The following is a 72,089-nucleotide window of genomic DNA, read 5'->3' as shown; positions in this document are numbered from 1 at the left end:
GGAAAAACCCTTTTCTTTTTAAATTTGGAGATTCACCGAATGGAACACGGTGGGACCACTTATCTACAGTTCAAAATCGACATCTCCAGGACTGTCAGAGAGGTTAGTACACTTCAGTTTATATTATTTTTGGATATTGGATCCACCCTAGATCCAAAATCCAAGTTTGATTTTATTTTTTATTTTTTATTTTTATTTTTTTCTTTTTTCTTTGAACTTGCCCTATTGGCAGGGCCATATGTTCCTATCCGTAGATCATATTTTTGTATTCTATGATTCGTTGGAAAATAAACAATTGCATCTACGGTTCTCATTTTAGTCACGAGTTTGGATTCTACCTCTAAGGCAGGGGGCAGCGCCAAGAATTTAAGTTAGGGTGGGCACAAATGCACCGTAATAAAAGAATTGATGGTTCTGCTACCTTGAGGAGGGGTTCCCTATGACAACCAAACACATAATCTTCAATCATGTAAATCATGCAAGAAAAAAGTTGAACTTAATTGAAGCACAAACTATAAACTACCAAGGCCAATTGCCTGTAACAACTGTTAAAGGGGTAGATAATCCAATCTCAGCACTAAAGTAACGAACCCAAATGCATTCTAAACTAAACTATACAATTAAGCCCTCAACTGAGGGAAATCCTCAAAAAGATATTAGGGGAAAAAGAAAAATGGGTTCCACAAGATCATTTTAGTTGATGTTTGTGCCATTTTACTGCCAGAGAGAAGAGCTATCTTATATTGTCAACCAGAAAGGCTTTAGCTTTAATTAAAACATTTTGTATATCCCCTAGTGCTTCTTCTAAATTCATCTTATCCCCCAATATTTGGTTTTTCTTTTTCATTGCAGCTACTTTTGTTTCTTATAGTTTCCTCATAAATCTCAATCCTGCTTGTAGTTCCTCTTCAAGGAGGTAATAATTTGATAACCAAGTATCAAGCATTGGAGCTCCTCCAGTGCATCCTACCTTAACTGCGTGAGACTCTCTAGCTCAAGATTGGCATCCTGTAATGAGCACTTGGCTGCAATTATCTCTGTTTCAATGCTTTGAGACTCAAAATCCTACGCCTCACATTGTAACTTCAACTGTTATGCTGATTTTCTTATGCGCTTAAGCTTCCCTTTTGCATGCTTCAACTCGACTGGAAGCTTTCTTCTCTCTACTTTTGACTTCAACAATTCATCAGCTTTACCTAATTGCAAAGGTCTAATGCTCTGTGATGAAAAGCCTGGTTTGTTAGCAGTGTTATCCACAAATAGTGCCTTCTCTATTTCTTTCCTCAGAGTTTCAGCAACTTCAAGTCTTGCCTTTAAATCATCGATGATGTTACCCATGACAGTCACTTGTTCTTTTGATCCACATGGCATGAAAAATTCACATTGACCCTTGCATGAGCTTCTTGTTGGTCTAACTGTTCATTTGTTTCTCTTGCTCCTTTATCCAATTATTATCCTCAACTATTTCAATATCCTTAAGGAGCTTTTCAATCTCACAGGATGTTTTATTGATTATGTTGAAGACGTTCATGGTCTTCATCGCTTGGACAAGTTTGTACTATGCTAAATCCAATTTTTTGGAAGCCATATTTAGTTCCTCCATCGACACTCCAACTTCAGCGAGTGGCTTAACTGCTCATGCATATGCATCTAGCATCTTCAAACGCTTCACCAACATCATTCTTATAAGACTAAAGCATTCTCTTAAACGCATCCAGACATCAACTTCACTCTGGGATGAATTTTGGAATGACGATTTAATTTGGGCTTTAAATGATTCCACCAAAATATTTGCAATAGAGAGAGAAAGTGTAATACTTCAATTTCATGGTTTAAAGAGTATTTTCCTGTAGAGAAGTCCCTGTATCTTATGTGATGGCAAGCTACTAGAAATCATAGGGGGGAAGAGGCACCAGAAGAACTAACGCACAAGTTTAAAAAAATCTACAAAGGACATCATAAATATTTTATAAAAAAAATACAAGCTACTCAAAACTATCTTCACATATTACTTGCCCCGTTATAACCTTGCCCATGTAATCTTCCCATGCTTAGCCTATGTTTGGAGAAATCATCATCAACAGCTTCTTTAAGAGAAGTAGCATTTGTGTCATGAACACGTACACGCTTTAAAAACCCTCGACTACTTGACCTTGCTAATTAACAAATCGTAAAACATTAATCATTTGTTCTATTACTGATATATCTCGAGATTCATCAATTAAAATAGAAAAGAATGCATCTACAAGTTTCTTAATAATGGCATTTGTTGTTTCTACAACAACAACTCTGACAACATTTTTTTGTATATCAAGTGATATCAACTTGAGATTTTTGGGAGCATTTTGCAATATAATATTTTTTTATATTATCATTACTATTTGCAAAAACCTTCAACAACTTAAAGAAAGTTTCCTCTATTAAACAAATTCATTAGATTCATCGTGCCCACAAAATGACAATCCTTACCTCTATAAATATCTGATCATGATAATTGTAGTGTCGTTTTTCAAAGAAAATTTCAAATATTTGAATCATACATCATATTTTGAATCTGCATTTTTCAAGTTATAGCACATGCTTGATTCTTTTTGCATTTAGGAATAGAACATCAATTTAGACAAGTTGAGCAAAGCAAAGCAAACCACATGATTGGTCCTTGGTTCGATTACCCCTAGTTATGACGGCAGGAACGATTGAAACCTCATACTGACATGCGAGTCTCATTCTACGAAATTTTCCCGGTTTTTTAAAACAGAGGCGAGTTATTTTCAAAATCTTTTTCAAAGGACAGTTTGACTTGCAAAAGTAAAATTTTACAATGATAACAGCATCCCGCACTAAGAAATATGTATCCGACCCCATTCAGTATTCTCCTAACATGGTCATCAACCGCGGGGATCATGAGAACTTAAGTCTTATTCACATGCATGTTTGACTCTGCTCTCAGCATCTACGACCATCACGAGCATCTTACATCTTTTGAATGGACAACGTACTCTAACATGATGACCCTTACGAGTCTAGTTGTGTAACAATATCTTAATGAGTATGCATATGACACGCTCTCAATGGATTGAGTCCTCGACGTATATTCTCGCAATAAGCATTTGGCCTTGTCAAGGCGCAACAACTACTCTGGCTCTTCGGCCCTTACGAGTAAAGTGCCCTTACAGGCAAACATGAAAATGAGTCATTCTGACAGCGTTCTAACAACAGGGCATCCTCGTGTCATTTATCTGGTTCAAGCAATTCTTTTGTCAGCCATTTCGACAATACTTTTCCTGCTTTAGCGGCAAAAGTCTAACGACCCTTTCTATGTTGTAGAAAGTACATATCAGAACTCGTGCAACACCTCTTCTGTATGACAGAGTATCATGCTATGCTCTTTCTGAGCTTGTTGAGCTTCTTCAAAAATTTTAGCAGCATTTTCCCTCTTTGATAGAGAAATTGTTATGCTTAACTCAGGGATAAATGCACAGTGTTGTGCGTACTTTGCATCTATCATTGTTCGTTAGAACCTTGGGCCTTAGCCAGGTCATGCGCAAGTGACTTAGGTTGTTATGAGAAAACAATTTTGCGCAAAAGCAAAGTCTTTTCAATAGAGGCTTCTTCATCAAGCAAAATCTTGATCGAGTAACAGCAATGAAATCGCATTGACAATTGATCATCCATTTGCATGCTCATTTATATGCACTATATGTAATATAAGCATATGCTTGTGCTTTATAAGGTGGTGGCGTAAATGAGTGCATATTTATTGCTCGGTAGGTGAAACTGAATGAAATATCTTACATATATAATTACATAAAGTAGGAGCCTTGGCATCGTTCGACGTGATGACAATACTAAAAGCATAATTTAAATTGCATAAAACACGAGCCTTAGCATCGTTCAACATGACGGCAATACTAAAAGCATATTTTAAATTACAGAAAGCAAGAGCCTTGGCATCGTTCGATGCAACGATAATACTAAAAGCATAATTTAAACTGCAGAAAGTAGTAGGTTGGGCATCGTTCGACACGATAATGAATCTTTAAATATATATGTACACAGGAATCAATATCCAACGATAGTCGCAAGGCATACGCATGAATACTGAAGTGTCCTAGAGGGTATAAACCAAAGACTAAGGCTAGATACTATTTTTAAGAATGCATATACTGTGTAACTTAACGTATATATCTGACGATAGTCACAAGGCATGCGCGTGAATACCAAAGTGTCATAGAGAGCATAAACCAAGGACTAGGGTCAGATACTACTTCAGAATATATATAATATATACAACATAACAAATACTTGAGAGAGAGATCAGTGAAGCAAACTTACTTCCAATCGGTGAAGAACGATTATGGAATGCTCCGACTGCTTTGAACTAGGTTTGAACATTCTTTTGAGAGGTCAGACTAGGTCAGATGAGTTCGACCTAGTTGAGAAAGAGAAAGAGCAGATCAAGCTGCTAAACCCAAGTGATTTGAACCAAACTGAGTTCGGTCCAAGTCAACTAGGTTAGGCAGGTTCAGACTTAGCCCAAGTAGGCTGAGTTTGGGTCAAGTGAATCAAACCTGAGTTTGAGACCAAAAGGGACTTTGACTAAACCCAACTAGGTTCAAACCAAGTCAAGTGGGTTTAGACCAGATCAGGTTGGTTCAGATCAGGTCAGGTTGGTTCAGACCAGGTCAGGCAAGCTCAGAACACATAGACTAGGTATGTGAGGTTTAGGAGAGAGAAGGAGAATAAGAGAGATAGGAGGGGGGGGGGGGAATCTTTATGACAAGAGAGAGAGGAGGGGAGGGCTATTTATAGCCCAAGAAAACTTAGCTCCTAAGTTTTCTTTTTCCTAATTTTCCTTTGGCTTTCTGGAGAAGGACAGGAGGTTCTTTTGTGTGGGGCCCACATAAGATATTTCCATGGAATATTTTGTGGGTCCCACAATATATTGTCTGAAGAATATTTTTGTAGGTCCTGTCTGAAGAATGTTTTTGTAGGTCACACCAGCATTTTCGTGGGTCCCACAAAAATTTTGGGTTTTTGATGATTTTTTCTAAAAAAATCTGAGTACATCATTCTCTTCCTACTGACGTAACTAAGAAAGCTGGCTCGTACGAATCTCTTGATTTTATTCAGAGAGGAAGTTATGACTCTCTGACTGTTTGAGCATATATTCGCGAAGATACGAATATCCTAAGTATAACTGGTTCGTAGAAATTGATTCGTTTCATATTTCGAGTTTATTTGTTACTTTTACGTGGAAATGCCTCATGAATTTATTTAGAAAATTGCTAAAAAATCACGGGTCTTACAAGGATAGAGGGCTGAGACGATCAACTTGCAAGCATTAAGCAATATAATAATATTCGAGAGGTTGCAGAAAGAGATAAATATATTGGCATGCATAATAAAGCATTTAATGTAACATTTGATCCATCTAATACTTGTAGTCATTAAAAATAATGTGGTTCCTAACAGCTTGTTTGATGGATTGTCCAAGATTGGACGAAATAAACAAACAAAATGGATAGGATGCTCATTCTGTAGCAATTGTACCAAGTCCAACATTTGTTTCGACTATACAAGAGGTTGTGTTCCTTGTGTCCAACATTTGTTTTATGTTGTATGTAGACAACATGAACACACACGGATAATGGATCACATAACTTCATTTTGATAATAAGATATGAGTGTTTTCATAGGTTTATTAAGAATTTTAGTCCTAGATATGGATATCATATTGGATCTAAAAACTAAAAAATATTTACAATTTGAGCAATTTTAGACAAACAAAGAATTATTATTTTTTATGCATAAATGATTTAATTAATGTCATATCACATCTAATTATGAAAGTTTATCATAAAAATATCAAACCCTAAAGTCAAATTATCAAACCCTATTAAATAATAAAACCATACAATGTAATAAAATAAGTCATAAATAAACAAAAAACCCATAAACTATAAGAAAAATAAGCCATAAAATTAGATTAAAAAACCCTAATTCAAAACCTAGCCAAAGAAAATAAAAAAATCCTTAATTAAAATAAAAGAATAATCAAATTAACTATAAAAAAGCTTAATTAAAAAAAATTCAAATCCCTAATCATAAAAATCAAAGAAAAAACTCCAATCAAGTCAAAGAAAACCCTAATTAAATTAACTATAAAAAGCTTTAATTTAAAAAAGTTGATTCAAAGCTCTAATAAAAGAAAACCAAATAAAAAACCTTAATCAAATTAACTATAATAAAAATATAAATATATCATAAAACCCTAAAATGCAAGAAAATAATTCATAAATAAACAAAAAACCCCTAATCTACAAAAAAACAACAACCAAAAAACCTAAACTACAAGAAAATAAATCATAAATAAACAAAAAACCTAAACTACAAGAAAAATAAACCATGAATAAACAAAAAAAAAAAACTAAACTACACAAAAAATAAACCACAAAATTAAACATAAAAAACCCTAATCAAAAGAATTTAAAGAAAATCAACCTTAGTAAAATACATTCAGGCAATTTTGCAAGATAATGTTGTGGATCAGATTAACAATCATCCTATTATTGAATGGCAACAAAATCTCAAAAGCTTTTGCTGCGCTGGGTTCGTAGACCTCTTAGTCATGTTCTGATCAGACTGGCGAAGTGGGGTGCTACTAAAATTTCACATGTTTGGAAGGATAAGCCACCCTTGGTGGTTTCCTTCGACTTTTGATTTGTAAATTTCCTTTGTTCCAGTAGAGGTTTGCCCAACCCCGCTAATAACAAAAAAAAAAAAACTAACTTGTGGTCTTGGACCTTGGTTAGCATAAGTAAGATGTAAATGATTTGGATTTGGGTTGGGTATGACCAATATAATATACGTGACCCCACCCAGGGTTTATCATGCAAGGGTAGGCCCAATAAGCAACCTGGTTCTCAATGAGGGTTCCTCGTCATAAAAAAAATCCAATTAGTTGGAGTTGAAATTGGATTCAAATCCAGATGGGAAAAAATCTCATATGGTGTCTGAATTTTTTACATGTAATCGGATATGGTTATCCATCAAATCCCTATATCTTTCAGATTCTACATCACAATGTAAAACCATATATGCATCCAGTTATAATTGGATATGGTTTTGGCTATGGAATCTGACTAAATGAAGTTAGATTTATTTGGATATCAGATAAGATTTGATTCGTTGGCATCCCTATTACAATGCATGCATACATCTGATATATCCAACAGCATGCAATTTTATTTTCCTCAGAAAAAAGTCAAATCATGCTCCAAATCAGCCGATTGAACCCAGATTCAGCAAAATCGGTCTGACTTTAGCTGAATCAGGGTTGAATTGGTCTCTTTTAATGTTTTGATTTTATTTTTATGATTCTTTGCATTTTAAAAATATCAAATCGATTGACTCAGCTTGATGATTAAACCGATTCAATTCAAGCCTAAATAGGCGGATTCTCTCAATCATTTTTTGCAAATCGATTTAGTTCGTAAACCCATTCTGACCACATTGAGATCCAGGTCCTACGTGAGACTGGTTTTAAAATAGGAAGCAAAAAGGATGGGATTCTGAATGAAATACTTTGGTATTACTAACAGCAAAAAAGACAAGATCAATTCAAGATCTGATTTAAAATGTTGATTCAAATCCATTCCAATAGAACCAAAGGGGTTTGGCATAGTGGGGTGAGTAGGGGTGGCAATAGGGTCGGGTTGGCGGGTCAGCATACCTCAACCTGAACCCGACCCGTTTATTAAACGGGTAACCCAACATGACCCGCCAACCCGTTTATAAACGGGTTGGGTCAGGTAAAAGGGTTGGCGGGTTAGCGGTCGGGTTGGTGGGTTGACCCACCCGCCTAACCCGTTTATTAAACCGGTCAGTCGGGTTGGCATACCCCTAACACGAACCCGACCCGTTTAATAAACAGGTTAGGCGGGTCAACCCGTTTATAAATCAGGTTTGTTTAAGCTCAACCCGAACCCACCTAAGAGGCGGGTTGGTGGGTCGTGTCAGGTTTTGCCACCCCTAGGGATGAGGCCTCTGCTGCTAGGCAGGCGGCGGTTTAAGTTCATATCTTATGAGCATCACTCCTTGCGCAAATGAGGTTAGATCTCTGATCTTGGGGCTGGTTTTTCTGTGTAAATGAAAAAAAAAAAATCCAGCCAGATTCTAACATTTAACTGATTGAACTTATCTGAATCAGATCCAAAAATACATTTGGATCTTACTTGAAACATCTATTTCCCAAAAAACGTTAGCCTCAGCTTAGCTCAGCTCGGATATCGGATCATATCCAAACCGTTTGCAGCGCTAAAAAATGGATGATGCTCTCGGTCTACGAAAAAAAAAACCTTAAACTCTCGGTTGGGGCGAGAAGCAATTTGCAGTCGAAAATTTATATTGGTTGCCACGTTGGCAATCCGTGTGCGTCAGCGTTCTACGAATCAGAGCACAAAGCGTTGTGCACCTCAAACCTATATAAGTACATCGCCATCTCCTAGTTCCCCGTCGTCGGTCGCGTTTTCAGGTTGAGAAATCCTGATCAGGAGATCGGAGGGAATCATCAAATCAGGGAAGAAGGAAGGATCAAGGATGAGTTCGTCTGGACCAAAAGGTGGGAGGGGAAAGCCCAAGGCTTCCAAGTCGGTGTCCCGATCGCAGAAGGCCGGCCTCCAATTCCCGGTCGGAAGGATCGCCAGGTTCCTCAAGGCCGGCAAGTACGCCGAGCGTGTCGGTGCGGGCGCTCCCGTCTATCTCTCTGCCGTCCTTGAATACCTTGCGGCTGAGGTAACCCTCCGTCTTCCTCATCTTTCATCCTTCATCCATCTATTTGTTCCATTCGGTTCTTCTGATTCCATGTTTTTGGCTTGACGGGATGTTGATAGGTTTTGGAGTTGGCCGGTAATGCCGCTCGAGATAACAAGAAGAATCGGATCGTTCCGAGGCACATTCAGCTGGCCGTTAGGAATGATGAGGAGCTGAGCAAGTTGTTGGGCACGGTAACGATCGCCAACGGTGGGGTTTTGCCTAACATCCATCAGGTGCTTCTGCCTAAGAAGACTGGGAAGGACAAAGGAGAGCCCGGATCTCAATCCCAAGAGTTTTAGGGTTACGTTTTTTTCTTCCAGCGGATCTTGAATGCCTTTTTTTCTTAGGGTTTTCTTTTTTATGTATATTATAAGTCAGATGCTATGTTTTAACGAGTATTATTTGGAATTAAAGGCACTTTTTTTTTTCTTTGTTGGTTTGTAATGAAAGTGGTGATCCTAATTTTGTACGCCAATGGCTTTTCTTTTTTCCCCTTGGTTCATTCTATTGGAAACAAAGAGGTTTCTAGGCTCATATGAATCATCATCTGAAATATGAATGTTGCACATATTTGATTGGTTTTGTTTTATGCATTTTGGCGAGGAGATAAAGCTTTAAATAGATCAAGGTCTGGTAATTTATGTTTGACATGAATACTGCTAATGGTTAACGGTTGTCTTAACTTGTTCACGGTTGCTTTATGATCCCTTGTACATGCGGCTATGGGGAATTTTATTTGTGCGATAGTCGGGGGTTCGGGGGCAGCGCCCCTGATTTTTTTTGAGATAAAATAAAAAATGGCTACAATTATTAATAAAAATCTATTTCATATGGACAAATCAAACTATTTGCTGCAATCAGGGCTGGGTTAGGACTGGACTGGGCTACAAAAATGGATAAAAATCTATTTCATATGGAATCAGGGCTGGGCTAGGACTGGGTTTTAAAAAAAAAAATTAACTGTTTCGGGAGGCAGGACTGGGTGCGGAGGTCATAAACTCTGTCCAAGTATTTTATATTATAGTGGGGTTCTTCACCAAGACATTGTGGCATATGTTATAGTGATCTTTTTTGGTTAGGCATAGACTAGTGCATGTAAAGATCCTTTTCTTGCGTCACATTGTTTCGGTGGCCTATTGAGATGGAAACACTATTTCCATGTGTTGCCAAAATGTGGTGTTGACGATGGATTTTGCCAAAAACAATATTTTGTGAGTGGTGTTAAAATGTGGTGACGGGGTTGCGCTCTGCACGTTGGAATTTGGGACTTTTGTTGTGAGTAGTGTGTGAGAGGAGAAAATAGAGATTGAGGATGGTGATTACCAGTATGCTTCAGGGAATTTTCTCCATACACATATTGATTATCATCTTGTAAGGACCAGTGTTGGATATCTTATGAAGTATGGGTTCTACAACAATGTTTCTTGTCTTTTGGGGTTCCATATTTATGACCACACTAGGTCTATTTTTTTTATTGAATTCAGTTATTGGACCCAACATGTCTCATTTAGCCATATGGGGGCAAACACCTATATTATATCATAATTGGTGCATCATATATAGCACTTCATGATAAAATAAGTATTACATAAACTTTTATAATTTTTTTAGTTATATCAATATTTAAATGTAATATTTTTTTCATATGTTATGTATTATTTTTCATGTAATCATATAATTTTTTATCATTTAATTCAAGTATAAGGTTTTCGCACATATAGTCGCATGAATGTTTTTATCATTCATATTCAAGTATGAGAATGAGGTTTTCACATAAGCTATGGGTTATTTTTCATATAGCTATGTGCAATTTTTTTTCATTTTCAAGTATGATGTTTTTCACATATTCTATAATTTATTTTTCACATAGTGATGTGTTATTTTTATTGTCATATGAATTGTGATACTTTTTACATGTGGTACAAGTTTAATCATGACATTTTTTTTCCATGCACTAATTTTTCATAACTATATAGGTTTACTATCATGTTATAATTTAAATTATAATCCTTGAGTTCGTATGACTTTTTCATGATCATATCATATCATTATTCTATATACACACTAGTGTAGTATGTATTTTATCAACTCATGAATCCATGATAAAATATAATTTGCCAAACATAACAAATACTTTAATTTGTTAAAATTTTCACCATATTTTATGCTTTAATTATCTATGTGCATTATCAACAATGCAATATGCTTAACTTTTTTTCATGATCTAAATAATTATAAATATAATTACTTAAAAATATGAATCTGTATTGCATATGCATAAGCTACTAACACATGAAAATATTTCTTCATGCATTCATACAACAAACTATAAGGATTATGATTTATGATAATTATTTATCATCGTATGCAAATAAAATCTATTTAAATGCATGTGTAAAATTATAATTGAACTCTCACTTTTTCAATGCATTGGAATTAAGCACTATGTATATTAAGTTATCATAAAACTAGATGCAATATCTTATGTTTACATATCCAGATTCAATTTTGGATATGCATAAAACCTATATCCAATAAAAGTCATCTTTTCTGTCTTGGATATGTCAAACATGATAAGTCAATTCTAAGACTTTAATCTTATGATAATAAGCAATCAAACCATAAGCTCGTAAACATATAGATTCAGATCCATTACTTGATCCACACAAAGAATCTATATCCAAAGTCATTGGATTTTTATGAGTCTATATTTAAAACTGACTTGAGATTTTATCATCAAGTCTAGCATGATTCATATTAAAAATGGATTTTCATGCAAGCTTAAATAAAACCATGGATCAGAAAGGTTTTGACGGAAGTCCAAATTCGTATCTTTATGTTTCAAATTCAAATTGATTTATATCATATATCAAACACTATACTTATCTGAATCTATTTGGTTTAAAATCAGAACTCATACACAATATATTATTAGGTTCAAATATTTAATTTGATACTATCCAGATTATTTATAAAACCTAGATTAAATCTAGATTCATGCAATATATAAGGCAATATATTTTTTAGATTAGTTTCTGGATCAAATATGAATCCATATCTCAGATTTGTGCATTATACTATCTTGATCCAACACTAGATTTGTTCAATAAGATGATAGAATTAAGAAACTGTTCAAATTATACATGCATTAAACCATAACTGGGTTCATATCATACTATGAGCTTTGAGTAAAAAATAATTTCAAATTAGATTTCATTACTTAATCCTTGTTGAGTTATTTGCTCAATATTCAAATAATCTCAAAAACTCATAAAATAACCCTTTAAAGTATAATAATAGTGCAAGCATGTTCCAAATCCAAAACATTCAACTAGATCTAAATTCATTCAACTCGATCTATCTAGATTAGTATGGGTTTAACCAGATCTAAAATATTTTATCGGATCCAACCAAGTTTACGTTACCTTAATAGATTCAAACATCTGATAAGATCTAATATTGATTGAAACATCAGATCTAATAGATCTTAGTCAAATTAAACTTGATCCATCATAAAATCTATATCAATACAAAGTCATATCGAATCTATATTTTAATATGATCCAAAACATGAATAAAAAAAGCAGACTACAATTACTTTCATATTCGCGATCCAATATAGATGTGTGCTAAAAAAATTCAAGCACTCTCGTATCAAGGTAGAGATGGTCGAAGAAATACCAAACCAAACCAACCATAAGTTTTGGAAGTTAATATATCTAACTTTTATGAATATTACTTCATTCAAATATTGAATTCATTGAAATAATCCAAAATCCAAATAATTGATCCAAACACGTTGGATAAAGCACTCAGTGGTATTCCACAAACAAAAGAAGTTTTTTGGAGGAAGCACTGTCACGTGTCGGTCAAGGCCATGAAGAAGTGGGTGAGTCAGATCCTGTTGGGGCTCCAATACGTGCACAATGATGAGCCCTTCATCATCCACATAGACCTCAACTGCAACAATGTCTTCGTCAACAAGGTTCCTTTTTTTCTCTCCATTGTTTTTGTGTTTTCCCATCAATGATCATGTTCTCATCATTGCCTATGTTATTGACGCCGGCAACAACACTGTGTTTGGGGACTCTTCATTTGCCCTTCTTTCTTTTTCGAATTTGAGAAGTCGAATACATTTGATATTGAAGTTCTCCATGTGATCGGCAACTTCGAGCAACGATCGATGATTCTCTGCTCACACGAAACCGAGTTGTGGTACCACTGTTGGAATTTGGTACTGTGGTGTGCATAGCGTGAGAGAGAGGAGATAATAGAGATTGACGAAGGTGATTAATGGACTGCTTAGGGGCATTTTCTCGATATACAATTATCATCCTTGAGCAATTAGGTCTAATTATGTTTTCTTGGGTAGCCATTACCCAACAATAACTATCATGCCTACCACTAAGATTGTGACTCTTGTATTCTCAACTGTATTATGTATCTTACGAGATTGGGCTTCACCACAATTTTTGTGGTTCCATACGTGAGACCCTATGGCCACACTGAATCTGAATCCTACACTAGATTCAATTTTTTGTATTGGATCTAATTTCCGAATCGAACAATCCATTCCCAATTTGTGTTTTGGCAACGGGGAAACCACAATGCACCTCCAATTTTAATCCCCCAAACAAAGCCTTAATGTGGATGACAATTAACTTGCTTATCCAAATATCATAGTGGACTGAGTTCTCTTGAAACTGTACGCCATGACATTTAGAATTCTCATTGCGTCCTAAAGAGATGCTAATGAGTACTATCTTAAAAACGCTTTTGATTGTTCTTGTTATTGCTATACTTTTTTTTTTCGCCTTTCGTAAAAAAGTAAAAAAAAATAGCAACGGGGCTCCGCTCGTTTGGCAGGAGCAGTTGGCACACGTCACCTCATGTTGGGACGTTGCAAGTTCGAACCCGAATGGTATGGTTGTATAACCGGTAGGGGTCTGCCTAACCCCAGCTTTCTCTGTCAAAAAAAAAAGAAAAAGAAAAAAAAAGTGACTTCGTTACATTTTCTTTTTTCGCACTTACCCATTCTTTCGATGTCTATTGGGATATTGATTCCAACAAACTTATTTTTAGGATGAGTTTTTCTTTTTCTTTTTTCGGTCAATCCCTTGTAACCCAAAGAGGAAATAGTCTTACCAACGGCGTGGTTGGTAGGAGCTGTCAGTGCACGTCTCCAAGCGGTGGGACGTTGCAGTCTCAAAACCCCAGTGGTGCGACTGGGTGTGCCTAACCCCTGCTTGCCCTTAAAAAAAAAACAGAATTAGTCTTTCTTTTCTGGATTTTCCCAATACTTTCTTGGCCATAATTACTGTCTAAGGATAAATTCGAAAAAAAAAACAAAGACACTATAGAGATACATTTGGAAGGAATTAAAAGACAGGGTCATTTTTAAAAAGATAAAAAACATATTATGTATACCAGTGAAGCATACAGACACAAAACTCATCTAAAAAACTATAAATAGAAGTATCAAATGTTTAATAAACTTGTCTCGATTGCTTGAAAAAATGTGTACCATCTTACACATAAACACATTTTATTACATTATAAATGAGTATCAAACTCGTTTTGTTAACATTTCTGCACACAAACAACAATTTCATTTTATAAATATATTATTTTTATTATGACTTTTATATATTATAATTTATAAAAAATCATTATACAGTAATGAATAATTACATTGGATGTTTAACTATTTTAATATGTAGGTGTATTTATGCAAATATATACTTCTTGTAAACTTTTTACAAAACTCGTGTCAATTCTTTTATAAAACATATCAATGTTTATTATTAACTTGCAACAATATTTTTCTTAGTCATATCAATATTTGTTTAAAATACAAATATGCCTGAAACTTTTTTAGCTTCCATATACCCGTACCCTTTTCTAGCAACAATGGGGAAAACTAACAACAAAAGGATCATGGTCACAGATATCACAAGTGTTTTAAAAAGAAAAAATATTGGCTATGCGCGTGAGTTCCCAATCCCTTGTCTTTCTGACTTTTACTCCTAGGGCTTACCCCTCGGCTCCAATCCCTTCTTTGAAACATATAAATAGAGGTCGTTTAAACCAAATTTGACCGAATGAATGGGTTGAGTATGTTCAAAATAGTAGGAATTGACTTTTACATTGTATCTTTACGATGCAAAAATGTGATTTTTTTTAGAGTTTTAAGTAGTAAGTCATGATTTTTCAATCCCTAAAAAAATCTGACATGCATGTTAAATAAAGATGATCAAGGCCGTTTTGTATTCAACCAAGTATGTAGATCACATCTACAAGGTCAGACATGCAAAAACAAAGAGTTTTTCACTAGGGGGTTTGGAACCCACGAAGGCAGCAAACATTATCCCTTTTGAAAAATATGTGGTTTTATTATGACATTTCAAAGGTTGATTTTGTATAGAAAAAAACTATATTTTCATAAATATCACAGTTGTCATGTTAGACAATGTGCACTAGGCCATTTCCAAATAGAACTTTGAGCATGTTGACACAATCCTAGGAACTTCTGAAAATCATTGAGCCAGCTTTATTCCTATACAAGTCATGATCCAAAGATTTACACGGTTATCATATACAATTGCACAACACCATAGGCAAGAATGAGGACAAGTCATGCTTTGGATTTGTGGGTCAATTTTGGCTGGATCCAAGGTATAGTTGTAGGAAGCGCCTCCCTAGAGGGGAGAGTCATAGTTGGCAAACCCGGCAATCCAACTCAAGAATCCTTTGAGTCAGATCAGATCATGTAAAACCTGTAAATTTTTTGTAAATTATCTAACAAATCAAAAAAAAAATTTACTACAATTTCTGAATTATCAATTGTTCGTAATCGAATGGAAATCTGAAATGTCAACTCAAGCAAAATTAAAGGCTTTGAGGAATTTAAAACTTGAAATTTAAGTTCACAATTTAAAAATCCATTTATATTTTGGATTTTTAGATTTGAATTTCAGATAAATTTAGAATCCATTATCAAGGGACGTTAGATCTAGTATTTGGACCTGGATCTCGTAGATCTGAAATCCCATTATAAAAAATAATTGGGTTCGGTATTTAGATTTGGATCTCAAGGGGATCCAAAATCTACATTGGATTTGGATATGAGATTGGTTTGATCCAAGTAGAATCGGATCCAATATGGATCTAGGATTCAATAATAAATATAATTCAAGGTTTTTATTAAATATCTAATATTAGATAGTATATTTAATTAATATATTACTTAAGAACTAACCAGCTATCTAAATGATCTTTCATAAAGATAATATAAACTAAATGATATAAACAATTCAAAGTAAAAAAAGAAAATGGAGAGACATAGTGGGCCCCACCTAAATTAAAGGCGAATACATGTTTTTGGTATCTTTGTTATTATAGTTTATTTATGGTTTCTTTGATTTTATTGTTTATTTATGATTTATTTATTTTGTAGTTTAGGGAGGTTTTGGCTTATTTATGATTTATTTTCTTCTATTTTATGATTTTATGATTTATTTTGTTGCATTTTAGGATTTTATGATTTATTTATGGCTTTTTCATTTGTCTATACAGAGATATGAATTCTTATTTTTTTTTCAAAATACCTAAATTTCAAGCATTTTTTGGTATTTAGATCCAATTTGAGATCCATATTTGGGGTTAAAACCCATCGTTTTTTTTATAAACTTTCATAATTTATATCCAATAAGACACTGATCAAAGCATTTATATATAAAAAATTTATTAATTCTTAATTTTTCTCAAATTACCTAAAATTTATACATTTTTTGGTATTTAGATCATATTTGAGATCCATGTCCATGGTTAAAGTTCATAATAAACATGTTAAAACACTCATATATAGAGACGGATGGAGTGGCACAATGCAAAACTAAGTTATCTGACCCATTATCCATATGTGTCAAAGTTATTCTTATAATATAAAAATCAAAACACAGACACAAGGAACACAACTTATCTACAATTGAAACAAAGTCTGGACATAGTACAATGATTATAAAACAAATATAACATGTGTTTTGTCTTGTCCAATCATGGATCAATGATCAAACACCCACTTATGGGCCAAGAGGTGCCACATTAACCGAAACAGGTTATATCTTCTCCCCTGAAACATGCAGGTGCATGTTTCGGGGTCTGAATGAGCGCCACATATGTAAGCATGTGGGGCTCATTTTCCCGTGTGTGTCAGCATCACTTAGCAATGGAGTCCAGTTTGCTTGAAAAGACTTAAGTACCCTTTCTGCCATTAGCGCCATGAAATGATGTTTTGAGTAAAGGACAAAAATGTTTTCCTGCCAGAAAGGGTTAATCTTATCATCATTTTCGCCTTAAGGAGTAAACTCCTCTACTTTAACAAGAGGTCCTCGCAATATGTCACCCTAAACGTTATGACTCACCCTTTGACGATGCACCATCTGCTGTAACAAAAGCTTCCTTTGATGATGTAGCCTTTGACGTCCTCTATTGTCGCGAGATCACCCTTTGCCGTCGTTTGCTGTCATCAGAGCACCCCTTTTCGTCGTCTACTACTGCCGAAGCACCCCTTTTTGTCATCTATTGTCGTCGGAGTGTAGTCGGAGCATCGTTGCCACCATCGGCTGCATCTACCTTCTAGGTGTTTCTCCTCCACTCTCGGATTAACAAAACTTGTGTTCTTTCAGTGAGTTTTATGTAAGGTTTCGTTATGTAAATAAATCGATTTTCGTTATGTAAATTTGAATGTTACATCAAACAACTAGTTTTACTATTCATGATAAATAACACCTATTTTCATACTAAAACAAATTGATTTGTACCTATCTACCTTCTGGACGTCGAAAAATATTTAGCACAATTTGTTCTTATGAAAGCCAAACATTACAACGATATGTACTTATGAGAGCTAAATTTCTACAACGATTTGTAAGTTTGAATTTAACAATGATTTATACATTTAATGCAGTAGCAATTTGTTCGATGCAGCAACAATTTATATGTTTCAAGCAGTAGCGATTTAGCCGATTTATGATTCATGATTTATACATTTAAAGCAACCACGATTTATACATTTAATGCAATAGCGATTTATGATTTACAACAATATGTACTTATGAAGGGTTCAATTTCTACAACGATTTACGGTTAAATTTATATGTTGTGCAGGTTAGCAATGACTAAAATTCGTAAGACAAGAAAGCCTTCGCCATTGGAGGGGATGACTCTTGGAGAAATCATCCGCCAATCCGATATATATGAGGGTTATGTAAAGTACCAAAATATAATGTACATTGACCATGAAAAGACAGAAACAAATTATAGGATATTTATTATGCGGAGCCTTATCCATCAGATATTGAAGATGAAAAGCAAATGAAAAAAGATGAGGAAGGACTAAGGATGAAGAAGAAGAAGAAGGATGACGAAGAGAAGGAAAATCAAAGGAAGAAGGAGGAGGAGAATGAAAACTACGCGCACTTATGAGGCAAAAGGATTTCTTCTTGCCGACCATGCAAAATTAAATCTACATGCACATCATTCTTCATGTTATCTGTCATGATCCGTAGTTGCATCGCACTATACTATGCATCGAGTTGTTATTTACCGTCCCAATTTAAAAAACGACTTATTGTATATGTGTGTTGACGATAGTGATTCACGTGACAACAATTTAATGACAGCTACGACGCTGTGAAGCGATTTCAATCTTAATCGCTAAATGAACAACGATTTGAATACGCAAATCATCACCGCAATCACGCAACAATGTAAATGCCGCACACACACGTTTCAATATCATAATACAAATATCATACAAATCGATACAAGCAAACACATAATATGTTACAAATTGATATACATATCACATAATATATTACAAATCGATACGAAAATTCAGCATAATAGCATACAAATCACAATTTGTGTTATACTATTCCAATATTTTCTATCCAAAGGCAAATTATTGTGGCTGACATATACGTCATTGCGTAAATCGCATAAATCGTCAACCCGAAACCAGGTCTCACAAGGCATATCGATTTTTGATAACGAGCGGGATGTGGAACAACGTTTACTGTGGAATCTCAAACGTTACAACGATATGTACTTATGAAGGGTGTGATTTCTACATCGATTTGTACATTTGAAGCAGCGATTTGTATGTTAAAAGTAGGAACAATTTATATGTTTGATGAAATAGCGATGTATACTTCTTGACTATAGTGATTCATGTGACAACTATTTAATTATAGGTACGAAGCTTTGAAGCTATTTCCATAGAAATCGCTAAATGAGCAACGATTTGAACACTCAAATGGATAGCTCATGTCGCTACAATGTAAATTTCTCACGCACAGTTTTCAATTACATACTACAATATCTAACAAATCAACACTAGAAAGCACTTAATATTTTATAAATCGGTACATATATCCCATAATATATTACTATACCTAACTATATACCCTAAAACCTAAACCCTTAATATCTTAATAAGCCCTAACCCTAAACCCATAATATAATACTAAACACTAAACCGTATACCCTAATGCCTAAACCATAACCCTGAACCCTGAACCCTAAACCCTTTAACTATAATTACTTTAACCCTAAACCCTAAACCCTAAACCTAAACCCTAAACCCTAAACCCTAAAACCCTAAAACCCTAAACCCTAAACCCTAAAACCCTAAAACCCTAAAACCCTAAACCCTAAACCCTAAACCCTAAACCCTAAACCCTAAACCCTAAAAACCCTAAACCCTAACAACCCTAAACCCTAAACCCTAAAAACCCTAAACCTAAACCTTAAACCCTTAAGATATTGTTTTGATTATTAATTTTGATTTAAGATATTGTTTTGATTCTAAATATCGATTTTTAAGATATCAATATGATTTTTCAAATCGATTTAAGATATTGTTCTGAATCTTAATGTTGATTTCTATGTTGATTATTAATATCGATTTAAGATATTATTTTTATTCTAAATATCAATTTTTAAGATATCAATATAAAATTTTAAATCGATTTAAGATATTGTTCTGAATCTTAATATCGATTTCTATGTTGATTCTTAATATCGAATTGAGATATTGTTTTGATTCTTAATATCGATTTAAGATATTATTTTGATTCTAAATATTGATTTTTAAGATATCAATAAGAAATTCTATATTGATTTAAGATGTTGTTTTGATTTTTAATATCGATTTAAGATATTTTTCTGATTCTAAATATCGATTTTAAAGATACCAATACGAATTTCCAAATCGATTTAAGATATTGTTCTGAATCTTAATTTCGATTTCTATGCTATGCTTATTCTTAATATCGATTTAAGATATTATTTTGATTCTTAATATCGATTTAAGATATTGTTTTGATTCTAAATATCGATTTTTAAGATATCAATAGGATTTTTCATATCGGTTTAAGTTTTTTTTTTTTAATATCGATTTAAGATATTGTTTTGATTCTAAATATCAATTTCTATCCTGATTCTGTATATCGATTTATAAGCCATCAACAATAATTTCCATATCGATTTGTATGATATTTGATCATTGAATTGCGTTATACTATGGCAATATTTTCGTAACAAAGGCAAATCTTTGTGGCCGATAAAGATGTCATCATAAAATCTTTTATTATAAAACATTAACTGCCAAAAAGTCTTTGGCGGGTCCCATAAGCATTAAACTCCTCGGCTATAAAAGGAACTCTTCACAATATTTCCCCCTAAACGTTCCACAAAAACTCTAACGCTCCATCTTCTTTCGTCGGAGCACCCTTTGTCATCTCGATGAGTTTTTGTGTTGTGCAGGTTACCAATGGCTTACATTCCTAAGAGAGGAAACGCTTTGTCGTCAGTGGGAAAATCTCTTGACGAAATCGTCCAAAAGTATGCTTGGTATGAGCAATTAAAAGCGTACTACAGAATAATAAAGATTGAGAATGATAAAGAAATGGAGCAATTGCTGGTAAAGTATAGAGCGAAGCCTAATCCGTCAGATATTGAAGATGATAATCCAATGAAGAATGATGAGGAAGAAGTATAGATGAAAAAGAAGAAAAATGATGACGAAGAGAAGCAAAATGAAAGAAAGGAGGTAGATAACAAAAAAAAAGCAAAGAAAATCAAGGCAAAGGAAGGAAGAGGTGGAGGATAGGGGAAGGCAAAGGAATAATAAGGAGAAAGAGGAAGAGAAGCGAAAGCAAAAGAAAGAGGAGAAGGAGAGAGAAAAGCAAAGGAAGAATAAAGAGGAGGAAGAGAAGCAAAGGCAAAAGAAGGAGGAGGAGGAGAGGGAAAAGCAAAGGAAGAATAAGGAGGAGGAGGAGAAGCGATGGCAAAAGAATAAGGAGGAGGAAGAGAAGCGAAGGCAAAAGAAGGATGAGGAGAGGGAAAAGCAAAGGAAGGAGAAGGAGGACAAGGAAGAGGAGAAAAGACAAAGGGAGAAGCAGAAGGAAGAGGAGAGGGAAAGGCAATTGAAGAAGGAAGAGGAAGAAAAGGAAAATGATGAAGCAAGAATATTTGGAAAAGCAAAGGAAGATAAGACAAATGAAGAAGGAGGCATAGGAGAAGGAAAGACAATTGAAGAAGAAGAAGGAGGAGGAAGAAAAGGAAAGTCAAATGATGAAGATGGAAGAGGAAAGGTAAAGGAAGAAGCATCAGGATGAGGAAGAGAAGGAAAGGCAAAGAAAGGAGATGGAGAAGGCAGACGAGGAAGAGAAGTGAAGACAAAGGAAGGAGAAGGCGGGCGAGAAAGAGAAGGAAAGACAAAGGAAGGAGAAGGAGGACGAGAAAAAGAAGGAAGGAGAAGAAGGATGAGGAAGAGAAGGAAAAAGAAAGAAAGAAGCAGGACGAGGAAGAAAAGGAAAGAGAAAGAAAGAAGCAGGACGATGAAGAGAAGAAAAAAGAAAGGAAGAAGCAAAAGGAAGAGAAAGAAAGGGAAAGGAAAAAGCAGACAATGGATGCAAAGGACGGAAGGAAGGAAGAAGTACAAAAGCAGAGAAAGGGAGGGGATGAAGAAGAGACCAAGGTACGTTAATCGCTATTGTATGTCGTGATGTAATGTTGTAGGTATTATTATGTATGGCGATTACTATGAATAATGATTACTCTATATAGCGATTATAATGTATAGTGATTATTATGTATAGCGATTAATTATGATTTGATATTGTGTGCTACAGGTAGGTCAGAAGAGAAGCAGAGCAGCGTATGAAAAGTTGAAAGGGTGGTGTGAGTGGCATGTAGTTCTATTATGGTTCAAAAAGCTGAGTGAATATCAGAATGACCGATTACGAAAGATGCACTTCGGCCACCTTTCAGACCAACATTATTTTGAAAATTACTGGAACACCATGACTCACCTGGTCAATAAGTGGAACCATAAGAAGAACACGTTCCAGTTTGGGGGTTTGAGATCACCATGACCCTAGAAGATGTGGCATGAATTATGGGTCTTGAGTGTCATGGAAATGTTGTCCTAACATGGGATTCAAACTATAACTCAAGGGACAATTGCACAACCCTTCTGGGAATGTCAATGGAGGAATGGCGTGAGTGTATTTCTAGTGAAAGCAATTCCTTATCGATGAAAGTTTATTTTTTCTGTAATAAATGGGAAGGTTGTTCCACTGCATGTGCATTTGAAGCATATGACCAAGAGTTGTGCAACTTTTTTCTTTATTTTTTTTGACATACTTTGTTTTCTGATTGTTCTGGTTCGAGAATAAGTTACTTGTGGCTGTATTTCCTGGAAGACTTAGATGAAGTCAACAACTAAGCATGGGGTGTTGCTATGCTCGCACACTTGTACAATCAACTTTATCGTGCGAGTAAGGGTACAAAAACCGTCGAGGGGTTTTGGCCATTTGTTTAGGTATTTATTTATTATATATTTAGTGCTTGTGGATTAAGCTCATTGAAGGTTGTAGTCTTACAAATATATTATTTTTGTAGGCCTGGACGTGGGAGCATATTGTCACCTTGCGTCTTTAGTGTGGCTCTGTGGTTTGTGGTTTTTCTAAGATCGGGCAGTGGACTTCAATAAATGTCAAGTAGGAAAATGCTCAGTTCATTTTAGATGGGCTGCAATTAAATGAGGTAAATGATTTAAAATCGTTGTAATGTTTTGCATTCTTAAGTAATCATCACTTTACGATTTTGTCTTCCTTAGTACAAATTGTTATCTTTTTAGAATTTAACTTTCATTAGCTTAAATTGTTGTAATGTTTAGCATTCTTGAGTAATCATCGCTTTAGGATTTTGTCTTCCTTAGTACAAATTGTTATCTCCTTAGCATCTAACTTTCATTAGCGTAAATCGTTATAATGTTTAGCATTCTTAAGTAATCATTGCTTTAGGATTTTGTCTTCCTTAATACAAATCGTTATTTCCTTAGCATCTAACTTTCATTAGCATAAATCATTGTAGAAATTTAACATTCTTGAGTAATCATTGCGTAAGGATTTTATCTTAGTATAAATCGTTATCTCCTTAGCATCTAACTTTTATTAGCGTAAATCGTTATAATGTTTAGCATTCTTAAGTAATCATCGCTTTAGAATTTTGTCTTCCTTAGTATAAATCGTTATCACATTTGCATCTAACCTTCATTAATGTAAATTATTGTAATGTTTAGCATTCTTAAGTAATCATCACATTCAATATTTTTTCTTCCTTAGTACAAATCGTTATCGCATTCAGCCTTTTACAAGAATAATTATGTCTATATCTAAACCACAATCTCAATTATACAGGTTGTGTGGAGACCGTATGGGGATAAGGAGGACAAGGTTATTGCCGAGGCTGCAAGTCGGTATGTTTGTGATATTTGGCTCATTAAAAAATGTGAAGCCGAGTTGCAACATGGTAGTCGAGTACTCCTACAAGCTGGCTTGGGACAATCGACACCAAAATTGTCTGTGGTATTGAAAAGGAAGATGAATAGTGGTGGGGCCAGGAACATGATTTGGCAAGAACGCTTCAGAAAATAATTGGATAGCTAGAACAAAGGAGGTATTCGTGCCATACCATATGATTATAAAGAACGACAATATGACCCCAATTATTTCAAACAATATTGGTAACCCATGCACCAAAATCGACAGATTGAGGAGAAGCAACCTGAAAGTAAGGTCACTCTTGTACTCGAGCATATCATCTTTCAGCATAGATGTAACGTCCATCGTGTCCTTTCTGCGAATACTACATTTCTCTCTGTTGCAGTACACGATAAGGAGCAAACACAACTCCCAAAGGAGAAGGTATCGTTCAACCAAAGGTTAGTGATGTTGGAGAGTGAGAATAAGGAGTTACAAAAGGACGTGCAAAATTTGGAGAGACAAATTGAGTCACCGGTTGAGATGATTACCAGTGAGTTTAATAAGATCAAGGGAACGAAGAGGCCACCGAATAAAGAGACTCCACCAAGGCAAAGAAAGAGACGATTACTATGTCTATCTTAGTCACCAAGTGTCAATGAATAAACATATAAATTTATGTTGTAATTCTATCATTCTTTGTTGTAATTATATAATTCTTTCCTTAATAAGTGTAACGTAGAAATGTCACTGAAAAATCAATAATACTATATTTGCCAAATCGTATAGCAATTGCTGGCTTAGGGTTTATTATGTATCGGGATTCTTGTGATAGTGATTACTATGTATAACGATTATTAAGTTATCATAATTTGTACTTACGTTTGTTAAATCGTATAGCGATTACTAGTTTAGGGTTTATTACTTATAGGGTTTCCTGTGATAGCGATTACTTAGTTTAGCAATTAATAGGTATAGTGATTATAAAGTTACCACGATTTGTACTTACGTTTGCTAAATCGTATAACAATTTCTAGTTTTGAGTTTATTATATATAGTGATTCTTGTAATAGCGATTACTCAGTATAGCAACTATGAAGTTACCATGATTTGTACTTACTTTTGCTAAATCGTATAGCGATTACTGGTTTATGGTTTATTACTTATAGCATTTTCTGCGATAGCGATTACTATGTATAGTGATTATGAAGTTACCACAATTTGTACTTATATTTGCTAAATCCTATAGCGATTACTAGTTTTGAGTTCCTTTTGTATAGTGGTTCTTGTAATAGCGATTACTAGGTATAGCGATTATGAAGTTACCATGATTTGTACTGGTTTAGGGTTTATTATTTATAGTATTTCCTTTAGGTGTAAGGAATGTCGCATAAGTTTAGGGTTTAGGATCTAGAGTTTAGGGAAATGTCATCTGACACGCTACTAATGTTATGCGACGTGTCATTCATTTACACGTACTAACGTTGTTTCGATGATACAAGCAAATGAAACAATGTCTTTTAATTAATGCACAATGTAGTTTATTTATTTGTTAATATTCTTTGAGCGTGATTTTTGAAAACTGATGGGACGTGAAATGACCTGAAGAGGGAAATGAATGAAGTGTCACATAACTTCAGTAGTGTATTCCACAAGGAACACAAGACATTTCCTTTAAAAGCATGGAACATGCATTGTTTCATTTAAAGAAAAAAATTTGATGTTTCCTTTAACCTCCTTCATCGCAAAAGTTGTATCAATGTCGAAGAAGGACACTGCGATTCAGTCGAACGTCCACAAAAAAAAGTACATTCGATTCCTTTAACTTTCTTAGTCCTTTTTATGTCATTTAGAGTTCGTTTACTGAATATAAGGCTATAGTTTGTTTACTGAATATTCGGCTAATTTCAATACAACATCCACAAAACAAGGTGCCAGAAAACTCAACAAAGTGCTCGAAGATAACATCGACCGGATGCGAGATGAATTTGCAGGACACACTATCGGTAATTTTGTATGTATGAAATGACTATCAGTTATACATTTACGTATGACATGGGTATGTATAATAACAAGTGCATATTTGTTGTAAATAGACTATACATGATTTTGTCATGTATATTCAAAGCAAAGGAACAACCATGTCGGTCAACGTCGTCACCCCTTATTTTATGATATATTTGTTATCTTATATGTTTATTTTCTTTTTTGATTTACTAATGTACCTTTGTGCTTTAAACTTACTATTATTACTATTTCGTTTAACAGAGCATTATTCGCCGAATGCCATACACGACTGAATTTCTAGACGAACTACAATACTGGGGTAATGATGACCAAATGACATACTTTTGTTCAAGTGAAAATGTTTGTGACCATATCAATTTGTAAGATGTTAAATCTATTTAAGATCTTGTTTTGATTCTTAATATGGATTTTTAAGCTATCAATAGAAATTTACATATCTATTTAAGATATTGTTTTGATTCTTAATATCAATTTATGATATTGTTTTGATTCTTAATATCGATTTCTATGTTGATTCTAAATATCAATTTTAAAGATATTGTTTTGATTCTTAATATCGATTAAAATATTATTTTGTTTCTTAATATCAATTTCTATGCTGGTTCTTAATATCTATTTTTAAGCGATCAATAGGAATTTCTATGTCAATTTAAGATGTTCTGATTCTTAATATCGATTTCTATGCTAATTCTTAATATCAATTTAAGATATTGTTTTGATTTTTAATATCGATTTATATGATGATTCTTAACATCGATTTTTATGTTATCAATACGTATTTGTATATCAATTTTTTAAGATATTTTATAATCGATTTGCAAATATTGACTCCTACATTGTGGCAATCAGAAAAGCATTGAGTCTTATACATGTTGGATATACGAGAACAAAAAATATGGTTATACAACTCCTTGGACTATAACATTGGTATAGATCGTGACAATGTGCATTTGGTAAGTTTTTATCTATAAGATTACCGTATCTTGTACCGTGTCCTTGAATTTACTTGCTTTTGCATAAACCACATGTTGGATTTTTAGAGACATGTTGGGTGTCGACATTGGCCCATGGAGGCTTCACGTCGCAGAGGATGGTCCTTTATAAAATAATGGCATCGATTGTGACATCTTTGTAATAAAGTATATTGAAGCAATATACTATGGACGAGCATCAAAACTCATCGTTGTATGTTATACACTTAAACATGTTTTATTATCCTATATTATTGGTGACTATATTTGTATATTTGTCTGACTTTCAGGGTTTTTTTTCTAGGATGATATACCTGGATTTTGCATAGAACTATGCAAAAAATTAATGAATTTTCTAGTCGCGGAAGATACAAAAACCTAGACTGCAAGATTACCTAGAAAGCTACGAAGAATGCGAGGCCCTCAGGAGTAAGAAGAAGTTCTTTTAAATGTCTACATGTTCTCAAGGATAACGTGAAGAGGGTTACGTTCTACTGCTGAGAGAGAGATAGCATTTTTTTGTTCAACTTTCAATTTCTAAATTTTTTGTGTACAGACATTTGTAACAAATTTTGTAGACAATGTATACAAATTTTGTAAGACTGTGTATAAAATTCACATTGATCTATAAACCCAAATTACGAACCTGACACACGTATGTTGAATACGCAAATCGCAATAATGTAAATTATGCAGGCACACGTTTCAAAATCATAATACAAATATCTTGCAAATCGATAAATTTTATAAATCGATATAATATTGCATAATATATTACAAATTGTTTTTTAATATCGATTTGTATGTTTATTCTTAATATCTATTTCTAAGCTATTAATTAAAATTTCTCACCCGATTTTTACGATATTTTATCATCGATTTGCAAATATTGTTTTGGTTGTTAATATCGATTTGTAATATACTATGTTGAATTGTCGTATATCGATTTGTAAGATATTATATGTTTTCTACTATCGATTTATGAGATATTATTTTGTTTGTTAATATCGATTTGTAATATATTATGTTGAATTGTCGTATATTGATTTGTAAGATATTATGTGTTTTCTAGTGTTGATTTGTGAGATATTGTTTTGATTGTTAACATTGATTTGTAATATATTATGTTGAATTGCCGTATATCGATTTATAGGATATTATGCTAAATTAATGTATACCGATTTGTAATATATTATATTGAATTGCCGTATATCGATTTATATGATATTATATGTTTTTTAATATTGATTTATGCGATATTATTTTGTTTGTTAATATCGATTTGTAATATATTATGTTGAATTGTTGTATATCGATTTGTAAGATATTATGTGTTTCCTAGTGTCGATTTATAAGATATTGTTTTATTTGTTAATATCGATTTGTAAGATATTATGTGTTTTATAGTGTCGATTTGTGAGTTATGTTTTTGTTTGTTAATATCGAATTGTAAGTTATTATGTTGAATTGTCGTATCGATTTGTAATATATTATGCTCAATTGTTGTATATCGATTTGTAAGATATTATGTGTTTTCTAGTGTCAATTTTTATTATATTTGTATAATGATTTCTATTGTAAAATTACAACAAAGAAATATCGATTTACAACAAAGAATTATAGAATGATAAACATTACATTGATTTACACTAATGAAAGTTAAATGCTACAACTATTTTGTAGCTGAAGAATCTACACGTGATTTCTGTATAGCGTTGCTCACTTTTGAATTAAACTGAGCCTGTCATGAAACAAAACAATATCAGACACTACATTAAGTTCAACAAGAAATGCAAACATCCTCCCAAAATTGTTACATACTAAAAGACTTGTCAAACTCATGCCATCGTTTCACTCAAACAGGTCGGGTGACTTGCAGGTTCCATCGTTGTAGTGCACGTCTGTAGGGTATTGTTGTATGTTAGAAATTACACAAGTTAGATATTGATAAGTTTCACGTAATACAAGTTACATGAGAGGCAATATACTGTATTACATATTTGTTCATGCGAAGGGCTTGGTTGCTTAGGGGTTGGTTGTTTCTTAGACATTTATAATATATTATGTTGAATTATCGTATATCGATTTGTAAGATATTATATATTTTCTAATGTCAATTTGTGAGATATGATTTTGTTTGTTAATATAGATTTGCACAAACGTTGATAAACGGATGAAACATTTGCATAAACATTGATAAACGACTGAAATGATTTGCATAAACATTGACCGTAAACTTTTACCATGATTTGTACTCATGCAAAGTGCGATTTTTATCCAATTGTGGCTGACGTAGACATCATTATGTAAATCGTTATACCATCGCAATTTACACAATGACGTCTGTCTTTTAGACATTGAGCTTTGTCTAATTGAATGACACATACCATCACAATTTACACAATGACGTATGAAGGCTATATGCTATCGCGATTTACTTTTACGAGCTATGTCTATGTCAATGATATTTCCTAATCGCTTTTACGGGCGATTGGGGTTTAAGGTTTAGGTTTTAGGTTTAAGGATTTTGGGTTTCACTTAAATGATACAAATCAAGTTAACTTTTTAAATACAAATCGATTTCGTTCACAAAGACATATCATTCTCACTGTAACTTCACAACTACAAATCCACATGATTTACAACCACATTCATATACAAAAAAATATTAGTATTTAGTTACAATACATCATGACCAATGGTTTGACTTAGATACAATACATGACCATCATCAAGAAAGAAAACAGATATCATCACCAGTATGAAACCCACGTCCAAAATAGTGATGTGCTTCTAATGCAATCCAGGTGCGGGAATGTGGAAAGTTATTTATGAGAGGACATTTTCATCAAACGCATATCTATCATTTAGAGACTCTTGTTTTTACAGAAGAGATCACCAACACATCCATAGCATTCATCATTGAGTTCATTTCCTTCTGCAAACTGATTCTATGTGCAGCTACAGTTACATCTTCTCCAAGAAAATGAACTCATTAGTAATGGCAACTCACTGCACCATTTTCCTCGTACTGAGGCTGATAGAGACTCTAGCAATGGTGCCCTTGACAATATGCTTCACAAACTGCAGCTCAGGCACTGTCCCCTTGAAGAGCCGATGGGCTACATCATAAATCGCTTTTACGTATTTGTTATGAAGTATATCGAAGATAAATAAGTAAAAGCGATTTATGATGTAGCCCATCGACTCTTTCAAGGAAACAGTGCATGCACTAAAGTTTATGAAGCATATTGTCAAGAGCGCACCAATGCTAGAGTCTCTATCAACCTCAGTCCGAGGAAAATAGTGGAGTGGGCTGCCATTACTAACGAGCTCATTTTCTTGGAGAGGATGTATCCGTAGCTACACATAGAATCGCTTTGCAACAGGAAATGAACTCGACGATGAACACAATGGATGTTTTGGTGATCTCTTCTGTAAAAATTGGAGTCTTTAAAAGATAGATATTCGTTTGACAGAAATGTCAAAGAAGGAGAAGAAGAAGACGAAGGCGGAGGAGAAAAAAGAAGAAGAAGCTGCACTGTAGTAGAAAAGAAGAAGAGAGGTTGAATAGACTAGGGTTTTACACCTGGACAATGGGTCGGGTTGGGTCGAGTAGGGTTTTATATATATCTATACTAGGGTTTTATATTTTGCAGGGTTTTACGCACATGTACACAAATTGACACATTGTTTAGACTTAGTAATGTACAAATCAATTTAAGCAACAATTATAAACCATTATGAGTAAATCGCGATATTACAAACCATTATAAGTACAAATCACATCGATTTATAGTTTTAAAGTTATCGCGATAATGATATATCTTTATTAGTCTTCGTGGACGAAATCGATTTTTATTTATGAAGTTACTGCGACAACGATATGTCTTTGTTAGTCTTTGTGAATGAAATCGATTTTTATTTATGATGTATTGTACCTAGATACTCATATTTTTGGTAAATGAATGTTGTTGTAAATAACGTTGATTTGTATTTAAGAAGCTATCGCGAGAACGATATATATGAATGAAATTGATACTAGAAAATACATAATATCTTATAAATCGATATACATATCACATAATATATTATAAATCGATCCAGAAATTTAGCATAATAGCTTACAAATCGACTCTATAAAATACATAAAATCTTACAAATCGATGTACATATAGCAAAATATATTACAAATCGATACAGACATCGATTTAAAATTTTGAACTAGCACGGGAGAAAAAACACAATATTTTATTTTATGTCTGTAACGGGTATATCACACTGGCTTTTTTAGTCACATTTCCTCTTATCACTCCCAAACCACCCTCTCTCTCTCTCCGGCGATAATGATGTCTGAAATGGAGAGGACAACCGTAACGCCATCGCACAAGTCGCCAGCAACGACTCTGAGAAGCAAGGGCGCCTCCTGTGTCTCCCAACTCCTTAGCCTCCAACCACCACCATCCCTTCTTGTCGATGTTGTGCCTCCCACCCTTCATCCCACACCCAAAGTTTCTCTTTCTCTCACCTCACCCATCGCCAATCATCCACCAATTCGATATATATGATTTATACAATTAAAACAACAACAATTTATACATTTAATGCAGTACCAATTTATGATTTATAAAGTTACCAAGATTTGTACTCAAGTTTGGTAAATCGTACAACGATCTTTACTGTTAAATCCCAAATGTTACAACGATATGTACTTATTAAGAGTATGATTTCTACATTGATTTATACGTTTGAAGCAGCGATTTGTATGTTTAAAGCATGATCGATTTATATATTTGATGTAATAGCGATTTATACTTGTTGATGATAGTGATTCACGTGATAGCTATTTAATTACAAGTTTGATGCTTTGAAGCGATTTCCATAGAAATCGCTAAATGAGCAACGATTTGAATGCACAAACAGAATTGTATAAGCATTGAGCAACGATGATTTACCTACGGTATCAAAATTGTAGTTCTATAGGCTCGATGAGACAACGATTTATACATGTGAATGATACATATTATAACGATTTATATATATGAATGATATATTATTAAACATAATTCACACGTCATTCATGTGCTCCGTAGCTTTTTGGATGAAGCCATTTTCATGAATGGTGATCCAAAAAAATATTCATAATTCTATTTTTGTGGCTCATGATTCATGAAAATGGCTTCATACAAAAACTCTTTCTTAATAAGATCATCCAGTGTGTAAGCATATTCACCTCCTGTTTTGTTAAACTCTTAACAAATCCGACAATGTGGAAATTGGGTAATGCAAAGAGGCATAACAACTAACTTTATGGTAAGACTTATATAATTATCAATTTACAACAAAAAATTATAGAATTACAACAAAGAATTATTGATTTACAACAAAGAATTATAGAATTACAACAAAGAATTATAGAATTACAACAAAGAATTATAAAATGTTAAACATTACAACGATTTGTAAGGTATGAAAGTTAAATGCTACAAGTATTTTGTAGCTGAAGAATCCACACGCGATTTTTATGTTGCATTGCTCACTTTTGAATTGAACTAAGCCTGTCATGAAACAAAATAATATCAGACACTATATTAAGTTCAAGAAGAAATGCAAACATCCTCCCAAAATTGTTATATACCAAAAGACCTGTCAAACTCATGCCTTCGTTCCACTCAAACAGGTCAAGAGGATTGCAGATTCCATCGTTATAGTTCACGTCTGCAGGGTATTGCTGCATGTTGAAAATTACACAAGTTAGATATTGATAAGTTGCATGTAATACAATTTACATGGAAGCAATATACTGTATTACATACATGTTCATGCGAAGGGCTTGGTTGTTTAGGGGTTGGTTGTTTCTTAGACATTTTCTTGCCAACCAATTTCAGTGCACCCTTTATCCTCTGACGACTGCGATCAGAGGCAAGTTTCCTTTTGATACCCTTCGCTAGGTGAATATTTTCATCATAATCTACAACATTTACTCATGACTTGTAGAAGATGATGTTTACGCTTCAGCGCAACTTCTCATAAGGGTAATGGGAAGCATGATTTTTACATGCGTTGTTCAATACTGTTTTCTTAGATTGGTCTTCACGAGCTACAACAGACTCATGGTGAATTAACTGTACTTTTTTAAGTAATTTTCTTGACACTTTTCTCATACATACATAGGCTTTTTTACTTTTCGATGTCAAATCTGCAACATGCATAAGTGACCTACATAGTTGTTTGTAACGGAAGGCTACGTGGCACTTCTCATCAACATTAAATGGACTGACATTATTTGTATCCAGCAGTTCAGTCTTTGTTTGTCTCGTTCATCTTCACATTATATATGACTCAGGTATTTCTTGTATCTTCTCTTGATTAAGTGCCTTTAATGTATGATGACATAAAATACCTTTAAATTCAAACATTTTGCACGTACATTCAACTGTTATGTTGTTAATATTGTATGTAACATGTGCTTCATGCCTTTTTGGATGCGCTTCGCCCTCCCATACAACATGGTATTTGTGCATATTTTCATATTGCATACGTCCTTCTATGTTGCAATTCATGACATGTATAACCTCCTTCTTAGTCCATTCAAATACAATTAGTGCATACAGGTCTGCAGGTCGCGTCAATATTTTTATGCTCAAAATTACAGGGCAGGTGTTGAAGCATTTCACATCTTATTCAAACTCATTTTTTCTAAGACCGGCTACAAATAATTCATATTGTTTCATGAAGCAAAACATTGTTAAATATGAATACAAGGTTTTTTTGAGTGTGGCATGCATAGATTCAGTTCTTTGTGTGCTTATCATACCTACACAAAGGTATTATCTTCCATATACCAATGTCCACTTCTCTTTGTCTGCATATAATTGTTGTAATCACACATAGTCTTCAAGGTCATACATCCGAATCGTTTGCTCCCAATCAGACATAAAGGTGACCTCGTCTATGCTCTCAAGTACACGCTCTCTAGACTTTTTATCAAACCATGTCTTATAATTAAAAATGTGTCGTATGTTCTTTGTTGCATTTTGAAAGATATGCCACAAACATAGGCGATGATGTGCATATGGCCATACATAAGACACTGCAACCGCAATTACACAATCACCATTTGTAAGTACAGCTCCAGGGTACTTTCCATTTATTGTTTGTATAAATACTCTAAACAACCACTCAAAGGTTTCCTTTGTCTGGTCATAAAAAACAGCGTCGCCTAGTATGCAACTCCGTGAGTGATGGTTCACTCCGACAAACTACGCAAATGGCCATTGTTCTGTATTAATCTTCATTGTTGTATAAAAAATAAGCACATCATTGAAGTATTCATAATCTACTCTTGATTTTGAATCTGGCCAGACATATTCACAGCATACCCATCTTCATCTAGTTGCATTGCACTAAAGAAACCAGGGTCATTGCCTGAATGCTTCTGTAGGTAATCAACCAAATAACATATTCCTCCATTCTTCATGTTTTCTGACCACTTCCTTCTCAAGTGGTTTCTTAGATCCATAGGTCTGAATAGTACATTCTCGTGACCACCATCTATGTGCGTGCAAAAATTGTATGTCTTTCTTGATGCAATGTCGGCACTATCAGCTATTTCAACGATTGCAGCATGCGCTTTAGTTACTTTACGATGTGACCTTAATATAGGAATCATAAATGAAGCGACTAATTCATGGTTATGATCATTGATTAAAGTACGAACTACATATTTCTCATTCAGAAGTCTTCTTAACACCATTTTCACTGGACAACCGCAGCTTGAATCTGACTTGCTCCTTATTGGATTTCCACTTGACTTCTTCCAACCTTGCTTAGAACAAACATATGCCTTTCTCACCATGACACTCTGTGCATTTTTTGCCCAATAATACCTTATTTGTTTCATATGATCAGAACACTGAAGCCAAGTTTTAAGGCATAATCATTGTAAAATTTGTATGCAACTTCCTCATCATTAAACTGCATTCCCTCTACGGGAACAGAGTCAAGTGTACTATCATGTGGACTTGAGGTGCCTGCACCTTTGTCAAGTGTGTTGTCATGATCGTCTACCTCATTATCGAATTGCATTTCATTTGCTGGAATATTCAAGTCAAGAGTGAATCCAATGTCTTCACTCTGCTTATCATGTGCATCATTAGTGCATATATTCAATTCTTCAGGTGCGTCGATAGTACAAATGTCCGTTGCTCCATGAGTTCACAATGATTGAGATGCATCATTTTCACTGCAACTAGTTGATATGCTCAACACTGTCATGAGCAAAATATCAATTTGCGTTAGCCAGCACATACATTTACTACGATTTATTCAAGATGCATATAACAACGGCTACCGATTAGTTAAGCAAGTCAAAAAAATGATTGAATGAATCACAATATCAAACATTCAACATAATAACTTATAAATTGATATTAACAAACAAAACCATATCTCACAAATTGACACTAAAAATACATAATATCTTACAAATCGATATATGATAATTCAACATAATATATTACAAATCAGTATACGACAAATCAACATAATATCTTACAAATCGATATACGACAATTCAACATAATATATTACAAATCGATATTAACAAACAAAACAATATCTTATAAATCGATATACGGCAATTCAGCATAATATATTATAAATCGATATTAACAAACAAAACAATATCTCACAAATCGACACTAGAAAATACTTAATATCTTACAAATTGATATACGACAATTCAGCATAATATATTACAAATCGATATTAACAATCAAAACAATATCTCACAAATCGACACTAGAAAACACATATTATCTTACAAATCAATATACGACAATTAAACATAATATATTACAAATCGATATCAAAAAATAAAACAATATATTACAAATCAACATTAGAAAACACATAATATCTTACAAATCGATATACGACAATTCAGTATAATATAATACAAATCGATATTAACAAACAAAACAATATCTCATAAATCGATATACATGTTACTACAACCGCGATTTGGTTACATTGCATATACTGAGTGAATGAACGATACCAGATGGGGTAGAGGCCCTTGCTTGCAACTGTAACCAAGCATTCTTGTCAGGAGTTTCCACCACCTTACAAATATCTTCCAGTTTCCAACCGTCGAAAGGATAAAATCTACCTGCAATAACAAAACAACGCCTTAATGACACTGACGATGACATATGTTCTTCAACAATAGCATGATGACATGGAAAGGTACTCACCACGCTTTAATGACACTTGTTGGAATGTTTGTGCGTCATTGCTTTTTTCCATATTGCCCAACGAATATGAAGAAGAAGAGAAGGCTGTAAAAAGAAATGGCCGACGAATCACCCTTTGACGCCCACCAATGATCGAACCACTCGTTCGATTTATAGTTATCTCCACGAGGTAGGAACGAACCCGAAAAAGTTTTCTATCTAACACAAGGCAGGAACGAGAAGGCGGCCATGTGTTGTAGCACAAGCTAAAAAACAAAGACGGAACGTGCAAATATATATATGGGGAGCGGGAGGACATTTTCATCCAACGCATATCTATCTTACGGGAGGACATTTTCGTCAAAAGCATATCTACCTTTTTTATATATTATTTTATTATAAAGTCATCGTGGGCAACATTGGCATATGAATTATTGCGGGTCCCAAGATATTCCTCCGTACACACCGAAACATGCAAATTTGTGTTCCGGGGAAAACACACAACACCCTCTCCACATTAATTGTGCTCTTATTTTAGTGTCCATAGCGTAAAACTCCGTGGGTACTCTCTCGTGATGTTTTTTCGTAGATGTCTCTTTGATCAATATCTATTTTTTTCTATTGACTAGAGATAACAAATCCTATGTTTAATTTAAACTTCTTATGAAAATGAATTACTTCACTTTTGAAGCATGAAATTTTTTATGACAAGGAACACTCATAGAGAACTAGGTCATTGAATGGACCCGCCTCCCACGAGGTAAACTCTAGGTAGGGTCACCGACACCCAAGCCCTTACAGAGCTCATTGGTCAAAGACACTCACACACTCAATGCGATCCAAACTTGGGATGAAGGGGTCAACACCTTCTCCCCGGGATTGTTGCCCCTCGGGCGACATGGGTGGGTATCCATATGTGTGAAATTTGAGATCCATCTCTGTAGTTCAAAGCTAAATATCTTTGGCCTTACGACGAGAGGGCGAATTTTGAAGATCAAAACATTTCAAGAGATATGGTCTAATCTACACTCTAAAGGCTTTAAACTTTTCATAAATTATGAGGTGTGTTAGAATTTCATGAAACAAACAATGTAGTTGGGGAAAACCCAAGGGGTCTGCGTAGTGAGATGTGGCCTAGACCTTTTGACTCAAATCCCATGGGCGTCATCCTCATGCGTAAGGCGAAGCTTGGTGACTCCTTGGAGTTGAGGGGTAAGCTCTCAAAGTTTTACGTTGATATAGACAGAGACTATAAGTACGATGGGCTGAGCTAGTGTGGCTATGTCTATGCGTTTGAAGTAGTTTATCCGAGTAAAAATAAAATAAAAAACAATGAAGTCATATGAAAGTCGGTTTTGTCATATGATCACAAAGTTAAGGTCAGTTTTGTCATATGAAAAAGTGGAGGTCATGAGAAAAGAACCAGAGGATAGGAGTGTAGGGGTGTCAATGGGTCGGGTTTGGTTCATACCTAGGTTAAACCAGTCTTGGACTAGATTTTTGAGTATGGTATCTGGTCCAAACTTGGGTTTAATCTGGTCTACTATAAGAAAAACCATACCCCGATCCGATAAAAACTACATGAACATTACTCACATCATACCTGATAAAATAATAAATTTGTATCATTCTTACATTGAAAATTTGCAGGTCTTAATCAGAACTTGGCCCAGGTCTGGTATAAAATTTCATAAACTATACCCCGAACCATGTATTAATTGGACCTTCAAGTCTGGACTAGGGTTTGGTCCGGGTCGGGTCCATGTAAACCAAACTCGTTGACACTTAGGGCACATTTGAAAGAGAGAAAGATGTAAGAAAAATGATGCAAAATGAAAAATCCATACGAATTTTCTGATCCTTCTAAATGAGAGAGACTTTTTTCGCTAAAAGAGTTTTTCTAAAAAGTACACTTTTTGATAGGAAACATTCCTCCGTGGAAAGATAGAAGAATGTTTTCTACCTAGAGAATTTATTTTTACACTCCCCACCACCATCACCACTACCATCCATCTCACCATCACCCACCTCCTCTTTCTCATTTGTTCACATTTTTTCACTTTATTTTTCTCATGCTAAACAAACAATGAAAAAACTTTCTTTTGATTTACTTGTAGTATCAAACACTCCCATCACAGCAAAACTTTCTTTTTCTATGAGAGTTTTTCTGTCTTGCCCTTAGAGGGGTGTATTCAATAAAAGATTTTTTAGCTTTGGTGTCGGTGTCGGCGGTCCTGGGCCTATAAGATTTTTAGGGTTTTTCCTCTACCTGAACTCGCCAGTGGCAGCAGCAGGAGGAAGGAGCAGAGTAGGAAGAAAGGGAATCGCATGGGAAGGTACGGAAGCCGAAGCTGCAGCCCCAGGCGGAGCCTTAGCAGGAGCAGGAGCCCTCTTCGGAGGAAGAGGTACGATGACCCCAGGGAGAGATACCGCGGGGAGAGGCCTTCTAGGTTTTACAGGGACCGGCGCTCCTCTCCTCCCTCCGGCCTCCTCGTTCGCAACATTTCCCTTGACACCCGGTCAGTCTCTCCTTTCTTTTTCCATTTCCACTCTGTTTCATATTCTATTTCTTCTTGCTATTCGGTGAAACCGTATGGATGAATCTTCTTCCATTGATTTTGCTTTTGTTAAACGAACGTGCGGCTCCGCCCCGAGTTTTTTCGTTCCTTTGCCGCCTTCTTGTTGTGCCCCAGTGGTGGATTCCTGAGAAATAACACGTTCTGCTGGTAGTCAATGATCGATACTCTCCTCCTCCATGGCTTAGCAGTCTCTTGCCATCACTCTTCCTTATCCGTCTCCGGCGACGCCTTACTGCATCAATGATCTCCCTTTCGTTATCACCGTTGGCCGTTTTGAGTTTGTACGTTTTTTTTTTCACCAGCTTTGGTTGTGTCAAACCGCCTTGCACCTCCCCTTTCCTATTGAACAGAAAATGGGTCTTCCTGGCAGTGTGCTCGTGCGCGCTACGGTTTTGTTTCTTGGTAGAGACACTTCACCCGCTTTTGCTGTTGACTTGTGGACTCTCACTCTTGGGTTGCCTTGACTTCTTTGGTCTGTTTGTTTGCTTGTTTAATGTATTTGATCTACTTGTTTTGTCTTGTTTAATGTATTTGATCTACTTGTTTTGTCGTCCAATTGCCTGCCGTATTATGTTTGTGCTGTTCTCTTCTACCGCTTGTACTTGCCTCTGGATATGGAAACAGGCATGCTTCATGTTTAGATTGTTTGTTTATCTCAGATTTTTGAATAAAAATGAACCTGGGTGCACTAAAAGCGGCATCTACGTGACGGGATTGCTAGAAAGTGATATGGTACATGAATGAGTGACATGCCAGGAGGTTTATATGAGGCATAATGCAATTTTCAATTCCAAATATAAATCCTCTGTAAGATCTGTAATTAGCCCATTTCCAAAGAAGGAACGAGTTCATGCAAATCCATCACTAATGGCCCATATCTTGATATCGATATGTCCACATATTGTGGAACACCTATTTTTTTTCTAATCCACAAATCATGCTGCAAATTTCCATATGAATTTGAATCTTCTTGCTCATTTTTTTTCTTTTTCCACCTTTTGAAATGCCATATTATAGTGGTGGGCTACACGAAATACTTTTTTCTATCTTGTCCTACTATTCTATAGTCTTTCGCATTGTTTTGTTTTTGCTTGTGCATTGTAGGTGCTGGTCACATGACATGTTTTTCCTAGTTTTCTGGTAATAAAACCTCCATGTTTCTCCTCCAAAGGAGATGGAAGTTAGGGGAATCAATGAAAACTTCTTTGATGAAATAGCTTACTGTAAATATTTAAGATTGAAATATCACAACCTTAAAGTGGCATTGCATGATGGCATCATTCGGTAGTACAGTGTTGATAATCTTGAGAAGATTAGGGATGTTTTACCAATGGGGGCTCTTCTTGTCTGGTAGGAGCAGATTGTGCGTCACCATGTGTTGGGACGTACCTAGTTCGATTCCCACTGGTATATAGGTGGTTGAATAACTGTTGTAAAAGGAGGGGGTCTTTTTTTCCCCAGCTCTGTTATGGAAAAAATGGGGATGTTTTCAACCTGTCATATGTTAGGGATAACTTTTGTTTCTAAAATTACTTATTGGAATTTTGTGTTCCAATGCCTTGATAGCTCCTTGATAAACTTCTTGTTCGCAATTACCTATGCTTCCTGTAGTTGCTGAATTTACAGGTGTTCCTTGTAAAGCTAGTCTGAGTCAAATGGATTTGAAATGGACAAAATGCAGTGTTTTGTTATATTAGCTTACCACTTGATTATTCATGCTAATGTATAACAGTAGGCCAAAAACCAAATGGTGTCATTCTAGATGTGCCGAAAGTTCTGCTATTTGGTGTCATGTTTGGCTGTGAAGGGCCATGATTAGGAGTGGGATCTTGATATTTAACTGAAAACTGCTTTTACTTGCATCCAACAAGCGGTTTGAACTCTGGAAGCTGGGATCATTAATCTACTTCTGTTAATTTTGGTAGCAGAAACAAACTCAATCACTGTCCAGAACCGCATGGCAAACTGTTGTTGTGATTTGAACCATGGTTTTCCATATCCTGAAGGTTTTAAAGCTTTTCTTTCCACTATGATATCCAAGCTTTCCCAAACAGCAAGCAATCTTTAGCATTACTATATTCTTTCTATGGAAGCCAATTCATTTGGATATAAAAGATGGGGGCATAAGTCTTAAACTCTTGACCTTGATAGTGAAGGAAGCTTGTGTTTGAATCATGTTGTTAGGGAAGGAAGTAGGGTTGAAAAGAGATGTGGAAAGCAGAAGTGCGAAGCTAGGTTTGTTTATGTCTATGTAAAATAGGAAGCAAGAGTGATTGGAAGGATTTGCCAAGTTAGTTTAGATGTTAAAATTTAAATAGTTATAGGTTGTCAAACTATTGCATCAAAAACTTAACAACTAAATTTTTGGTCTTTAAAAACATAGCATTTGTTATTAACAGATTATTGGGTATAATATAACATTCAAATTTGTTTGACAGTGCATTTGTAAAATTATCTTGTTATTCTATATTAGATATAATGGCAAATCTGTATAAATAAATCCATTCCAGAATCATTATTTACCAATACAATTGTAAGTAGATAGGGAGGGAACCCTATAACATTGAAAATTCCAAAATAAAAACATGACTATGTGCATATTTCTCTTATAGTGAAAGAGTGTTTTGAGGGCATATTGTTTTTTATTTTTTAAACGGACTGCTTGAAGCCTTAAACGACCTTGAGTTAAATGAAAATCAATAACTTTTTTTAAAAAAATCTTCCCAACAAATTATGGGGAATATTATTTGCATTTATGTATTAATTCCTCAAGGAGCCAAAATTCATTTATTGCATAAATGTATTGCTTTTTTTAAAAGAAGTGGATTTCTCATGTTGAAATCCAATTTCCTTTCAAGCATGTTTCTCATGTCGGAAATGAGCTTCTGAAGCACTTATCTTCTAGCATCTAAAGTGGCTGCTAGAAAAGCTAGCTTCTAAGGATATGTGGAAGCTTCTTGTGACTATAAGTTGAATAAATTTTGTGAGAACCTTGGTCTTAGGTTCATCATTGCTGGAGATCTCATTTCACAATTAAATAGTCTCTAAGAAGTCTCTCATATTGAGCCCTATGAACATCACATTATTTGGAAACTAGATGGCTCGTGATTGACGTGTTGGGTACCCTCTCAGGAGTTAGAATTCAGGCAGGTCTTGGTAGCTTCTAATTTTTATATTAAACCAGTAAAAGCATAATTAGAAAAAATGCATATAATGGTGGTGTTTGCCTATGACATTAACGAATAAAATAAACCTAATAGCCAACATCCAACACAATTGCTAGTATCAGTGTTGATAATATATTGACAGGGCAATTTCTGAGGATATCACAAGATTTTCTATAAATGTCAATAAAATATCATGCAAATCTCAACATTATTGAGAAAAGGAGTAGAACATACTACAAAAGCTAGCCTTCTCAAAAAAAGCTAGAAAACAATGGCTTTTTCTAGTATTTTTTTTATAGATAAAAGTAAGAAATAATAAAATCATATATTTAAGTCTTCTTGAAACTAAGATAAAACAAAGAATATCATGATATTATTTCCATGTTATAGCATGATATATTGATATTCTTAAATGGAAAATATTGGGATATTTTTTGTTTTACATTGTTTTACCATCATATTGAGAGAATATTGAGATATTTTCAACATATTGGCTATAAATCTATATCTATGATTATGATATGAATGCAAAGTATAGAATGTATATTCATAATATTTGTGGTGAATAAATAAGTGTATCAAGTATGCATAATCAACCTGAAAATATTATGCATCAACTATTAAATCTTATAATTGACTCTCATGACTTTTAGATCTTATAATTAGTTCTCATGAAATGAGGGATTAAATATAACTTTGTGGTGTTAATTAAGAATTTAGGATTTAAAGATAGGAATGATTTTGTAAATCTAATTGGTTAGAATAGCAAGTGTTGACGAGTTTTAAAAGAAAATATCTATGAAAGTTAACAAGAAAATGAGTTTATGCATAAATGTAATAGACAAACCTCACTTTTGATATGCATGTGTAAATTGTACAGTTCAAACTTGAAAAGAAGATGCGAATCTCGTTATACTCAAACAGGTTTAGCGTACTGGGTCAACGTTATAAGGGGTGGCCAAAATTAGCTTGAATGAGTCATAAATCAATCCATAGAGTTGTGATCCCTCAAAACTCATGCCTACTTGTAAAATGTCATGGTGTAAATCACATCTCAAGTTATCCATAACTACCATTATAAACAACATTAAATTTTGCAAAATATGAAGTTTTTTCTTGAGATTCTGAGAATACAACTAAATATGAAATTACTAAGTAAGAACATACTTTCTTCTATAGATACTGTGCACATAATGAAGCCAGTGCTGAGGATTAAATCTTAAAATCCTAGAAGATCCAGAAACTTAGACAGAATTAAGCAATGTCAACATTGATTGAATCCAAAGTTTGGATAATCCAAGTCAACATGGACCAGTTCAAAATTAGACAAATTTGGTCTGGTAATTGTTGACCACACCCTATTATATGTTGAATCCTGACCATTTGAGTCTTGCATTCTTTCCTTATCCATTACATCTTTTTTATACTTAATGAATTTCAACTATGTCAAATTATATGACTGCATTTTCATGCGATTCAGTGTATTGATGTGTTGTGATTTAGATTGGATTTTTTGTTACTCAGCTTTGCAGATTATGCATCTGGAAATCCTTCTCATTTATATAACTGTCAATTATTTCTCTGTTTTGTGTTTGAACTGGAAATTTGTGTGCCATTTTTGATAGACATGTTGCCTTTCTACAGGCCAGAGGATTTAAGGATTCCATTTGAGCGGTTTGGACCTGTGAAGGACGTATACCTTCCAAAGAATTACTATACTGGGTATGTTTGTTGTTTTGATGGCTATATAAGCTTTGACTATCATCACATTGATTGGCTGAACTTTTGTGATGTCACAAGTTCTCTTTTCTTGGAAATGTTTAGTAATTTTCTATTTTGGATCCCTCGGTGATGATTCTTGACACCATGATTCTTGAGTGTGTTTACTGTCGGCCACTATGTAAGCTTTGTCTATTTTTTATTCGATTGGCTGTCATTGATTTTTTGTAGTAATTTTGTTTGAATTCCTCAGTGTTGATTCTTTATCACCATGATTCCTGCTTCATTTGAGTGGTTGTGTTCTGCTTTCCATCTTTATCTTGTTAGTTTTAGAAACATCCTTGCTATTTTTGTTAATGGCCTCTATCAGATCTTATTTTGCATCTGAAAGTGTAAATTGTTTGTTTTCAAAGAAATTTTTCTTTTTTGGTTAAGTTATTTCAAGTGAAGAATTGTATAGCTGTAGACTTGTGGGTTGTAATAGTATATGATGGTCAGATCGGTTGTCTCTTTTGCATATGTTTTCAAGCTAATAAGATTTTGGGAAATGTTGAAAAAACACACCTGAGTTTTTGGTGCTAATGAAGACACACACCTAAGTTTAGAAAATTGGAAAAAACACATAAAATTTTGCACTGTTAATCAGAAACACAATTTTGTCAACTTAACTTTGTTTTATGATTAGCCCGAGTTGAGTTAATAGGTTAATTTATTAATTTACCCTCAAAACTCTTTTTCCCTCTAATAGTCTTTCCTCATTGATTCTTTCCTGCGTCAACTGTTCTTTCACATACCCAATCCTCTGTTTGGCAAGGGATCTCCTTTCCATCCTCACAAGACCAAGTAAAGTGAGGGAGATGTCTCTCTCTCTCTGGGATCATAGTTGATTATGTTTTTTATATATATGTGTGTTACCTTGTTTCTGATGTTTTTTTCTATAAAAGCCTGAAAGCATGTTTTGCAATATGAAATACGTAATGTGTTATTTATATATGTATGTGTTATTGTGCTTTTGTGAAAGGTTGAAAACATATTTTGTTGATACTGAATATGTTATGAATAATTGAATATATATATATATATATATATATATATATATATTTGCGTGTACAATTATATATATATATATATTCTGGTTATGTATATTAATAAATTTTGTGAAAGCATGTGTAATTTTGTACTTGTGTAATGAAATCATCTTATTAGTAAAAGAATTAAACATAGTTTTATGTATATTTTGTGTACTTTTTTATATTTAATTGGGTACCGACTAGTCTCGCCTAGTCCTTGACTAGTCTTTTTAAGGGTCTACCGACTAGGCACCACCTAGTGCTTTTGACCATGGTTGCCAGTTGAGGAAGCGGGAGCGGGAAGCGATACGGGAAGCGGGAAGCGATACGGGAAGCGGGAAGCGATACGGGAAGCGAGGCACTTTCAAAATTTTAGGAAGCGGGGAAGCGTGGGACCACTTAGGAGCGATTCGGGAAGCGTCTCGGAAGCGACCTAGGAAGCGTCTCGGAAGCGACCTAGGAAGCGTCTCGGAAGCGAGGGGAAGCGAAAAAAATAAAAATAAAAAATAAAAAATACAAAAAATTTGAAAAAACAGGGGAAGCGAGGGGGAAGCGTGGGGGAAGCGAGGGGGAAGCGTGGGGGAAGCGATGGGGAAGCGTGGGGGAAGCGCGCTTCCCATTAAAGGGAAGCGCGTCCCCCATTAAAGGGAAACGCGTCCCCCATTAAAGGGAAGCGCGCTTCCCAAAAAAGGGGGACGCTTCCCCCCACGCTTCGGAAGCGCGACGTTTCGCACTTCCGAAGCGCGCTTCGGGGAAGCGCGCTTCCCCTTTTAGCTAGGCGCTTCCGGTAACTCTGCTTTTGACTACTTAGCTAGGGATACTAGTGTATTGTACCATGTCATAAGATCAGGAGAAAAGACACATAATTTTTGCAAAACAAAAAATAAAAAAACAGGTAATCAAAATTAAGAAAATAATATAAAACTTAGAATAGAAGAAAAAATAAATTTAAGAATGAATACAATAATTAAAAACAAGTAATCGAATAAAAATGAACACAAATTATTGACATGTCATTAATATAAAATAGAGTTCAATAATTCATTGCATGAAGTCAATAACATATAGATGATAGAGCATAGAAGCATAGTTTGCTACATGACTGCAAAAGTTAAAAGACTCAAAAAACACGACTCATAAAGTCAAAAGGCATAGAAGTTCACTACAACTACATAGTTCATTACATGATTAAAAAAGTCATAAGACTCAAAACAATAAGACTCATCACTCGTTTTCATTATCAAACATTTCAGGTTCATAATCAGAAATGACATTGTTGTGTGACTTGCCTCATCCTGCCATTTATCTGATTCATTATCTGTATTTCGTTGTGCCCATGTATGAATGTCCTGCGCTCGTGTCAATTATATGTAATCTTGCTTCTTTTCTGTTATCTCACCCAAATTGGCCAATATTATAGCACATATATAATCTAAAACTTGCATACATAGTTGCACTAGTGTGTCAGGTTCTCAAACAATGTGCTACTTAATGCAATGCAAACCCCTATGAATCAATGCATGACATAATCTGTATCTCAAAACATTACGCCGTTTGAAATAGTTAACATTTAACAACCTCACAAAACTGCCATGCTGGGTCATCAACACATCCAGCCATTGCTAAATCTAATTATCACAAATGCAATTAATTAAAACTTAAAATAAAATATCACTACATACTAAAGTCAAGGTTTACTACTTTATATAACACGATGACAGGACCAAAAAAGGCCATACAAAGTTCCAAATTAAAGCTCAAAAACACTCACACACAATATACTAGAAAAACGGTAGGTCACATTGGCAAGACGGCAATTAAGTTAAAAATAAAAAAGATCTCTGGTTATTCTATTTCCAAATCATTTACAAAACCGAATCTTCGATGCTCAAAACTAACAATTGCTTTATGTTTGGGGGATGAACAACAGCAAATAACTGATGTACAACCTATTGCCAGCTCCAAAAATTTGTTTGTGACATCATCTTCAAGGACAAAGGCCAATGAATTTCCATCAATTATCAATGCAAATGCATATGTGCTTTCTACCAACAAAACCAATCGAGATTTTCCAAAACCAATCAAGTTTTTCCTGCAGTTATCTGTTGGACTATGTTTGCCTTCAATGCCTGACAAAGTCATCCAAATTGACATTTAGAAGCTACATCTAACAAGAACCACAAACCTGATTTCATCAAGGGAGTTGCATTTACATCCCAAAAGAAAAAGGAAAAAAAGGATTCTGTTGCTAGAAGAGATGGTCTAGAGACCGAAAGTCATTGTCACAGTTTGCAAGAGCAAATAAGGCAAATAGAACAGATTAAAAACAGAATACAAAGCTCACAAAGGTGAACTTCACTTTCTGCAAACTACTGTGATAATTCGGAAGCTTCCACTCTGTGGCATAAAGCCCAGTAGTAGGATATATGCCAAACTGTCATATGCTCCCTCAACAGAACTCAGCAAAGGTTTTCCTATAGGAAGCTGTGAATATATGACTTGACTTGCACTGTCTGAATATGCGTCTAAAACCACCGTCAAAAAATCTTCATTGACAATCATCATGGATACTAAAAGTAATGCTTTAGATTAACGGTTAGAGCTAGGAACCAATTCAGCACATGGACATAAACTCAAATCATCTTTACCAGCAGTCCATAAAGGCTCTAATAGCAGTAGCAAAACATCTCTGTTTTAGATAAATATCTTATCTAGATATTTATGTTATGTGTCTGATTTCTTTATTATAAAATTCTATGATTAGGGTTAGTCACAGACTGGTGATTGTGAATTGTGCTGTGTATTTCCTTTGTTTCAAAAAGTTTTGAATCTTAGTTTGTACCAAGCCTCTATTTAGATAAAACACTGCTTTAACAACATTTTCGTTCTTATGTTATCCATCGTCTGTGCCTTGACAGCTACCTTTCTGCTGAATATTCTGCAATTTCTGTATAGGTTCTTTCAATATTTTCATGATAATTACACCATACTTGCTTATGGTCGCACAAAACATTAGTTGCTCTAATCACATCACTCAAACAACCAGACCAGTCTCTGTACTCATCAGTTAAATTCAACTATATACATCTCTGTATCCAAAGGTGCCAGTTTAACCATATTAAGTCAAAAAATGGTTTGAAAATTTGAGGATATTTCAATTGTAATATAGAAATATAATAGAATAAGTGGATCACTTTTTTCAAGAGAAAATAAAGGTACTAGTGATGGAGTAGTTTGACAACAAAAAATTCCAAGATCATGATGGGAATCTTCAGTTATTTAACCTTGCAGTTGCATCTTTGTCTCCATGTTTCTCTAGCATTTTGATTTCTGGTGTATCCAAGGTGATGATTATCTACTCTATTTCTTGTTTGAGAAGGCTACATGTAAAGCTGCACATAATCCTCAAGTCAAAAACATATCCATGTAGTTATAAGAAACCAAGTCATTCATACATCTCAGCAAAGATCATTTATGATATTTGCTTTCAAAAGCATACTCAATATTGATTTGAGTTTCCATCTTGCCTCCTGTCCGAACTCATCTTTATCCCTGCTTGCAATAGCTTGTCAATACATTCAGAAACCTAAAATAAAATAGAAAGAAGATAAATGCCAAAAGTGAAGGATAAAAACCTTCACTAAATGCATTTCTCAAAGTCGATTACTGACCCCCCTTCTGCAGTTTGTTCTCAACAGAAGTTGCACCAAGAAGAATCAAATCCCTCTCAATTTTATCAGCCACTTCATCAACCTTCTCATCTCAATCTGCAATTATTGAATTCTTAGCTTGAAGAAATTCCTCACTGAATTTCTTGTATTTCTCTTCATCAAGTTCACGATATGCAAATACCAAAGTTCTCAAGCCAACATCAGTATACTCATATTGATATGTTACCTCGTTTTCTCCTCAAACTCCCACCCTGTTTTTGCAAGCCTTTCAAACATGATACTGCCCGTGAAGATGTAAACACAAAACATTTTCACATAAGATAGTGTGAATCAACTATGACTACATCATGACTGGTTTTGATAAGTTTGATGCGACAAACCTGTCAGCACCCTTAGAGAGTAAAAGTATCTTATTTTCGTTGTTTTTAAGGATCACAGAAATTCACTTCTAATAGCTGTTGAACACTAACATTCAAAAGTGCATACGATCTACAGAATAGAAATTTGATCAGAGCCTGGAACAGATTGCACGGCAACAACACAAATAATGCTGCAAATGATGCAATAGATAATGAATGGTGACAAAAGCAGCAAACAACAAAGCTACTTAAGGAAAAAAAAGTCAATGAAAGAGAAAGCAAATAGAGAAAGAATAAGAACATGCTAGGCCAACATAGCCCCCAACCACAAAGTGCCATTGAGAAACTGAAACTGAAGGGGTGAAACCAAAGCCCGCCCAGCCACCGATTTACTTTATAAACTGAAATTGTCCTCAGTTTATCTAGATAAGCGGGTTGTATAATTTACCAGAAGCCAAACTTAGTGCTCTGTCCTTAGCAAACTACAACGTGATACCAACTAAGATTAAGTACAAGTCTTTTAGCACTGACAAAGATTTCTACATAAGCCATTAATTAGACGGTGCATAGGCGGTACATGGATTATAAGTGGATGCAGTCTATCAATTTTAGAAAGCCAAACATAATCTGTAGGAAAATACTACAATCTAGTAAGGAAAAATCAAATGATCATCAAAAAAAAGAAAGAAGCTAAAAAGAAAGAAGCTCAAGCAGATGAAAATCTATTGCACCTTGGATGGACTTTCCTCTTCCATGCCAAAATCATCAAAGTTCAAATGAACCTGGAACGACCAGAACTGAAAATCCCCAAATCAATCGAAACTCCAAATATTGAAATCAAAAGAAAAAAGAAGCCCCAAAGCCGTATAGCAAAAAACTAATCCCAAAGCTTTACAGAGAGAGAGAGAGAGAGAGAGAGAGAGAGAGAGAGAGCTGACTTGTGATAATTGAGGAAGAACTTTTTTTCCGGATAACACAACAGCAAGGCCGATCGAGTTCACGATCTGACATTGATCCATGGTTTTCATCGGCCAGGGTAGAGAAGGAGCAATGTGTGTGTGTGTGTGTGTGTGAGGGAGAGGGTTACGCCATATGGTTGAGCTGTACTCACATATATTTACCACATTACCCAAACTATTCAACAAAAACACACTTCTACCAGTTTGTGGCATGGACAATTTTCTGTAAAACTAAAAAGTTAAAAACAAATTCAGAAATGATCAAAACCCACCCTGAATAGCTGTCATTTCTAAATTGTTAAAACATTGAAATATTTGTCCCCTAATGGCCCTCTTTCTTCCTTTATAAGTAGTATATATGTCAACACAATGATTTTCTCCATTTGCTGCCGGTGTCCATTAGTCTGAGATGTTGATGATTCATCTTCATCTTTTGAATCAAGAACGACTTTTGATTAATGTTTTTCGCCGAATGATGCATTCCCTTGTGCCTTTTTTATCATTTTTTATGAAATTCGTAAGAAGCTCAACACGAATATCAGAGAAACTAGGATGAGTACATAATCCTATATAACTATACAATAAAGTTGCTGTGTCCTACGATGTGACATTTAAATCTATACAATCCACCATGCATTACAAAACCACAAAAATTACACTTTACTATCCCTCTCAAAGTTGTCCCTAAATCTATCAGTTTGCAATATTTTTATGTTGGATAGTTTGAGCTACATTCTCCATCATCCATTGACCTTTAGGGAACAATTTTGAGATTTAAGAGCCATCCAATTTTAGGGCGTGGATGGATCAGACAAAAATAAGTGATTTAGGATGAAAATAAAAAAATTTAAAATCAACAACACATTCAAGGCTGAAAAAGGGTTAAAGGCAAACATGAAGAAGTGTATTGAAACAACATCAAAAGAAATGAGCTTACCCTTGGTTTTGGTGCTTTAAGCCCTCTTTCAACTTCAATCTCACACAGATAAAACCCTTAGGGAACGATTTTGTGGGTTAGAGGTCAAAAACAGGTTGGGTAGGACAAAAATGTGTGAGATTTAAGGTGCATCACACTTCTACGACTAGAATCTAGCGAAAGCCCCAATTTTCATGGTGGATTTGATCTAAAAAATGGGTGGATAGACTTAGAAGCGAGGATTGGGCAGGGAGAATACAAAAAATAAGGTCAAAATGATCCTTGGGGGCTTAAAAATGGCCTCCATAGGTGTCTTGTTGCCACTTCTTTGGCATCATAGATGTTTAAAAAAAGTGTAATCGACTCATACGATATGGGGTGTATCATTCAATAAAGTATGATACACCATTGTATTTTATGATATGGTCTGTTTCAAACCGATAATCTTAACATTTACAATATAAATGTTATATCATATTAGTTTATCTACGGATACACTAATACTTTGTATCATACAATATGATACGATACCGATAACATTGACAAAAAGGATTGATTGAAACGACCATGTGACTCCCATGTTTTGCTGTTGGGGGCCTCTATTAAAATTAAATGTATCATTCTGTATATATACGTACATACTTATGTATATATGTATATTGTTATTTATACATAAACATATTTATGTATATAGTGTAGTATATATGTATACGTTCACATGTATACATATATATATCTTTATATACATACAATATATATATATATACATACAATATATATTGGGGACTAAGTCAAACAAGTTGACTTAGTCCCAACGGCTAGAAATGATGCATCATATAAAATTTTGTGATGGACAAATCAAAATGCTATAAAAAGGCAATGCATACTCACGTAATTCAATTTCTAAATAGGCGAGTTCATATCAAATATTCGATTTGAAAAGACAAGTTTCAAATCAAATCCAAAAAGTTGGGTAAAAACATTAGTATAAAAAGTAGTGCAACCATATGCACAATAATATGTCAATGGATGCAATTATATGCAATACAAGATGTCTCGTAACAATTTTCATAATATTGAATAAGCAAATAACGAGTTATGCCCAATATAAGCACTCTTCCTAGAACACATTAACCATGTGACTTCGGCAGTAGCAGCAACCATAGATCTATACTCAGCCTCAGTGCTTGATCTAGCGATGGCCTTTTGTTTTCTACTGCTCCAAGAGACTAAATTTTTTCCGATGAAGACACAATATCCTGATGTAGATCTTCGTTCATCAGGATCTCCTGCCCAGTCTGCATCACAATATATAGTGAGTCCGTGCTCATCTTTGCCATATGACTGTGGTGAATATATCAATCCATCCCCAATAGTCCCTTTCAGATATCTAAGGATCCTCTTGACCGCTTTCATATGTCCAGTACGTGGCACATGCATAAATTTAGACACTTGATTGACTGAATAAACAATATCAGGTCTGGTGAATGTGAGGTACTGTAACATTCCTATTATGCTTCGATACCTAGTGGGGTCATCACGCAGATCTCCATCCTGAGCGCTAAGTTTTTGATGAAGCACACTCGGAGTTCCCAGAGGTTTGCAGTCTTGCATGCATGCCTTGCTGAGAACGTCTACGGTGTACTTGTGCTGAGTGAGTGTCAAGCCATGAGCCTGGTTATCAACTTCTACGCCAAGAAAATAACGTAGAACTCCAAGATCCTTCATTTTGAACCTCTGACCTAGTAAGTCTTTTACTTCTTGGATGTGGGTCACAGAGTTTCCTGTGATGACAATATCATCGACATAAATTAATAACAGAGTGCTCACAGTTTGACTTCTAAAGATAAATAATGAGTGGTCTAGCATGGAACGTGAAAATCCATGTTTCTGAGTCTCTAGCGAGAAGCTATCAAACCATGAGCGAGATGCTTGCTTCAGACCATAGATAGCTCTTTTTAACCTGCACACATGAGTTTTACAATTTTGTTCTTGATACCCAGGGGGTTGCTCCATGTATACTTCCTCCTTTAAGTTTCCATGTAAGAATGCATTTTTTACATAAAGCTGACTCAACTTCCATCCATGTTCAATAGCCAGGGAAATAATAATTCGGATTGTTCTCATTCTTACAACCGGACTGAAGGTCTCATCATAGTCTTGCCCTGCTTCTTGAGTAAATCCTTTTGCCACAAGCCTTGCCTTGTACCGTTCAATGGTTCCATCTGACTTGTACTTTATTTTGTAGACCCATTTACATCCAACAACATTTTTGTCAGGTGGTCTGGGAACAACTTCCCAGGTTCCACATTCATGCAAGGCTTGCATTTCATCATTCATGGCTTCTATCCACTTGGTAGAAGTGTATGCCTGGTAGTACATAGTGGGCTCTTCTTCCTTATTGAAAGCAGTTAAGAAGAGTTGAAAATCCAATGAGAAGTTGTTATAGCTGACCCACCTGTCAATGGGATGTCGTATGCGGTTTGATTTTCTGATCTCAAGAGTATGAGAATGAGTCAGATTGCCGTCTGAGACATGATCTAAATGGCTTGATGCTGTCGGTCTCTGTCTAGAATAGACAATGCCTTTGTATCTGCCTGGTACTTCTTCTGTATTCTGTGATCCCGACGTCCCAGTGTCTTCAAAACTCTCCTCTTCTTGCTGCACACAATCTGAGGAGCGTGCTTCATTGGAGTCAACAAAAAGTTCTGAACTCAACCACGAACAGTAAACTTCAGTTGGCATATTCGTTGTATCAACTCCGTCATCAAAATTTTGTTCATCAAAAACATTTCTTGAGATTCTGATACGTTTGTTGATGGGATCATAACACCTATATCCTTTGTAGTCATCTGCATATTCCACAAACCTACATTTCTGGGCTTTGTCCTGAAACTTGTTTCTCAGAGAATGATCAATATGCACACAGCAAACACTGTTAAAATGTATCATTCAATCTTTGTAATCTTATATATATTTTATATATATAAAGGATGATACATATACATATATGGTATATATGCATATGTATTTTCCTAATTATATATATAAAATATATATTTCTCTATTATTAGGCATAAGGGTAGTTTAGTCATTTTCCCTTTTTACGCATATTCCATTTGGAATATGTTTGTAATTTTATTTTTATTTTTATTTTTTTATTTTATTCATTCTTGTGGTTTGCGCCACCTAGGGAGGCTCCCCAAAGAGTCGTTGGGGGCTCCCAACGACTCCTTTGGGAGCCCCCTATGTGGCTCCTCTCTTGTTATAATAGGGGTCTCCCCTTTGTAATTAAAACACTCCTTTGGAGGAGCTTTTGCTCCATGTAATGGGTGTTACACCCTTCCTCTTTTCAATAATATCAACTTATGCCTTATAGGCATTTTTGCCCCTTTGTGGGTTTATGTGTTAGCACATTATGTGCTTGTGTTTTCCCCTTTAGTGGGTATATTCGCACTTCATGTGCATGTGTATTGGTTTATTATTGAACCTAATATATTCAAAGCCGTTTCCTTACAAACACAACCAAAGACACGCAAATCATGATAACTAGGATGAGCTCCAAAAAGACAGTAATAAGGAGACTTATTTTCCAAAACAACCATGAGCAACCTATTTATCACATGCACGACAGAATGAAAGACTTCTGTCCATAGGTTGATAGGGAGACGACTGTCATGAAGCATACTCATGACACTTTCAACAATATGTGTATGTTTTCGTTCAGCAATCCCATTTTGTTGAGGGGTGTGGGGGCAAGACACCCTTCTTCCTATTCCATTATTTCGAAGAAAAGAAACAAAATCACGGGATGAGAATTCTCCACCTCCATCACATTGGAAAAATTGAATGGACTCAAAAAATTGATTTTTGACCAAGGAAAGAAAATTTTGAAACAAAGAGAAGACTTCCGACTTATTCTTTATGAAATATATCCAAGTGTATCAAGAATAACTATCAACAAAGATTAGATAGTATCTGCTCCCAGAGCCAGAGACAACTAAGGCGGGTCCCCATGCACCAAAACAAATAATCTAAAAAGGTTTTGAAGCTCTCTTATTAATGGAATGGAAAGGCAATACATGACTCTTAACAAAGATTAGATAGTATCTGTCTTCCGGAGCCAGAGACAACTGAGGCGGGTCCCCATAAATCAAAACAAATAATCTAAAAAGGTTTTGAAGCTCTCTTATTAATGGAATGGAAAGGCAATACATGACTCTTACATGAAAGACAACTGAAACACTTATGACTGCTCTCATTCCCATTAAGACTTTCTTTTGGAATGAGATTATTAGAAACAAGTTTGTTAATGAAATGACTCCCACAATGTCCTAACCGACTATGCCATAAGAACGGCTTATTACATTCAGAAATACTAAAAACACTGGCAGAAGAAGATGAACACGACTCTAACGAAGGCTTCAAATTCAGATGAGCAGGGCAGACAGCATGACATGGAGCTTCTTCAAAGACATACATATTGCCTTGTCTTTTTCTTCAGCGAATGTTTCCCTTGTGCGTAGGTCCTTGACCTGCACAGGGAAGGGAGTAAATTCAACTGAAGCATTATTATCATCAATAAACTTGGAGACAAAGACAATGTTTTCTTAATGCCAGGAGCATGAAGAACGTCAGAAAGAGTAAGAGTGGAATGCGACATGGGAATGACAGTTTTTCCAACATGAGTAACAGGATGGTGGGATCCATCTCCAATAACAATCTTACTTTTTCCAAAATAAGGAATAGGATTAGAAATCTTACCTGCATCACCTGTCACATGAGTCGTTGCTCCTCAGTCAACAAACCAAGTGCCTTCATCACTCTATTTCAATTTCAACTCTGACAAGGCGGATATTAGTAGATCTTTGATCTCTCCACTATCTCTGGTATTTGTGAACTTTCTTTTCGTTTTTGTCTGTGGGCCCTTTCCTTTATTCTCTGGATTGTGCCAACAATTCGCCTTGATGTGCCCCTTTTTGTTACAACAGAAGCAAGTGGGGGACGGATCTTGATCCCTGCGCATGGGCAGACATATTTGGAGTGGGAAGCAGACCACGCCCTCCGTATCCATTTCGCCTTTGTCCTCCTCGTCCTCTACCATAAGTCACTCTTGTGGCAAAAACTTCTTGAGAATTTGTGTGGATGTGAGTTTCTTCAGAGAATCCCTTCAGAGTCATTTCATACTGAATCAATTTCGCCCGTAATGCATCGAAGGAAGGAAGAGCAGGAAGGCACAATAGTGAAGTGACTATCATATTGTAGTAAGTTCCCAATCCACTCAGAGTTTGCTGCACCATGTCGTTGTCGCTTACAACACATCCTATAACTGCAAGCTGATCTGTGATGGTCTTTATCTTGTTCAAATATTTCATGATGGTCATGGATCTTTTCTTAACAACTGAAATTCCCTTTTAAGGAAAACCATCCTTGCTTGAGAAACCTGCGAATACGTCTGAACCAGTCGCTCCCAGAGTTGTAGTGCTGTACAATTGTCGAGAATGGCAAGTAGAACTTCTTGAGACAGGGTTGAGGTGATGTATGCAACAACTGATTGATCTTTCCTTTCCCAATTGGGAAATTCTGCATTTTTGACGTACACGATCGAACTCGCCCCTTGATCATCTTTCTCTTCTCTCGGGACAAATTCTGGTGGAACAAGAGCGGTTCCATCCAGGTGACCTAAGAGACCTTGACTCCTTATAAAAGGAATAATTTGTCTCTTTCAAATCAAGAAATTTGAGGTATTTAACTTTCCAGAGACGAGTTGGTTGAGGAAGCTTGAAGAAAGATTTGATTGAGAGTGATAAGGGTCCATTTGAAAAGAAACAACGAGAATGTCGACCAGAGTGTTCACAAAAATTCAGCCTTTTTTTTTTAGGATATAGAATCGCAGGCTTTCGGATGCAGGGAACTCAGTTTCTGAACCTTTTCTATGCAGTCCAGAAACTGAGATTGATGAGATGAAGGATGCCTTCACACGTTAAAAGAACCCCCCTTTTTTTTATAAGAATAGAAATAGATAATCAAAGGATAAGTTTCACAGTATAGCAGTAAAGAATCATAAAAAAAATCGAATGTGCAAAGACAGACTTAGAGGAGATTAGGTAAGGCAGATCAAGAAAAGAAATTAAGGAGAGGTTCAGTGTTTCACGTGAATCAATTCACGTGAAACACAATCACCCACAGTCTGTGTTCACGTAAACATGAATCGCAGATTCACCAAAAAATGAAACCCACGTGAATAGAGGTCACGTGGATCACGGGTTCACCAAGGGAAGAAACCCACGTGAGGTGTGGGTACACAGTAGATTTCAGAAAGAGGGGAGGAAATAGGGAGAAACAGAAGAAAAGGGGAAAGGAGGAACAAAAAAAAAGGGAGAAGGGAAAATAAGAACCTCGATTTTCCGAACTTCGCTCTTGCCGGAATCCTTCTCAGCCTTAGTCGGATCTATGCTCTGATACCATGAAAGTTTTTCACCTGTAGAGAAAAGAGAGAGGAAGAGAGAGAGAGAGAGAGAGAGAGAGAGAGAGAGAGAGAGAGAGAGAGAGAGAGAGAGACGAAGAAGAAACGCCAGACCCTTTTCAGCTGTTATGCCTTTTTTTTCTCATTTATCAAATCGTGACCTAAAAGATGTTTTTATAATGTTACAACACATGTGATATGGATCCGGGTCTGGTGTATCCAGACCCGATAGTCTAAGTGGGTTATAATATATAACTATGGATATGTTACATGGCTGTACACAATCCATGGATCGATGTGGATCGGGTCGGATCCTTTCCACCTTTTTCAATTTGAAAATAATCTTTACTTAATAGAGCAATATTGCTCAAATATACATGAAACAACATATTTAAAAAGGCCTCATTAAAAATAGACCACGATAAAAGATTATACTTGATCACGTCATAATATATTAAAAAATTTCAAAGATAGTCCATGCATATGTCAAGAAATATAAATTTTAGAATTTTTCAGAACACATAATATTATAAGAAGCCACATATTCAACTTGAGTTGATAACTACAAAGGTGTTCTCTAAGGAACACACTCACAATACCCACAAGGGAACCAAAAAAAGGTGTTCTAAAAGAACACAATCACAAACCCCACAAGAGGATACTCAATAAGACACGATACAAAAATAAATATTTTTGATCAAATAAAATGAGTGCATAAAAGCATATGTAAAATATATTTTTTCACTTCGCATATCCATAATCTAAGACATATCAAAACACCACAATTTTTACATACTTCAAAAAAATATTTATTTTTAACATAACTCTTTTTTAAAACTTACCATACATATAAAAAACAAGAAGCCAAAGATACATACCAGAATGTGAAATCTTTGAATCCATTTCATTTATTAATACGAATCCTTTCCAAGACTGATGCCTTGCTCTGATACCATGTCACGAAATGGTGCAGATTCCAATGCACTCCATGATGATCTCTAAGACTCAAAACATTATACATTTAAACAACAAACTTAAGAATTAAAAGACACATATCAAAATGTAAATGAATAATTTTATTCATAATGGACATTAAAAGAAATACACAATAAAATTACATTCAGGCCTCACTACAATGCACTCAAAGAAAAATAATGCACAACCCTAATACTACCCATCATTCTCTCACCTTACACATTCACACACACTCTTTATTTATGGAGGAGAAAGGGAGGAAGAAATAAAGGAGAGGAGGAGAAGCTTTCTCAAAAGCCAAAGAAGAGAAGCCTCCCAATGGCCTGAATTCTAGCCATTGGGACTAAGTCAACTTGTTTGACTTAGTGCCCAAAAAATATACATAAATACATGTGTATTTTGTAATATATATATATATATATATATATATATATAATATACATATTGTATGTATATACTACACTATATACATAAATACGTATACATATACATATATGTACAAAATGATACATTTAATCTTAACAGCCTCAAAGTTCTCTCAATGATGTCTAGCAGAGCTCATTATTTAAGGTAAAAATACAGTAAAAGTACACAAAAGTGTCCAATCAAATTGATTTTTTTGGTAAATACTGAGTTTTTAGGTGTCATTTTAAGATTTCAAAAACGTAGGTTGTTTTTTATTATTACTAAAAGGCTACAGTTTTTTAAAAAGCACTTTTTTTATTATCCAGCTGGGGTTAGGCAGGCCCCTTAAGGTAGAAATACAGTAAAAGTACACAAAAGTGTCCATTCAAATTGATTTTTTTGGTAAATGATGAAATTTTTTGGTGTCATTTTAAGATTTTGAAAACTTGGGTTGTTTTTTTATTATTACTGAAAAGCTATTTTTTTTTTAAAAAGCACCTTTTTTTATTAGCAAGCTGGGGTTAGGCAGACCCCTGCCAGAGATTACATCCGAGAATCAATTACATGAAAACCAATTCACAAACTTTCAATGATGAGGTCAAAATGGTAATTTGAGTGCACTTTTATCGGCAACCTCGACAAGAGGAAACTGTAGATAATTTTAATTAACCATGAAAATATCTAGGTATGTTTCTAACAAGTTCTAAAAGTTGGTTGTCTTTTTTTATTATCACTAAAAATTTAGGTGTGTTTATGAAAATTTTCCAAAGATTTTTTATGGGTTTTGAAATAAACTGTCATCATTGGTAGGTTTGTCTGCCTTATGCATTTCAAACTTAGAACTTGCATGTCTTGCTTTCAAACTTAGAACTTGCATGTCTGCTTTGTGCAGTGTCACAAATGCATTTGTTGCTCCTTGTTTTCCAAGCACTTCATACTGTTGATAGTATTGCATCAAGTTGGTTGCGAATTATTTTTGTGGGCTAGCCATTGGATTTCTTGTGTTTTCTTTTTTAAAGAAAAACAAGCTTTATCGATTTATAAAAATTTTGGGGTGACAAGCTGTCACAAGGGGTACAAGTAAAAGTAAAAGTTAAAGCCTTCCAAATGAGCTACCACTTGCAGACTAAGCGCCATTTTTTCTTGCTTTTCAAGCTCAGTGATCCAGGAGTCAAGTCTCTAATGCAGAGGTCCTGTGAATAGGTAACTGGTGAGTTGGATAAAGATGGAGAGGAATATGGAAGCAATTTTGCAGTCAACTACACAGTGAGAACAAAATGTGTGCATTAGTTGTCTGATTAGTGAAACAAGTTGCTTGACTTTGTACAATGTAACACGTTAAAGAAAGGGGGTTGATCCTTCATTGGCTGATGATCCATTTGCTTTTTCATTTTTCTTCATTCTTCCCATCCTTTTGTTTCATGTCTACTTACTGCTCACATGTTTGATTACTTGCATGGAGTTGGATAAGAAGAAGTATCTTGCTAGGACTATGACATCCTTTTCTTTTTCTGAGAATGCATTAGCCTTTTTATTCATTCAAAAAATATACTAGCAGCACCACCCCTAGTGATGCCTTCCTTAAAAGGCATGCTAAGCGTTGTTAAATCCCATGTTGCCCACAGCACCGTTACTTGGTCACGTCAGTAGGTTGAAGATCGAAAAGCAACTGATGATTGGCAGCTCCTAAGAGTGCTCTCAGGAGAAGAGAAGATGAAGAGACCATATGGCATGCATTTAGGCATTGAGATTATTTGAAGATTTTACTTCATCTGGCATGGCCTGATTGGTCTTTTCAGCAATGGCACATCAATAATTTCAGACAGCTGCTGCTGCTGCTGCCATGGGCCAAGGAGAAAGACAAATGATGGAAAATCATTTGGAGATGGTGGCAGGTTTGGGGTGAAATAGAAGGATTTTTTAGGACAAAAAACAGCATCCACTCACTGTACACAGCGAGATCCAACCACAGATTGATATTTGTGCCAAGGTTAAATTGGCTAATTCAGGCATCCCTTGGATTGCCAATTCTAGACTTGGGCTTAGGGCCAACAACCTCACTTAGTTTTTGGTCATTCTTTTGGTTCAGTTTTATCATACTCATATTTCTGTATAAAGTGTTTTTTGTTACCGAAACGCTGACTTCTCGTCTTCATTTTAATGAAACTGTTCTTTCCTTCAATTTTTTTTTTGTCTATTTTCATTGCAAGTGATAATGTCTGGTTCATTGATCACAATTAATAGGGAGCCCCGGGGGTTCGGATTCGTGAAGTTCCGTAATGCTGAAGATGCGGCAGAAGCCAAGCAGCAGATGAATCATCAAGTTATTGGAGGGCGTGAAATAACCATTGTTTTCGCTGAAGAAAACCGAAAGACTCCTTCTGAAATGCGTTCTACTGCTCGCATCAGGTTTGTGATTTTTGTGTAGGAAACCTCATTTGTCCATCTCTCCCAACTTCTTTGTAAAAACAGTTGGGGGCTGGTTATGATCTGTTCATTGATTGCATTTACAGTGGAAGGTACATGGGAGGAAGCGTGAGGCGGCGCACACCACCGGGGTCTCCAAGGCATCGTTATCGATGTTAGTGTTCTCACTTTATTTCTGTCTATTGTTTTCCTCTTCATTTATGCTCTTTTGTGTTTGGTTTTCATTGTTGTTGCATCTAAAGTTAATTGCGAGAAATAACCTTTTTTTTTTTTTGATGGATGACTAAGCAACCTGTTTGAAGAAAAAAGAATCCTTGTTCAAATATTTTGTTATGCTTACACGTTGCCTATTTCTTTTCTCTGGCAGCCTATTCAAGGTCGCTTTCTCCACCAAGGCATGACTCAAGGTATGAACATTATCTCCCCTTAGTCCACTTGGACAGTCTTGTTAGTCATTCCCTTTGTTAGCTGCTTTTACTCATCCTATTCCTGGAGGACATCACTCAACGTCTATCTTCATTTCTTGGAGAATGCTTTCATTGGACCTTTAGATTTGTGCAACACATCTTTAGCAATTGAGAGTCTGCGGTCAAAATTGTAGCCTAATAAGTTAATTCACTATTTTTAGATTCATTATTTCCTCAACGTGCAACTAACAGCTTTATTGCTTGCTTAATGGTGATTAAATGTGGACATCATAACTGGCTGAAGGTATCTGGTTCTGTCAAACTGTAGATCAAGCACACACTTGCTATTTATGCCGCGTGCATGCGTAACAGATTTACATGTTTGCCTTCTTAGTTGGCATTGACTCTGATCAATTTCTTTTGAGAAGATTGTAGTAACTGGCTTATTAACTAACAAAGTGATAAGGGTACTGACTAAAAAAATAATCATGGTAGATCATCTAAATATTAATATGGGAAGTTACTGTTGTGTAAGAGATGATTCCCTTTAGGTTGCTATGTTGATGAATATCTAAAGTCCATGTATCTCTGGATGTGAAAGCTCTTAGCGCTCAAAGTTTTGTTAAGATCAAGAATAGTAAAAGAAATAACTATGCAACCAGTCCTAAAGTATATTAATGTAAGACTTGAAAACATATCATACCAACCAGCTAATGACTATAAAGGGGATCATCTGATGTCATCATCAAATTTAAGCTGTACTCGGCCATGCCAGATGATATCTAAGATGCAATTGATATGATCTCACTATGATTTGCTTGAGAGCATATATATATATATATATATATATATATATATATATATATATATATATATATATATAGGGAAATGAAAACCTACAACCGTGCTAAATGAAACATGCTATTGGATTTCTTGTGTTTTTTTTTTTTTGAAATTTCAACCCCATAGATATGTTCAGCATGATTGATTTACTAGAAATCGACACTTAGATCATGCATTTTGGATGAAAAAAATGGTATTTGGAGCCTCAACAATTTATGAAAATTGTTGGTGGTTGATTTTTGAAACCTTATAAAAACCTATCCATGCATCGGAATCAAATGCTCCAAGAAGTGATTCCTATAAAAACACACATATAGATCACATCTGTACGGTCAGAATTTTAAAAAAGTCCGGATATCCAATAGCATGTTTCATATAGCACCTTGCCCATTTTGTAGGTTTTCATTTCCCTATATATATATATATATTTCTGCTGCTATACTTTCTTTCATGCTTGACCAGCTCATTGTTTATGACTACTTACAGTGAACTGTCTTTCCCTTGCTCTCTGGGTTTTACCAAGTAAATACTTCGAAGAAGCTATGGATTTTGTGCACCACAAAGTCATCATTAGTTTGAGTAAAATTTCCGTTTGGAGGATTTGTTTGTTAACATGTTTCCTTTGTGGATATCATGGCAGGAGTTCTACTTCGCATTGCCTAGAGCACACATTCAATGTTAACTTAATTGAGTTTCATTACATACCATATGTGTGTGTAATGTATATGCAATTTTTTATTGTTGCTGCATGTTCTCTCGGGCCAAATGTAGGATCTGTTCAGGTGAATTTGCATAACATGTGGTGGTCTTGTGTATGCAGATTATTAAAGTGAAAAGAGACCCCCAAAAGAATGCAAGGGTGATTAGTAAAGAGACAAAAAGAGACTGACTACTATTTTCTGATCTTTTCAAAGCAATTCAAGCATAGTACTGATCATCTTCTCCAACCATAAACCTATGAATCACATGGTTCCAAACTTTGCTTTTTGGCTTGTAAGGATCACACTTAGTAGGAGTCTTAAATCCATGTTATCGTAGTTTATTAGATGGAGTAACATCGGAGGATAGATTTCTTTTTGTTTTGTTATCTTATTCAGCTTCCAGAGTTTGATACCGTCGGTTTTTTCATAATATCCAGTTAATAAAGAATCTAAAGGTTAATAGTTGACAAAAGTGAAAGCAACCTGATGTCCACAAGATGCAAGCCTATGAGCCCTCTCTGCTAGAAGTATGACTACTGGAATGGGGTTTATCCTTTCAGTAAAAGTAAAGCTATTATATGTTTAAGAAAGATGGGGACAAGGAAAGCTTGGAAGTTTCAGTTGGTACTCATTCGAGCATAATTCAAAGTGTTTGCAACCAATGTTCATGTTATTGTCAGATATCTATGATTATATGCAGGTAAATGTGTCAAAACTGAAATTTGAGTTTTTGGGCATGAAAATTTGGAAATGTTATGAACAATGATGTATATAATCTCCTTATTTTTGCTTCTACAAAGCTGCAGGACTCATTTTAATCCAAATTTTAGGCACTTGGCAATTTGTCGCCCATGCTTGTGTAGTATTTTGCAGGGCACTTGCTGATCATGAAGACATTTTTTTATATCAGTTGTTTGACATTGTTCTGGCAGACTATCATCCTTGGTTGAGGTTTGCCTTTCTCTTGGGCTTGATATCTGGTCTCTCATATGCTTCCATGTGATCTGAAATGCAGGGAGAGAGGCCGTAGCACAAGAGAGGACTACTCAGAGCCAAGGTCTAGATCCATCTCTCCACATTATGATGACAGGGATTATAGGTCACATAGGAGATCTTTGAGTCCCCCTGTGAATGGAAGGATCCCACACAGATCACCTATTCCTCGCTCTCGCTCTCCCTCACGCTCTCGTTCATACAGGTGGTTTTTGTTAATTGCATTTTCTATCTTCTTGAACCGAAGGTTTCAACCGTTGCATCATTGACACTCTTATGCTCTTTGTCTTGCAGTCCACGGTGATTACATGTCATTATCCAACTTGCCCCTATGCTTGGCATGATGTAAGTGGGAGTATGGGACATCTTCAGGTCATAATTTAGCCTTTTGTTGATGGGAAGAGATCCTACTTTTGGATGTCACTACATTTTCGGTTTTACATGCTACAAGTTTTGTACTTTAAACTTTGGGTTCACACTGATCATATGCTTGTCACAGTAGCCTCTTGCACTGATCATATGTTTGTCGGGATAGCCTCTTTCATTTGGTACAATAATACATATATAGTATGTGATCTATGATGATAATGGCTGCCACTGAACAAACATGGTTGTCAATATGTTGCACTCAACGTTGACCCTAGTGTGTTAAATGGTCGTTCCGGTCTGGACCTAGATGTGTGTCTGCAGCTGTAATTGATTCATTGAGTCCAATCCAAGTTTGACAATTTGCAAACAATGTGATAGTGTGCCTGATCCTAACTTTAAACCATTTATTTAGACAGTTTGACAATGTTCAATCGATTGAAATGATGAAAACACCTTAAAATTTTGATGACATTTTTTTTGAAATATTTAATTGTTCTTAGGGTCAAATGGGTCTTTTTTTTTAGGAAACACTAAATGTCTCGTACTTTTCAGCTGGTGACAATGAGGTGCGTCAGTGGAAGGACAAACCCCCGGAATGGCACTCTTGTAGTTTAAATGTAAATCATGTATAGTTTTTTAATCATCAATGCAGGTAGGGGTCTGCCTAACCGAGGGAATTAACTTTTGTAATTTTAGTTTGAGAAACCTAAGGGACCTTTCGACCTTTAAATAGTAGCCTTTAGTTTCAAAATCACTATTCCTTGTATTTTAGTCATCTTATTCGGTTGAATGCTGGTAACAGTAGTATAAAGGTAAAGAGAGATGAAAGAGTTTCTGCGAGCCAGACATATTGAATAATGCAATTTCATCATGAGATTGAAATTTCATACACATTTTTTTGTGGTCCTCGATGAGCACAAAAAAATATATGCTATTTATATATATTTTATACCAAAGTGAGGAAATCGTACACACCTTTTTGTATGGTCTTCACAAAATGCATAAAAACAAGTTTTGCGAACTTCTTCATGATCATAACTTTTTAACTATAATAAAATCACATTTTATGCTAGTCATTGGAGATCAGTCCAACCTCTTTTTTGTCTGTAACTCATTTAAATGTATATTCACATCTTGTTTTGTGCGGTCCTCGTGAAGCAGAAAATTAAGTTTTGCAAACTTTCTTATGATCGCAACTTTACAAATAAAATCACATATTGGATACAATGCAAACTTCTCTTTTGTAACTCTCAAATGTATACACACTTTGTTTTCTGTGGTCTGCACGAAGCACAAAATCAAGTTTTGTGAACCTCCTTATATTCATAACTTCGTAAATACCTTAGTAAAATTGCAATAATTATTTATAAAGTTTCTTAAAATATCAACAATTATTTGCAGAGTTTTCTACGATCACAATAATTATTTGCGAAGCTTTTTAAAATCATAAATCCATCATTTCTGTTATAATTCAGCCAACATTTTACAATTTAACAAACATTTCTTGTTATAATTTAATAAATATTTCTTATTATAATTTAGCAGGCATTTACAATTCAACAAACATTTTCTGTTATAATTCAATAAGCATTTACAAGATATTTTAAAACTATATATAATTCACATGTAATATAAAAAATTACATACATTCATTTTCAACATATATTTAAATTACTATAGGTATTCAAAGTTAATTTGTGAAATATAAATTCACTTACAATTGCATTTATAAATATTTACAAAGCATTGTTTACTTAAATACAATGATTTATAATTACTCACTTTTGTAGGTGTCTCAGGCATGCCCATAACTTAGTTATAAATAAGCTCAACTTGATTATGTATAATGGGCTCCTTTGCAACATATTCTTCAATGCGCCGATTTCGTCCTGTGCTAGAGTCAACCCTGCATTTGCTCCACTTGTTGTTTTCCTGTGCTTTTGACTCATTGGCTCACGTTCATCTTCCTCTTCAATGATCCTCTTTCTGAAAGGATTGCTTGCAAAATGTTGGAATTGAGCAACTACATCCTCATCGTTACCAACAAGTATCATAAAGGACAAGCTGATGTCTTTACCGTTGTTGCCAGTCATCAAGTTCGGAGAAGAATAAGCGAGGCAATCCTTTATTGTCAATGGAACAATTTTGGTAACTGTTCCACGGTGATTGGTTGGTTACTGAACATAGCCAAATTGCTGGACCTCTCAGATGACCATTTGACACTTGATTTCATTCATGTTATACAACCAAATGTTTATGCTCGCGATTACCTTTGCTTTCACAACCATATCCCGATTATCTTTCTCTTCTTTTGCGTCTTTATAACGACACCACTTTACCTACATAATGAAGTTTCATTCATAGTTAGTCTTATATTGCATTACTTATAAACAAATATATAAAAAATACTTACATTTTCCCTGATCAACCTTCACAATTTCAAGTAATATGGACAATAAAGAATTTGATGACCAGATGCTCTTCGATCAGTCCCCTCCTCGTTTTTTGACCAACTCAACATTATAACACTTGAAAATTGAGGAAGAATATGACCTCCCAGGGGCCTTCTAATAGATATGTGTTTTCATATCCAAACCTATAGGAATTCATACAATGATTAACACACATTAATACATAATATATTTCATCATTCATGTTAAATAATATTTTAGTTTAAATCAATATTTTAAGTACAAATGAAAGAATAACTACTTCCAACAACACCAACATGCCACTGATGTATATTCTTTCAGTCTTCATGTATATAGCTACTCAGACTTGCATGGATGTGTGCAAGTGTGGCAACTTCCTATGCATATTGGTCAATGCGATCCAAGTCTTTTACTAATTTAATATCCGAACTATAGATCAAATTCTCACCATCAATGAATAAACATGTGCCCAAGAAGTAGAGCAAAAATGCTCTCAGTTCTTCATCCCATATATTATTGGCCTTCCCTCAAACATATGGTAATTTTTTTTCATTCTACTCGCCTTGATGCGGTCAAAGTGATTCATCAACTATGATAACTTCAACCTTTCTTCTAAAAACGCATTATCTTTTGCTTCCAAATAAATATCACACATGTATATGAAATCTACCAATTGATGTTCAATCACTAGTTTTCCATAACACTTAAATATGATGAACCCTGTCATGTTCTTCAACATGATGACCATCTCAATATCTTCGAAATAGAATGTATTGGTTGTCATATTCTATAACTACACAATGACCTCTAAGAGAGGATGCCTGATGTTCTATGGTGTGATCATCAAGAATATTTGACAATGCATACGATCAAGCCTCTCCTTCACATTCTCTAATAGAAATAGAAACCACTAGTGTATTTGAAACCAATAGAACTAGTGCATGTAGCATGTTTGATCACTCACCTCTCTTTATGACTCTCTCTCTCTCTCAAGTATGCAGTCCGAGTTCAAATTTCAGAGGGTATTCCATCTTCTTCTTCTTGTGTTTTTTTTAGAATTTAGGACATTAAGATTTTTTGTTTTGTTTTTTCAATTAACAATTAAGTTTTTTATTTTGTTTTTGCAAATGAGCTGAATGCAACATTAAATATGATTAATGATTTCACATACTTTATTTTAGTTAGAAACTTAAAATTTTATGTTTTTTTAGTTAGCAAATATATGTAAATGGTGTTTGTTTAGGACATGTTTTTTATTTAGTTTTAATTTTTTAAATAGCACAAGCCACAAATATTTTATTAGGTTTTAATTTTTTTTTCAAATTATCATTAAGGTATTTTTGTGTTTTTTTATTTCAATTAATATTAAACTTGATCCCATGCTTGATATTTTAAAGTTCTTTTTCAATATATATATATATATATATATATATATATATATATATATATATATATATATATATATATATATATATATGAATGATGTTTGTTTAGTATTTACGCATTTGATTTATTTTATTTTTTAAATAGCATGAACCACGAATGTTTCATTAGATTTTAGGGTTTTTTTGTGTATTTTTTTTAAAATTAGCATTTAGGTATTTTTGTATTTTTTCATGTCAATCAACACTAAACTTGATTCCACGTGCTAGCTTTTAGTTACAAACTTAGAATTTTAAGGGTTTTAATTATTATATATCTAAATGATGTTTATTAGGATTTCGGTTTTATATTTAGCTTTTTTTAAATAGCATGAATATTTAATTAGGTTTTAGTTTTTTTTGTTTTTTTAATTAGCATTTAGGTGTTTGATTTGAACTTTTTTAATAAGGTGAATATTTAATTAGGTATTTTAGTATTTTTATTTTTAATCAACATTAAGCATGATTTTACATGCTTAATTTTAGTTAGAAAATTAAAATTTTATTTATTTTTTCAATTAACATATATATGTGTGGTGGTGCACAACCGCAAAGACCGATCCTGCTCAACATGCGGCAGTCGAGTTGCTTGTGGAGTTCTCCAAGTTTAAAGGACAAGATATGGGGCTTGTGCAGGGGAACGACCACCAGGGATTAAGTTAATGGCGTCTTAACGTTGTCGGGGCAACACCTTGGGCATCACGTCTTGGTACTCATTCATCACTTCTTGGACTTCAGCCAACACCTGAATTACATTCATCCCTTCAGTGATTTCCCTCAAAGTATAAACAACAGAAATAAACAACAAGAAATAAAAAAAAAACTGAAAATTAAAGGAAATAAAATGACTGAATTTCATATCCCAATCAACTGCTTAATTACAAAATCTCTCCTATAAATGACTATCTAATTTCATAACCTTCTAAAAAGTTTAGACTTATCGAAGGCTGTCAAACCTAAATGGATCCAGTTAATTTATTAGATCCAGTCAGTCATGTTGTACGCATTAGACCTAAATAGATCCAGTTGGTCCAGCTTGGATCCAGCTAACAAATTTGATCCTGTCACAAATGTTGGACCCTTGAATGTAGTCAGTAAAACAGATTGGACCTTTTTCACCATATTAGATCCAGTTAAGGGTGGTTTACTAGTGAATGGACCTTCCTAAACTATATATGTTGGGTATGTATGATCCAGTTAAGAAGCGAGACAATATATATGATATGATCCAATGTATATCATATTGGACTGCATAGAACTGAGTGGATCAAATTGGGTATGGACTCAATTAACTAAAATAGATCCAATCAATAATATTGGGCTCAGTAGACATGAATGAACCCTATTGTACCATATTGGATCCAGCTAATCAAATTGGATACTGACCATTATATTGGACTCCTGGATGGACTCAATTGGACTATATTGACTATATTGGATGAAGTTGACCAAATCAGATAGTCAATCATATCGGACTACTAAATGGATTGATCTGAATTATAGTGGATCTGCATTGATCCAGTCAACTAAATAGATCCAGCAAAATATATTGGAATAAGTAGACCTGAATTGACCCAACTACACCAGATTAGATCCATTTAACCAAATTAGAGTTAGGCAATCATATTTGCCTCAATCTAAATGGACCAAACTGGACCATATTGGGTAGAGCCTTCCTGAAACTGTCGTGCGGACTGCCCAACAACTGCTCCAATATTCTTCTTTACAGAATAGTATGGGTAGAGCTCAATATCTCTGTGTGTGTGTGTGTGTGTGTGTGAGAGAGAGAGAGAGAGAGAGAGAGAGAGAGAGAGGATCGTGTAGAAGTGGAAGACGGAAGAAAAGGAGAGAGGAAGGGTTAATGGCATGGACTAAACTGGAGAGAGAGAGGTGCTTTAAATTTCAAAAAAAAATTGCACTTGGCTCCTTAAAATAGTTTATTGTCTAAAGCGGTTGCAATTGTGCTATTCCATATAAAAGAGATTAAGGAGCAGTTACTGCCCCATAAACCATTCTTTCCCGACTTTCCCATCCCTCTCTCTCCACCCACAGAGAGAGAGAGAGAGAGAGAGAGAGAGAGAGAGAGAGAGAGAGAGAGGTGCTTTAAAAAGAAAAAAATATTTAAAAACAAATTGCGATTGGCTCCTTGAAAATAGCTTATTGTCTGTAGCGGTTGCAATCGTGTCATTCCATATAAAAGAGACTAAGGAGCAGTTACTGCCCTATAAAACCATTCTTTCCCTACTTTCCCATCTCTCCTAGCAGTACACCTGAATATTTTCTTTTTTTGGTGCTCTTAACAACCTCAGCTTGGACTTTGTTACGAGAGTAAGAAATAGAAGTGATAAGCAAGAAGTGACTCTTTAACGAAGATTTGGATGCACGAATTGTGAAACCTTTAAGTAGCATAACAGGAAAAAGCAACAATATAAATAAGTGTAAAATACATAAAAAGCATAGTTAAAACATGTATTTTTACTTAAATTTTTTTATTTCTATGAAAATCCTCATTATATATATATATATATATATATATATATATATATATAGAGAGAGAGAGAGAGAGAGAACAGTTCAACCAATAGAATGTGAAGGCCCATATAAAGTGATCTTATATGGTTGAGCCATGTGACATCTTATAAAGTATGGTTATAATAATATGTAGATACTTTATGTACTTTCATATGTCAATTTTTTATTTTATGATGTGCTGAATTAGAAAGAATATTATAGGGTGGTTACAATTAGGTTATAATTTCAAAAAGCATATACAGTGAATGTTCTCTTTTGCCTCCCCGTCAAGAAAGAAAATTGTCCCTCTCTCATTAGGTTTAGAGAAGAAGAAAATGCCACATATAGAGCTTTTGAAAAATCTAACTCATCAAAATCTACCGGTGCAACAATTGATTCGAGTACGCTTTCACATTATGTTTTATTTGTTTATTTCTGATCTTTTTAATGATTTAGCATGAACAAATTTAGGGATCAATCAATATGATTTCCCTAATCAAGAATCCAATAATTTGTATCAGAGCTTCTTGTTCTTATTAAATCATTGAAATATTTGATTTTTCTGTTGTTTTTTTGTTGGGTTGTCGGAATCCCATCAAATTCAATTTTTCCCTTTGACCGCTGACATTAGGGGCCATTTATAAAAAAAAACTCTTTTTTTATTTTTTATTGTAGTCGGTGGTGTGGTTTAGGGTTTTGCTGGGACCGGTGACCAACCGCAGGGGTGGTGCACCCCTTCAATGGTCGTAGAAAACTAGACGACTTGTCGGACGTCGTTCGGTCTTTGGCGCATACAGCATTGGGTGCCTGCATATGAAACGAGGAGGAGGGGAGGACTGGACGATCCTCCCTGGCCTCTCATCAGTTTCGGTGGGGGGCCATTTCCCCCTCTTTTTTTTCGACGTTAGGGCGCAAGTAGAGGAGGGTTGAATGACCCTCCTTGTGCCATTTGGTTGTGCACGGACTGAGGTAGGCCTGATCCGACCCTCCCCCTGTGCTTTCGGTCGATCGGGGGGTTACCGGACGGAGGAGAGGTCGATCAACCCTTCCCCTTTGGATTTGGTCGACCGGGGGGGTGCTGGACAGAGGAGGGGTCGATCGGCCTTTATCATTTGGATTCAGACGACAAGGGGGGCTGACTTGGGGCTTCAGTTCGCCCCAACCACCACCGGGTGACCAGGGTCCGACAATCAACCTGGTTCGGTCCCCATCTGGTTTGCGAGGACCGTCCTGGGTCGGGTGTGGTCTGATCTGACCTGCGAATCAAATTCGGCCTACGTTAGGTCAGGTCTGACTTGACCCGCAGGTTGGGTGTGGTCCGACCCGACCCGATGGGCCAGACCCCTTTGCATGTGCTATGAACTAATAAAAAAGAATGAAGACTTTTTATTTTATTTTATTGGGTCTACGCTATTAAGTATGCATTTCGAGTCCCTTTAGAGGGTTGACTTCAGATATATTTTGAACCCTATTTGAATTATGACTTTTTTTTTCTTGTTCATATGCATGTAACTACATATTATATTTGAACTATGTTATTCTTTTCGAAATAAAGGTCTAATATTTTAAAATGAGTTGATTGAAACATGTTACGAAAGTAACCTCTCTTATGAAGATTGAATTGTTTAGAATATTAAGATATTTGTATATATGATATTCATGAGAATAGTGATCGACCCAAATGAAGATTACTATTTGGCCAAGCTCAAATATACTTTCAATAATAAATATGGGATGATTATCAAGTTTTTCATGTGAGCAATGAGTCGGTCCAAAGAAAGGCTTGTTGTTTGACATGATTAATTGTTCATGT

At 35.0% G+C, this 72,089-nt stretch overlaps 2 protein-coding genes across 3 annotated transcripts; both read left to right on the top strand.

The window, feature by feature from the left end:
- Positions 1–8,516: 8,516 nt before the first annotated feature.
- On the top strand, positions 8,517–9,350 carry LOC149837181 (histone H2AX). The gene is made up of 2 exons (XM_090007269.1): positions 8,517–8,796; positions 8,895–9,350. Exons 1-2 carry the CDS (start codon positions 8,602–8,604, stop codon positions 9,114–9,116), a joined length of 417 nt encoding a protein of 138 aa, XP_089863395.1. The 5' UTR covers positions 8,517–8,601; the 3' UTR covers positions 9,117–9,350.
- A 28,772-nt stretch (positions 9,351–38,122) lies between these two features.
- LOC149837180 (serine/arginine-rich SC35-like splicing factor SCL28) lies at positions 38,123–64,128 on the top strand. 2 transcript variants are annotated; one of them, XR_016431893.1, is made up of 7 exons: positions 38,123–38,405; positions 43,277–43,354; positions 60,417–60,581; positions 60,686–60,753; positions 60,967–61,006; positions 62,670–62,842; positions 62,988–63,121. XR_016431893.1 is itself a non-coding variant. In XM_090005873.1 (7 exons), the coding sequence occupies exons 1-7, from the start codon at positions 38,215–38,217 to the stop codon at positions 63,845–63,847; spliced, it is 735 nt and encodes a 244-aa protein (XP_089861999.1). In that variant the 5' UTR covers positions 38,123–38,214; the 3' UTR covers positions 63,848–64,128. The 2 variants fall into 2 exon arrangements, 1 of the variants encoding a protein (XP_089861999.1); XM_090005873.1 differs by lacking the exons at positions 62,670–62,842; positions 62,988–63,121 and adding exons at positions 63,566–63,748; positions 63,838–64,128.
- Positions 64,129–72,089: the final 7,961 nt, after the last annotated feature.

Source organism: Nuphar pumila, chromosome 5, assembly GCF_984573655.1.
Source record: "Nuphar pumila chromosome 5, dmNupPumi1.hap1.1, whole genome shotgun sequence".
Lineage (NCBI taxonomy): Eukaryota > Viridiplantae > Streptophyta > Magnoliopsida > Nymphaeales > Nymphaeaceae > Nuphar > Nuphar pumila.
The sequence above is the reverse complement of the archived record's forward strand: the minus strand, read 5'-3'. Positions and strand labels throughout refer to the sequence as shown.

What these genes read in the sequence shown, in the direction of transcription:
- LOC149837181 (XM_090007269.1), top strand. Translation starts at nt 8,602, where the DNA reads ATGAGTTCGTCTGGACCAAAAGGTGGGAGGGGAAAGCCCAAGGCTTCC. An exon ending in TTGAATACCTTGCGGCTGAG is followed by an intron (nt 8,797 to 8,894) that starts GTAACCCTCCGT and finishes GGATGTTGATAG; the next exon opens with GTTTTGGAGTTGGCCGGTAA.
- LOC149837180 (XM_090005873.1), top strand. Translation starts at nt 38,215, where the DNA reads ATGGGAAGGTACGGAAGCCGAAGCTGCAGCCCCAGGCGGAGCCTTAGC. An exon ending in CGTTCTACTGCTCGCATCAG is followed by an intron (nt 60,582 to 60,685) that starts GTTTGTGATTTT and finishes TTGCATTTACAG; the next exon opens with TGGAAGGTACATGGGAGGAA. An exon ending in TCCAAGGCATCGTTATCGAT is followed by an intron (nt 60,754 to 60,966) that starts GTTAGTGTTCTC and finishes TTTCTCTGGCAG; the next exon opens with CCTATTCAAGGTCGCTTTCT.